Genomic DNA, 72,089 nt, shown 5'->3' with positions numbered 1-72,089 from the left:
GGCACTGGAAGGGTGGCAGGGGGCAATCAAAGAGTTAAATGTGGCAATCAAGGGGTTAAAATGTCTTTATCTAACGTGTGTGGGTGCAGTGCGCTGCTTTTACTCACGTGTGATGTCTCTTTCTTCTCTCTCTGGAACAAAATGAACAGAGAGAGAAGAACCAGCTAGATCCTGTGCTTGTGTTTACAAATACAGGCCCAGCTCTGCATCTCCATTCGCTGTAGGAGATCGGCAGAGACCCCGCCAAAATCACTGGCTGAGACCTGCTGACATACACCTCCTACAACGAATGACAGCGGGGGTCAGCAGGGGGGTACGCACATGTGCACTCTAAATCCGGAAGAGCAAAGCAAGTACATTGCGGGCAGGCGGGTGGGAAGAGTTTAAAATAATACCTAAAGAATCTGCAGAAAGGTCATATTAAGGCACTTCCTGTTATAGGGCGACAATGATCAATTCCTGTCTTCCATTTGTGCACCTGTTATTGTAACCTTGTCACGAAGGTTTCCAATGAGGACTACAAACAGCAAATTTAAACAGGCGTTACACAGGCATGGTCGCTGGGGTACATGCATTTAGACAGAAAGTGCCCGCAGAGAGGCTGCAGGTGATCAGCTACACAAATAATAAAAGGGGAACACAAGTATTTTATTTTAAAAATAGAGTAGATGTTTATGGTACATGGTGCTTTATTAAACTAAACATCATTAAGTTAAGTTTTAAATATATTTTAAAATCCCTTGCAATGCACTTCTGGTTCCTTTTTTCCCATAAATTATTTTACTGGAAGTCCAGTTCCCAGGAAGTACAGTGGGTAATGCACTTACAGGAAGAATGACAAGGACAACCAGAAGTGGATATCTTGGGATTTAAAAAAAATTGTACATTGATGGAACATGGCCCTGAAATAAGAGAAATAATCACAGAGAAGCCCCCTCCTTGTAACTCTTTAGAAACATAACCCCGTGAAATGAAATATTTTGACACTTGTTACTTTAGTGGTGGACACTGCTCTGTCTATGTCACTGGTTAACCTATTTCTTCTCTCTGAAATTTATTGCAATTATCTAATCTTTTACTTGCCAAGGGAAAAGATAAACCATTACGCTATGCTAAAATTGCATTTTAAATTTTGATTTGTTTTTAATATATGTGGTGATATTGCAGTATAATTCATATTTCTCATCTTCTTCCCACAGTTCATAAATGTATAGTTGTAGCATGTAAATATGATCAATCATGTGAAGACTAGGTAAAGGCTATTAGTATGAATGTTATTTAATATATTATTGTATATTTATTGGTGAAGAAATCTATATTTTACGTGTAGAAATAATAAGACCACAACAGAAGAAGTAGAGTATTTTGCTATTTTCATAATAATTCAGTTTTTGTTTCATATGTAATTAGAATTATATTGATTCAAAAAAAATACTGTTTAACAAATCATATACTATAGCATCTCCATTCATTATTTAAACCTGGGTCTCCTAAACAAATGCCTTAAAGGACTCCAAAGGTCATGTTATCCAGGTTTCCAGGAACTAAAAGCTTACAGGAGCTGGAGATTTCTTAATCAACAGACTTTTTCACTTATGGGGGAGCTACAGTACAGTTATAGTGAAACTCCAGCTCCAAATGTCATATACTAATTTACAGTATTTATTACAGGTACTTATATAGTGCAATCAATTTAAATGTATATACATAAATTGTACATTCACATCAGTCCATAACCTTCAAGGAGTCTACAATCTAAGGTCTCTAACTTACATTCATACATACACATACGAGGGCCAATTTAGGCAGGATCCGATTAACCTACCAGCATGTCTTTGGAGTGTGGGAGGAAATCAGAGAACACAGAAGAAACCCACACAGGCACAGGAAGAATATGTAAATTCCAGGCAGGTGCTGCCATGGATGAGATTCGAACCGACGACCCTAGTACTGCCAGGAAAAAGTGCTAACCATTTACCCACTGTGCTGCCCAGGATACCTAGGACACACGTTTCTTTCATGTTCAGTTTCCTGAGCCTCTCCTTAAGCTAAATGGCATTTATCCTCATGGTTAAAGGGTCCTAACCTCTTCCTTCCAAATGCCTGCCATTCTACCTGTCCAGTTTATCAAAGTGAATGTTAAGCATATTTTCTCTTGGCTTAGTGAATTAGGTTGAGCTATGTTTTCTTTAACTTCAAATTGTGTGTAAGCAAAAATCCAGATTCATTTTTTGCACATGATTGGGTATTCAGAGTGAACATAACTTCGCCTTAATAAGCAAGCTATGTGAACATTCTCTAACTTTTTAGTAAAATAAACCCAGTGCGTCAGATTCCTATAAATCTGCAGCTATAAGAAGCAAAGTACAGGATACATAATTATATAGATGAGCATAAAAGGTGAGTATTTCCACTAAAAGAGATACACTGGGGGGAGGGGGGTTATTTGCTAAATCTGAAAAATGTTAAATCTGGTGCAACTCTGCATATAAACCAATCAATGTTATTGCTAAAGCTTAATTGAACAATCTGAAGTTAGAAGCTGATTGGCTACCATGCACAGCTGAACCAGATTTTGAGTGCACCAGTTTTAGTAAATCTCTCCCAAGGGGACTTTTCTGGTTTTTATATGACTACCCTAGTCATAGATATGCTCCGTGTTGAGCATACCTCTGCTGTGATTGCTACTCTGCTATGACCAGATTAGCCTTTCATTCTGGTGGTGCCCCACTGGGATCCTTGCAGTAACCCCTTCAGAGCCTGAGATGTGAATTTAAAGATCTTACACTGATTTTGGCTAGACTGCCTCTGCTTTGTGGATCAAGTTACACAGATACACCTACTAATTCATCATTATACCAGTAATTTTCCCTGAAGAAGGAACTCCATTTCAAAACATGTTGGGAATTATGGGAAGATTTTATTATCGCCAAGCAAGACATGTATCTATACTGTTGTATTTCTAAATACACTTGGGTATATGCTGGCTTAATTAATTGGTGTATCATATTGTATTTTACCTTTTGTTCCATTGACCATTTGGTCATTTTTTTAATTAATAATAAAGATTGATTACCGTATTTTTTGCTCCATAAGACGCACTTTTTTCCCCCCAAAAAGGGGGGAAAATGTCAGTGCGTCTTATGGAGCGGCTGGTCCGGTATTTCCACCGCTGCCACCGTGTCAGAATACAGGGCCAGCTGCTCAGCTCTTCTCTGCAGCAGGACCTTACCTGTTCCTCGGTCCATCGCTGTACAGTCTTCCCGCGCTGGCACCTTTAGTGTGGCCACTCGGCTGTGGCAGCTGGGTGCCCACTGCACATGCGCGAGAAGTGCTGCGCTTTGTGAATGGCCCAGCATCTTCTGGGACACATGACAGGTCCCAGAAGACACCGGGCCATTCACAAAGCGCAGCGCTTCTCGCGCATGCGCAGTGGGCACCCGGCTGTAAAGGGAGGACAACTCCGCGGAAGTGGGAGCGGGTATCTGTTAAATTCAGGTGCCCACTCCCCCTCCCTCCCCAAAGGTCCGCAGTCTCTTGGTCATCCCCTGTACTGTCTGCAGTCTCTGGTCATCTCCTGTACTGTCTGCAGTCTCTGGTCATCTCCTGTAATGTCTGCAGTCTCTTGGTCATCTCCTCTACTATGTCCGCAGTCTCTGGTCATCCCCTGTACTGTGTCCGCAGTCTCTGGTTATCTCCTGTACTATGTCCGCAGTCTCTGGTCATCCCCTGTACTATGTCTGCAGTCTCTGGTCATCTCCTGTACTATGTCCGCAGTCTCAGGTCATCTCCTGTACTATGTCTGCAGTCTCTGGTCATCTCCTGTACTATGTCTGCAGTCTCAGGTCATCTCCTGTACTATGTCTGCAGTCTCAGGTCATCTCCTGTACTGTGTCTGCAGTCTCTGGTCATTTTCTGTACTATGTCTGCAGTCCATTGGTTCAGAATATTTTTTTTCTGGTTTTTCACCTCTAAAACCTAGGCACGTCTTATGGTCAGGTGCGTCTTATGGAGCGAAAAATACGGTACTTGTTTTTTAATATATTTCATGTTTCATATCTTCTGCCTCTAAAGTCTCCTTGGGAATCCTTTGACCTTTGGGTTGCCTATATTTATGAGACAATCAAATTTAAAAAGAAAATGAAGTACATATACAGTATTCATTGCATGCAAAGTTGTGTTTATGTGAATATTTTCAGGTAGGGGGTCTATAGCTTTCAGCAGATTCTTAAAGGGGTCCATGACTCAAAAAAGGTTAAGAGCCACTGAATTAAGTTAAAATTGTCATGGTACAGGAATTTGTGCTTGAGAATGTTAATCTACAGATTCTGGGTGTCTGGGAAGAAAGTTATATATCTGCTACCATGCCACTCCTGCAATGTTGTGAGAAATGAATTTGCCTCAGGCAAATTTCCTAAGGATGGTATTACAATAAATTTTACTGTAGCCAAATAATAGAAGCACTATAGTTCACCAATGGCATTGCTTTATAAACAATGCAACTGTAACATACCTGACAGGGAACTGAGCAGACGAAGGCAGCCTCTCTAGTAGCTCCTGCCTAAGCACTCCTGAAAATGAGAAAAAGGGTGCAAAGGAACAAGAGGAACTTGATTGCTGCAAAATGTGCCAGCAGGAGTGCCAGGTAAGAAGTGAGCAGGAGAATCAGCAGAAGTTGAAGGGGAATCGTGGGTAGTTCAAAGGTTCAGGATGGCAGAGTTCACAGATAACACAGACATGTAGCAGGATTAAACATTCTGAATTTGAATGTAGGAAAAGCAAGCACTTGGCAATGGCGTGGAGAAGAGTCAGAAGCAGAAGCAAAGTCACAGACCAAGTAAGGTTTGCAACAAACAGGCAATGCAGTACCAAATCAGAAGCTTCATCAAGGTCAGGAACAAGCCACAGTCAAACACTTGTTGAGCAATAGTACAGAGAAGGATCCAAAATCAGGTTAGGAGGATGCTTGGTAGATTACAGGAAACATATGCATAACTCAAATCAGGATGCAAGGAACATGCTGAAGACCAGTCAACACTGATACTGAGTACAGAATCCCTTAAACAGGCCCCTTGGTGCCAATGTTGACACTGCATGCACTCACATCTGTGCACAGATCATGATGCATGTGCATACTGTAAACACATGCATTCCCCGAGCACACACTCATGATCGGTTATCACTCTACATGCAGAGCTGCAAGCGGATAAATGCGAATGCACAGATGTCTGAGTCAGCTTGCTAACAGGAATAAATGGTGCTGCTCACAGCCTCCCGAATACCATCTCATGGGCTCTCTCTGGTCCAGGTGCTAGTTCCTCAAAAAACATATCCTGCTTCATCCATCCACAGCAATGCAAAGCACTGGGCAGCACTCCGTGTGTATCAACTATGTCTCAAAGTGAAAGTAAACTCTTCAACTACAGTTCCTGCCCATTGAACATTCCCTTCTGATGTGTTTCCCCTTCATTGGGCCTAATTGTAGAGGTACTACAATGAGTAAGGTCAATCGGGGTGAAATGTGTCAGAAGGTCATGGCCAATGAGTGGGGACTGTAGCTGAAGCTGATAGCAGCTCTAGATATGTATTGTAATTTCTCTGTTACTTTACAAAATGATTCAAAATGAGCCACAAATTTGAGGATGTCTAGATCAACCAATTAGGTATCATACTGTGGAGATCTGATATCTACTTTAAATCCTTCCTATACAATTAAACAGATGTGACATAGTCAACATGTATTCACGACAAGACAACTGTTCAAAACATTAGCATAAATCACAGAGTTACAAAAGTGCAGAAAAACTAAAAATGCAATCATGGACATGAGAAGTTCTATTAAAGAAAAAATCCACATATTGCACATGATTGGATGTTTGACTTCACTCAACTGCACTTCACATCATTCCACAAATTGCTAAATCCAATACAATGAATTTTATTCAGATATATCAAATATGTTAAAATCAAATTAAAAGTTTCACCAATTATTTTCACCTTTAAAGTAAACTGTGGGCACTTTAAACATACATTTTATAGATATACAATTTCTATTCAGTATTGCCATTTTATTGTTTCCTTATTTAAAACATCTACAGGGATACTGAACCTCCTCTTCTCCTAGCAGCTGCCATGACTAAATGTTGAGGTCTTTAACCTCCCCTGTCTTACTGAGTATATTCGTCTAATGAGCTGTCTTCTACTTGCTCCAGAGTTCTCCAGGACAAATTTGACAATCCTGCAGTTCCAGAAAGAGCACCCAGGGAAATAAAAATAGCTTATAGTTTATTTTTAATCCGCATATTAGTATGGATGAGTATTGTTCACCATTTGCTTTTCTTGACCAGTTTGAGAAATAACTAATGGGAAGAGTAAAAAGGAAAATCTAAATTCTATAACTTTACATTTCATTATCAGTAACATCAATTAATAGCTTTTGTTGCTTAGGATAATTACTGTTCTTATAGTAATAGTATGGAAACAAGATTGTCTACAATGTGCACTGAATATAAGCATACTTCAGCTTAAGAAATTATATTTATTATTATTATTATTATACAGTATTTATAAAGCGCCAATAGTTCGCTCAGCGCTGTACATTACAAAGGGGGACAGAACATGTGACAGAACAATACCAATACAATGCAAAACATGAGGGGATTGATGGCCCTGCTCTTTCAAGCTTACAATCTAGGAGGGAGGGGATGGTGGCACAGGAGGAGATAGCTGTGGGGGATGGAGTGGTAGGAAGAGTGGAGGAGGTCGGCAAGTTAGCAGGGGGCGGGGTAGGCTTCCCTGAAGAGATGGGTTTTCAGGGTGCGCCTAAAGGAGAGGAGAGTAGGTGATAATCTGATGGGTTGGGGCAGGGAGTTCCAGAGGATGGGTGACACCCTGGAGAAGTCCTGGTGGCGGGCATGGGAGGAGGAGACCAGGGAACTAGAGAGAAGGAGGTCTTGTGAGGAGCGGAGTGTGCGTGCTGGGCGGTACTTGGATATTAGGTCAGTGATGTAGTTCGGGGCAGTATGGTGGACAGCTTTGTACGTCAGCGTTAGGATTTTGAATTTGATCCGTTGCGCAATCGGAAGCCAGTGGAGGGATTGGCAGAGGGGGGTGGCGGAAACGGAGCGGTTGGAAAGGTGAATGAGTCTGGCAGCCGTATTCAGGATGGACTGAAGCGGGGATAGCCAGCGGCGAGGCAGGCCAGTGAGGAGGGAGTTGCAGTAGTCGAATCGTGATATGATGAGGGAGTGGATGAGCTGTTTAGTGGTTTCTGGAGTTAGGAACGTGCGGATTTTGGCGATGTTGCGGAGGTGGAGTCTGCACGAGTTTGTTAAAGAGTGGACTTGGGGCTGGAAGGATAGGTTGGAGTCCAAAATGACACCAAGTACTCTGGCCTGCGGGGCGGGTTTGATGGTGGCGTTGTTGGACATGATGGAGAAGTCAATGGGGGGTGGTGTCCGGGCTGGAGGGAAGACAAGAAACTCGGTTTTGGAGAGGTTCAGTTTAAGGAAGTGGAGCGACATCCAGTCTGATATGTCGCTCAACAGGTGTGTGATTCGGGCGGAGACCGAGGGGGTGAGGTGGGGGGTTGAGAGATAGATTTGTGTGTCGTCGGCATAGAGGTGGTAGTTGAAGCCGTGAGAGTGTATGAGTTGGCCAAGGGAGGAGGTGTAGATGGAGAAGAGAAGGGGCCTGAGGACAGAGCCTTGAGGGACCCCAACAGAGAGGGGGAGTGAGAGGGAGGTGGTGGCATTATAGGTAACGCTGAAAGAGCGTTGTGACAGGTAGGATGAGAGCCAGGAGAGAGCAGAATCTCTGAGGCCGAGGGAGTGTAGTTTTTTGAGGAGGAGGGGGTGGTCGACTGTGTCAAAGGCCTCAGAGAGGTCAAGGAGTAGGAGCACTGAATAGTGGCCATTAGCTTTGGCGGTTAGCAGGTCGTTGGAGAGTTTGAGTAAGGCAGTTTCGGCGGAGTGTAGGGGACGGAAGCCGGACTGTAGGGGATCGAGGAGGTTGTTGTCGTTGAGGTGAGAGCATAGGCGGGCGTAGACTAGGCGCTCGAGGAGTTTAGATGTAAATGGGAGCAGGGAGATGGGTCTGAGGTTGTTCGGGTCATTGGGGTCCAGGGAGGGCTTTTTAAGTATGGGGGTGATGTGTGCATGTTTCAGAGGGGAAGGGAAAGTTCCGGAGGAGAGGGAGAGATTGAAGATGTGGGTGAGGGAGCGTAGGATGGAGGGGGAGGGAGGTTGTAGGAGTTGTGAGGGGATAGGGTCAAGGGGGCAGGTGGTGAGGCGGGCATCAGAGAGGATCTTGGAGACTTCTTCGATGGTAGTAAGGTCAAAGGTGCGGAGTGTTGGGGGAGCTTCAGTATGAGGAATGTAGGGTGGGGTGGGAGTGGAGGTCAGAGCAGTGGTGGGGCCGTGGGAGAGGGGTGTAGAGGGGGTAGCTGAGTGAGGGGGAAGGGGGTTGGAGGGAGTTTGAGCAGCGACGAAGTCCCTGTGGGTTATGTCGAGGGGGAGGGGGGATGAGGGGGTAGCTGTGTGAGAGGGGACGGGTTGAGAAGGCGTGTGAGTTGCGGCAATGTCCTTGCGAATTGTGTCAATCTTGTTTTTGAAGTGATTGGCAATCTCAAGGGCAGTGAGTGAGGTGCAGGGTGGAGGTGGGGGTGGCGAGAGTAGAGAGTTGAAGGTGGAGAAGAGTCGGCGAGGATTGGAGGAGAGGGCCTTGATGAGGGTCAGGAAGTAGGCTTGTTTGGCAGTATGGAGGGAGGAGGTGTAGGTGTGGAAGGCAGATTTGTATCGGGTGAAGGCTTGTTGGGATTTGGTTTTGCGCCATAGTCGCTCCAGGGCACGACTGTGTCGTTTGAGGGTTTTGGTGTGATCAGTCTGCCAGGGCTGGAGCGGTCGGGGTCTGATGTTGCGGGTGGTTAAAGGCGCTAGTGAGTCAAGGGCTGTTGACAGCGCATTGTTGTAGGCGGTCATAGCCAAGTCGGGGCAGGACAGGGGGAGGATGCGGTCATGGAGTTGATCAACTGCGGAGTGGAGGGAGGCAGGGTTAAGGTTGCGGAGGTTACGGCTGGTAGTAGTGTGACATTTGGAGGGGTAGGCGTTGGAGGATGAGGAGATAGAGAAGGTAATCAGGTTGTGGTCAGAGAGAGGGAAGGGGGTGTTAGTGAGGTTGTGGGGAGCGCAGCGGTTGGAGAAGACAAGATCAAGGATATTACCATCGGAGTGGGTGGTGGATTGTATGCACTGTGCAAGTGCAAAGGAGGAGGTTAAGTGGAGGAGACGGGCTGTGTCTGGGTTGTCGAGGTTGACAGGGATGTTGAAATCCCCAAGGATGATAGTGGGTAGCTCAGAGGAGAGGAAGAAGGGTAGCCAGGAGGAGAAGTCTTCCAGGAAGCGGGGTATGGATCCAGGAGGCCGGTATATCACAGCAATCTTCAGGGGGGTTGGGGAGAATAGTCGGACGCAGTGGGCCTCGAAGGAGGAGAAGGATAGGGAGGGGGGGTTTGGGAGGACTCGGAAGGTGCTCAGCGGTGACAGGAGCAGGCCAACCCCACCACCTTTACGACCGTTGGGCCTGGGTGAGTGGGTCCAGGTGAGACCTCCGTAGGAGAGTGCAGCAGGGGAGGTAGAGTCAGTGGGTTGGATCCAGGTTTCCGTAATCGCCAGGAGGTTGAGGGAGCGGGAAACAAAGAGGTCGTGGATGGCGGTAAGCTTGTTGCACACCGATCGGGCGTTCAGGAGTATTTAACTTTGAGGCATGTATATAGTAGATCAAGTTCATTAACAACATTTTATAGAATTACATTGTCTGAATGGATTGAAATTTTTTTAACAAAAAAAAAGAAAGAAAAGAAGATGGATAAGCATGGACCAGCAATTAAATATTAAGTAATAGATTATAGTACTCCTGACATCCATTCTGTATTTTACTTTCAAGGTAAGCATTTTTACTTAGGAATGTTAAAACAAAAAACTAATGTTTTGCTGTGTATGTCTAAGTTTTTTTTTTCTTTTCTATCTCTATTAAGAATTTGTTAATTGCTCATCAGGGGAGATGAAAATAACACAGTAGATTGTCCCATTTACTCTTCCCTTAATATATTTTTGTCATGTTTTTACAAAGATTTATAGCATAGTTCTTGATTAAAGCCCGGGGGTTGCAAGAATACAAGGGTACCAGCATTGCCAATAGAAATGTAGCATTGCATTATGTTAATTGGAATTAAATGCATTAGAAATGCAAGGGGTTTATAAATTACATATCCAATTTAATTATTCCTGAGAACCCAGCATTATTAATGCGCAAATAAGGTTTTTCTTTTGGGAAAACATGTGACAGTTATAAATGTATAATACCTTATTTGTCTGTTTAAACGGTTTCAATGTGATTAAATATAATATGTTCCAAATAATTTTATTTTATTTACTTGCCAAATATTGTTCGACTGGGTGTGGCATGAGTAATATTAAAAATTGTATATGCTGTACACTGTCATCTGTGATGCTTATTATTTATAGGTCTGTTTTATTTCTAATATATGGGTAGAAGATCATATTTATTTGTGATTACATTCATGCATTTTATATTCAGTCATTTCATCTGGCTATATGTTCATCAGACAGAAATTATCATAATTGTTCTGAAAAATAATTCATGCATAGTTGGTAACTTGTATGTATGTATGTGTTTATCATCTAAGGATTGTTGTCAAATTGAAGCAAATCTCCTGATTGCCTTGCCTGATGTTTTGCTTTCAAAGTGACCATTTTTCTCACATTGGCTTAAAAAAAAAACACTCTATGATTGGTCTGGTAGAGTTTGTCAAATTACATTCACAGATCATGTGACTGGCATTCCAAGTGATTAGGAATTCTGTCTGGGGCATCCATGTTGGAATTAGCCTCCACTGAATCCAATTAGTCTAAAATTATGAAAACGAAGAGGGGAGAAGACACAGTGCAAAAAAAACATGGTGTAGTATTATCAAATAGAAACACTTTATAAAAAACAAAATTCTACTCACAAAGTAAGTGACATGTTACAATCAAGAGCTGCCCAAGATGGAAAAGGAATGGTCACAGTATAGTTTGCAAGCCCTGCCAGGATCATGATTAAAGGCAAGTGAAGTGTTATCCCAAAGGTATATCCCACTAGGCTCCACAATGAAAGGAATTCACTGATGCCATTCTTGTCCAAGGTCCGACCCCTTGTGTGACATCACCACCTGAAGCATAAGCAGTATGCATTTCAAGGAACTTTCTCTTCATCATTATATAGCTAAGCGATGATGAATTTAAAGGAGCCATCAAGGGAGTAAAACTGGCAGTTAAATGGCTATAGAGACCAAAAATGCATTATTTTAAAGGACAATAAATAGTAATGCTTACCTTGTGCGACTCAGCTAAAAGGCTCAATAATGAAAATGAAGAAAAAAAACTACACACTAAAAAAAGAAGAAATATGTGTGTGTTTCTACAGTGTAGATATAGTAAAAGTATTGGGATGCCTGCCTTTACGCACTCATGAACTTTAATGGCATCCCAGTCTTAGTCTGTAGGGTTCAATATTGAGTTGGCCCACCCTTTGCAGCAATAACAGCTTCAACTCTTCTGGGAAGGCTCTCCACAAGGTTTAGAAGTATGTTTATCAAAATGTTTGACCATTCTTCCAGAAGCGCATTTGTGAGGTCAGGCACTGATGTCGGATGAGAAGGCCTAGCTTGCAGTCTCCGCTCTAATTCATCCCAAAGGTGTTCTATGTGTTGAGGTCAGTACTCTGTGCAGGCCAGTCAAGTTCCTCCACCTCAAACTCGCTCATCCATGTCTTTATGGATCTTGATTTGCACACTGGTGCTCAGTCATGTTGGAACAGGAAAGGGCCATCCCCAAACTGTTCCAACAAAGTTGGGAGCATGAAATTGTCCAAAATGACTTGGTATGCTGATGCCTTAAGTGTTCCCTTCACTGGAACTAAGGGGCAAAGCTCAACCCTTGAAAAACAGCCCCACACCATAATCCTCCCCTTCACCAAACTTTACACTTGGCAGAATGCAGTCCGGCAAGTATCATTCTCCTGGCAACTGCCAAACCCAGACACGTCTTTTGGATTGCCAGAAATAGAAGCATGATTTGTCACTCCAGAGAACACGTCTCCACTGCTCTAGAATCCAGTATTGGCGTACTTTACACCACTGCATTCGGTGCTTCGCATTGCACTTGGATGAAACCCATTCCATGAAGCTCTCTATGCACTGTTCTAATGCTAATCTGAAGGCCACATGACATTTGGAAGTATTTAGCTATTGACTCTGCAGACAGTTGGTGACTTCTGTGCACTGTGTGCTTTAGCATGTGCTGACCCCGCTCTGTCATTTTACGTGGCCTACCACTTTGTGGCTGAGTTGCTGTTGTTCCCAGTTTCTTTCACTTTGTTATAATACCACTAACAGTTGAGCATGGAATACTTAGTAGCAATGAAATGTCATGGATGGACTTATTGCACAGGTGGCAACCTATCACGGTACCACGCTAAAATTCACTGAACTCGGAGAGTGACCCATTCTTTCACAAATGTTTGTAGAAGCAGTTTACATGCCTAGGTGCTTGATTTTATACACCTGTGGCCAAGGAGGTGATTGGAACACATGAATCCCATGATTTGGAGGGGTGTTCCAATACTTTTGGCAATATAGTGTGTGTGTGTGATATATATATATATATATATATATATATATATATAATATGGGAAAACGTAGAAGAATTAAAGTACTGTAATTCCACAAAGATCAATGCATGATTATCATAACAAGAATGTTATGAAGCTAAAGAATATAATCATAGCAATAAATATACATTCTCAAAATGTAATTCTATGAAAAAATGTGTATAGAAAATGATAACTAATAGTAGATGAAATATGTGAGTTAAAGTAAAATAGAAATTAAAAAAAAAATGTAGACACAAAAAATGAATAAAATAAAAACAATAAAAAACCAATTAGATCAATAGAGAGTGACAAATTATATAGATGAATCCTAAAGATCACTTACGTGAATGTGGACTTGCGTCCACTAATCCATGCCAAAGCACTCCCATACACAGATGTACACATGGTTGTCAGAATAGACCTCATCTGAGGTAGACATCCATGGGTGCACATGTGTATGTGAATAAAAAACAAGGCGACTTCGACATCCACACAAAGATGTGTATGCCAACAAAAATAGATCACCATTTGGGCAGACTGTCTGTGAGACCTACCACAAAGATAAGCTTCATGGAAAAAAAGTATATAGAAAATGTGGGGAAGGCTATTTATTCTTATTTCCTGTTTTCAGTTTTCATTTGTATGTTGTTTTTGGTCCCTGTTTGGATCTAATTGATAGGGAGTAGTCTTCCCCACATTTTCTATATTAATTTTTTTTTGCATTAAGCTCTCCTTTGTGGTTCTGCAGAAATGTATAATGAATTTATAATGATTTATAAAACTATTATAAAGATTATAAAGAATATCTGAGAACTTTACCTGACTTTCTTTAGAAACCAAGTATTAAAAGAATATACTGTATAGTAATGCCATAAAAAACACAGAATGAGCATTGTATTAGAAAAAATGTAAACTATGATGAAAAGTCAGGTCCCAAAAAGTTTAGTGTAAAACCATTTGGAGCTGAAAAGTGTACCTAGCTATATCAATGTTTGAAACCTAATAAATAACAATACAAATGTGCACACTACAACACCATTAACTACTTAAAGGCAAAAAAAGGTTAAAAACACAATTCAGCTTTTTTAGCCTCGGTTCACACCGGATCCAACTTTCAAATCGTATAACTTCACTTGAAAGTGAGACTTTAGGTGCGATTTGGCAGACATCTGTGTGACTTCATGCACAGGTGTCTATGCAAGTCGCACCTGAAATCACAAAAAGTGCAGGACTACTTTCAAAATTGGTGCGACTCTGACTTTGTTCGAGTCACACCAATTTGAATTGTTCCATTACAGACAAGAAGGTGAGACTTGTCATACAATTTGAAACTGTCAAGTCACATGACAAGTCCAGCTGGGGTGAACCCAGGCTAAATGTATGTTATTTAACATTAATTCTGTAAACTATACATACATGCCCATAGATTTGTAGCACCAGATTGTAGTTTTCAACAAGAAATTGCAAGAGAGTGTAGGTGAGCCTAAATTGTGGAGGCAAAAAAAATGTAAAAGTCTATCCACCGGGAACAGACCCTCTCTGCTCCTGCCCCCCCCCCCCCCCCCCACACACACACACACAAAAACATATCTTCACCCAAAACAAGCCAAAAATTATGTGCAAGCAATACACCCATTTGTGAAATATAACAAAGTTTCATAAGAAACAGAGTTTAGCCTTAAGGAGACTTGCAATGGTCAAACTATTTGTATACAGTTAAACTTAAACACAATCCACAATAGGATAATTATATTCAAAAAGTGCATAATGTTCAGATGATAAAGTCTGGAGAAAAGGGAACTAAATGACAGAAAAAGTACTAGAGCTATATACAACTAACATTTAATGGCCAAGTCTACCTTTTGCAAAACAATAATAAATGCACCCATGATGATTAACCACTTACCAACCGCCCTATAGCAGAAAGAAGCACTGCTGCAGGGAGGCACGAGTGCACAAAATCATGATTATATACGTGATTTCGCATTTACGGTTAGGGGGCGTGCTTGAGCACCCGGTGATTACTGATGATCACCAATGGGGAGGAGGGCTGCTTTGTTTGCTCGCTGTCAGCTCGGGCACACTGCTCTGGATGGCTGTGCACAACCATCCAGAGCAGTGTGCTTACAGTGAAGCACCAACACACCACCCTCTAGTAAAACACTCCCAGCATACTCCCAGCATGCTTACATAGTAAAATACACACAGGCCAAATAGTAAAACAGCACACAGTTAACCCTTTTATCACTCCTCATGTTAACCCCTTCCTGCCCAGTGCCATTAGTACAGTGTCAGTGCTTTTTTTTTTAGCACTGATCACTGTATTGGTGTCACTGGGGATATCACTGACACCAAGTCAGTTCCTCCCAGTGTCAGAATGTCCGCCGCAGTCCTACTATAAGTTGCTGATCACCGTCATTATTCGTAAAAAAAAAAATTCCAGTATCTAATTTATACTGCCATTTGTAAACGCTATAACTTTCACGTAAACCAATTAATTTACACATATTGAGATTTTTGTTTTCAGCAAAAACATGTTGCAGAATACATTTTGGCCTAAATTTATGATGAAATTTGATTTTTAAATTTTCTTTACTGGACATGTTTAACCGCTTCTGCGCCACTCTATAGTAGAAATACTGCAGTATGCAGCAGAGTGCAACTGGTGAACTGGCGAGCACCAGTGGCCTAGTACATCCTGGTCTTTTACATACCAGCAAGGCAGTATGACTTGGTGATGTGGTGAATCCCATAAGTGCAGTACAAACTGGTGCGGTAGCTAGCACAAGTAAGTGTCCCACAATCACCAAGAGTTCAAACATAGGCCCATAGAGCCCATAGTGTCCTTCTGGATGTGATTGCAAATCCTGATTGGTAGCCCACAAATTCTGCAGCACCCGTACTTCCCCCATTCACTGCCCAAACCAGAATTCAGGTGGAAACAGCAAATTTAAATAATCCCCTTGATTTTTTGGAGCTGTTTTTCACAGAACATCTGTATGCATTGATTATGGATGAAAGCAATTTATATGCACAACAGTTTATCGCCGCCAACCCAAATTCAAACCTTGCCAGACCATTCGCATAGAAACTCATTACAGTTTCTGAATTTAAAGTTTTTTTGGGCCCTACCCTCAACATGGGAATTATTTTAAAAAATGGATTGCGGTTGTATTGGTCCACAGACCCGATTCTTCATATGCCTGTGTTCTCTGCTGCCATGGCCAGACATAGCTATGAGAGCATAATGTGTTTTATGCATTTCAATGACAACAGACTCTGTCATCCTCGAGGTGACCCTGAATTTGACCGGCTCCACAACATTTGGTGCCTCGTAAGTCACCTTAACCAAAAATTTGCAGCTGTCTATACTCCCCAGCAAAAAATCTGCGTTGATGAGTCCCTCATTAATTTTTCTGGCTGCCTTGCATTCAAACAATTTCTCCCCAGCAATCATGCCAGATATGGGGTCAAGATGCATAATACCTATGAGAGGGCAACAGGCTATACATATAGGTTGTGGATTTACGTGGCATCCCCCGGATGCCCAGACTACATGGGGAGCAGTGGCAAGATAGTTTGGGACTTGGTGTCATCCTTTTTTCATATGGAGTACCACTTATACGTGGACAATTTTTATTCAAGCGTGCCACTATTTAGACATTTGTACAGTCTTGGAATTGGTGCATGTGGCACCATGCTACCTAATCACCAGGGTTTCCCCCTATGGCTTGTAAATACTCATCTTAAAAAGGGGGAAAAAGCCTGCTTGAGAAATGAGGATGTCATTCAGCTGCAGCACTGACTTTTTTATTCTGACAGCAACAGGGTCTTGCTCTCCAAATATATATAAGTAGGTGTGTGCAGTGCTGTTGGATGAGATTTTTCATCCGTAGCTAAAAAAAAAGAGCATATATGCTGAAGCATGGGGGCCTGGGGTGGCCAGTGGATGGATGGCCCCTATGATTCGGCATATATATTTTATAATAATTTTTGGCACATTTCATGTGTGCCCACCATTAGAAGTGGGTGGATGCAGGGTGGTATATTATAATAGTTGGCATACCACACACTTTTTCTGGCAGAGATTTCTTCTCTTTTTTTCATTGAGCCCACAGGCTGCATAAAAAAAAGAACATAGCATATATTCCCAACAAGGACCAGCGACGTACTGGTACATCGCTGGACTTTGAGTGGTTACTTTGAGTGATTATACCAGGATGATGCCTGCAGCTGCAGACATCATCCTGGTATAATTTTTTTCAGCCAGCAATAAGCTTTCATGTAAAACCAATCCTAGTGGCTAATTAGCTGCAGGATTGCTTTTACAACCTGCGGGAGAAGATAACCCCCCTCCCCCACTGCCTACCACAGCCTTTTCGGGCAGTCCCGTGCCATTGGGGGAACCTGATAATGCAGCCGGTGTTTCTGCCAGCTGAACATAGAGCTGATTGGAGACCGGAATGGTGCCAATCATCTCTATAGTCTATATAGAAATCTGAAGCTACGAGCCTTTCATCACTTCAGTTTTGCAGGATATAAACAGCGCCATTTGTAAATTGGGAATGCATCTGATCACACCAATCTTGGTGAGATTAGATAATGTAAGGGCAGAGGAGATATCTAGATTCTGATAGACCCCCGATTTCACATAAAAGAATATATGACAATTCCCATTGAAGTTATAGGGGATATTTGCATTCCCTGTGATAGCATTAAAAGTTAAAAAAACAAAAATGAAAGGGACAATGTAAAAATAATTTTAAAAAGTCAAAATAACTTAAAAAGTAGCCTCACCTCCCCCCCCTCCTCCCGAAGCTTGCACACCTGCGTGGGTGAGCATTGACCCTGTGCCAGTATGGAAACAGCGGTTGCACCATGCATGTATCACAGTGAATGTCAGATCAAGGGCAGTAATTCTGGCACTAGACCTCCTCTGTAAATCTAAAATGGTAGCTTGTAAAGGGTTTTAAAGTGTTGCCTATGGATATTAAAAATGTATGCAGTTTGTCACCATTGCATGGGGCATGCGCAGTTTTAAAGCATGTCATATTTGGTATCTATTTACTCAGCTTACCATCATCTTTTATATTTAACCAAATAATTGGCCAATATATTGTGTTTTTGTGCATTAAAAGTAAAAAAAAGTGTATTTTTTAAAAAAACAAATTGCATTTGAAAACTCTGATGAGTACTATATGACTTAAAAAATTGCAGCACCCACCATTTTATTCACTAGTGTGTCTGCTTTAAGAAAATTTATAATGTTTGGGGGTTCAAAGCAATTTCCTAGCAAAAAATGCTGAATTATTTCATGTGAACAAAAAGTGTCAGAAAAGGCTTGGTCTTCAGGTGGTTAGAACCCATTAGACCCCAGATGTCTCCTCTGCCCTTAAAAGCATCTGATCACACCAAAATCAAAGTGATCAGATGCTTTCCCATTTTAAAAATGGTGCTGTTTACATCCAGCAAAACCTCATCGCTTCCAGTTTTCTATACCATAGAGGTGATCAGAGCCATTCTGGTCTCTGATTACCTCTATGGTCAGCGGGCGGAAGCATTGGCTGGTTGCTCAGGTCTCCTGGTGGGATGGGAGAGCCTGAGAGAGTCGCAGAATGTGGGGGGGGGGGACGCGGTCCTTCCCTCTGCTTGTAAAAGCAAATCAGCAGCTAATTACCTGCTAGGATTGCTCTTATAAGAAAGTCAACCATAGGCTCTAAAAAACATTACCGGAATGATGCCTGCAGCCGTGGGTATGTCGCTGGTCATCAAGTGGTTATATATTATATATAGGCATATACAGTACATAGTTAAGTTGCTTAGCCTGGTTTCCACATTCTATGCATGAAAACAAAGGGACTGGGGTGCAGAAAAATGGCAGCAGGTGCTCTGGACAGGTAAGGCAAAATTTTAAATATTTGGCTGTAGCAGGTAGCAGTTATTTTGCTGAAGGGCTGGAGAACAGTACAACACTGAATGTCTGCAGACAACAGTGAAGCATGGTGAAGGTTTCTTCCAGGTTTGAGGCTGCATTTCTACAAATGGAGTTATAGATTTGGTAATCAATAGAGTCCTCACTGCTGAGAAAAACAGGTAGATGTTTATCCATCATGCTGTTCCATCAGGGAGGTGTTTGATTGGCCCCAAATGTACTCTGCAGTAGGACAACAACCCCAAACATGCAGGGAATGTCATTAAGAACTATCTTCAGTGTAAGAGAAAATAACAGAAAGCTTTCTAGTGCCACATCCTAAAAAATGTAAGGAAGATATTGCCAGACAAAAATTGTACGGCCAAGCAACAGCAGGAAATAGTATCTTGCACGCAGATAGTTTCCATCCAAGGCCACTTAAACGCAGTATACCTTATAGTCAAAACCTGAGATGCTGACGTATCAGTTCAAATGATCAGGATTGAAAGGCAGAAGCACTACGAGACAGGCTGATACAACAGGGTTACTCACGCACTACACTTCGAAAGACATATAATAAGGTGTATCGATCTTCCAGGGAGGAAATTTTGTTTCATAAAAAGACAAATCCCAATTCGAGCACAGTCAGACTAATCACCCCATTCACTAGACAGCATGGGTTAATACAACAGATTCTCCAACAGCACTGGTACCTATTGACTAATGACACCATCCTAAGAAATATGTTAAGGATTATCCAGAAATTACCTACAAGAGAGCTCAGTCCATTAGGGATAGAATTACTAGGACCACAAAAGGATCATCAGGTATGTGGTATTTGCAATTTCTGTAATTGGATTTATGAAAATCAGTCATTGTACTTGCCTAATGGCCAACATCACTCTATTAGACATTATGTGGATTGTCAAATTATTGGTATTGTTTACATCATGTTCTGTCAATGAGGAGCATTCTATGTGGGCAAGACCAAACGCTAATTTTGGCAAAGAATCAAAAATCATATTTACTACATCAATAATAATTTATTATCTACCCCAATAAGGAGACATGTGGGACTATGCCATAAACATAATGCTGAGGTAGTGAAGTTTGCTGCACTGGAATGCATATAAGAAAACCCAAGAGGAGGTAACTTTAATTAATATATCTTGCAGCGAGACGCACGCTGCATATATCGTCTAAAGGTTACCACACTCCCTGGTTTAGATAAAACTTTGAGTTATAAACCCTTTTTATACTCTATTCAATATTGTGGGCTTGTTATAACATTCACTCTATTTTCATCCGCTCTTTGATATGCTATGAGATGTGTCCAATATCAATCTGTGTCTAATTGTATCTGTATTTTTGCTATGGATTTGGATTGTTTTGTGTGTTTTACGCATCTTGTTGTAATTATCAACCTGATATGTACTATGTATTATACAATTTTTTTTGTGTCGTCCTGGGCTTTCAGTCTTTTGTAGGTGGTGGTGGCCACGGGTGTTGGTCTTGGGAAAGGCATATATGTCCACCCACTGTCCTGGTTAGGGATTGTGACAATTGGGGAGCCTGCCGGTTCCTCTGGGGGCTGGCCACCATGTCCCCTGTCAGTGTGCCTGCGCCATTGGCTCTTCAGCGCATGCGCATTGCCATGTTGGCGTGATTTAGGGCACGCACATGCCACGCTGTCATGGCAGTGATGCACATGTGGCTGGCTACGACTAGCGCAGCAGGAGTACTACGCTTGCTTGGCTTGGAGACAGACTTATGTATGGGCTGCTATAATTCCCTTTGCCCCATTGTAGATTTATGTACATGGGTTTGGTGGTCTCACTGGTCTAATGCGCTATTCATGGTCTTGGCACCTTGTATAAGGATTTGGTGCAAGCATATCACATCGTTTCTTCATCTGGATCACTGCTCAAGGTATAGTACTATATACAGTAGCATATACAGTGGGTTATCTTCTTTATGGGTCATTTGTACATTTCCTGAGTGTTTTACTTTGTTTTATGGCAATATAGGTGATACCCTTTATATACACCACTATAGATGCTGGGCTCCTGTTTGATCATGACCTTGGCTCTGTGACCCGGAAGTCTATACACTGAAGCTTTTATCGCTCTTCCATTAGACTTATTTCCCATATTAGCCACACTAGTAAGTTTGAGGTCTTTTTTGATATAACAATATGTGACTTCTATTTGGTTACAGCCCATTTTACATATGGTCATTTCGTTAAGCTTGTCATCGCCTTTTGTGATCCTTATCCCACATTGCCTCCAGCCTTCACGCACTGAATCTTTTTTGTTTTTGCCATGTGTGGGCACAACTTGTGATTATTGTATGAGCCCAGATATTTGGTTTAAGCATCTGCCAGTCAGTATATTTTGGTTTATACAACTATATTATTTGCTGGTGGCATTATGTATCTCTTTTTAAAGGATCTGGTTTTGTACTGCTTTGTTTCCTGGTCTGTTACCTGTGTTCCACACTCGAGTCGTCTATGTCCGCCCCCTAAACTATATACCGTTGGCTGCCGTGCTCCTATGTAAGCCCAACGATTGTCTTCTGTTTAATATATGTCTTTTTATTTTATTGTACATAATTGATGGTGTATATTTACATTTTTTGTTGCCTTTATATTTTACAAGCAGCAGTACTGCTTTCCCTTATATAGAAGTTATGGTCCTGAAGAAGCCAGATGTATAGGAGAAACGCGTTGACCCGTTTTCTAATTTTCTACTTTGTTCTTGGAACCAACAATTATGCTATAGGTGATATGTGTCATATATCAAGGGATAGGCAATTTACTAATTGTCTATTCCCCCCTTTATGTGTCTGGGGGTTATGTATCTATTGTTTGTTTCAAACATATTTTCTGTGACTATTTTATGTGAATAAACTGTGATAATTTTACATGATAGTGTGGTCTTTTACTGTGCCTTAAAAATCCACTTAGCTTGGCCATACAATTATTGTCCGGCAATATTTTCCTATCTTTAGTGTAAAGAAGAACATGTAGCCCTGGAAATGATGGTTTGGCCCCCACAAAACCCTGATCTCAACATCATCAAGTCTGTCAGAAATTACATGAAGAGAAAGAAGGATTTGAGGCAGCCTCCATCCACAGAAGAACTGTGGTTAGTTCTCCAAGATGTTTGGAACAACCTACCTGCTAAGTTCCTTCAAAAACTGTGTGCATGTATACCAAGACGATTTGAAGCTGTTTTGAAAGCAAAGGGTGGTCACACAAATATTGATTTTATTTGGATTTCTACCCTATCCATTTACTTTGTTAATTGATAAAAATAAACTATTAACACTTCTGTTTCTGAAATAATTTTTAATTTACAGCATTTTCCACACCTGCCTGAAAACTTTTGCACAGTACTGTATTTATCATTTGATTTTCTGGTTTTTTTTAAATAATATGTTGAGAAAAGATAAAAGAAATAAAATAAATTGGGACCATGGACATCTCAGATAATACTGTTTCTTGTTCAGGTTTACTACATAAATCCCCTGCCATGCTGGTGAGAGAAAAAAAAATTCTCATTGTTATTTAAATAACACGGCCAATACATGTCCTTCATTTCCTGAACAAGGGCATTGTCTACAATGACAACTTTACTTTAATGTTTGACAGTTTGGAAGTAAGCAACATTATGAGCTTTTCAGATATGGTGTTACAGTCGCTTGATTTCTAGCCTCCATTTGACAAGAATTCCCATGGACCTTGTATAGCTTATAAAATAATGTGGGAATAAGTGATACATTTGCCCGTGCAAAAATAGTGTATTCACTCACTTAGATAATAGAAAGTAAATTTATGGCATGACCAGATGTAAAGAAATATAAAATTCAAGGACATGCAATGACATACCATGTGTAAAATGGTCCAGTAATCATCCCTTTATAATATACAATGTACAAACATGTGTAAGATAGATATTATGTATCAAACAAGAGGATTTATTTGCAACCATGATAAACAATATTTTAAAATTGCAAGAAAATACTGAATTTCATTTTCATTTATGTTTGAAAAAAAAAACTATGCTTACATAGGAAAGGCTGGGTCAGATTTTAGTTGCTGGATCCTGCAGGTGCTGAACATTTGGCACCTTATGTACACCACTATACTGGGAGCACTTCTTTGACATACACACACACAAAACTATTTCTTTGTTTTGCTGGTTTTGAGCTGGCTTGTGATACTGTTCAAATAACCTTATATGAGATGACTCTGTATCCTAATATATGAAAAACGTATAGGGAAACTGCCTCAGCCCACTCTGCTGTATGGCACTTTGTAAGCGTGGCGCTACTAAAAGGTAGACACATTGAATTACACTATTGGGTTGATTTACTAAAAATGATGAGTGCAAAATCTGGTGCAGCTGTGCATGGTAGCCAATCAGCTTCTAAGTTCAGCTTGTTCAATTAAGCTTTGACAAAAAAAAAACCTGGAAGTTGATTGGTTTCTATGAGTGCTGCACCAGATTTGCACTCACCAGTTTTAATAAATCAACCCCTATGTAACAATAATATATGATAATGAAAAAAAAAAAAACAGAATGAGGTTATGATGCAGCTAATTAACACATTGGATTTGTTGTTACACGAGTCACTTTTCACTACCGACTGTTTCTCTTCAACTTGCACAGCAAAGTCAATTAGGTCAAAGAAGGTATCTCTTGATGCAAAAGAATGAAAATTGTATGTAACAAATTTAATTAAATCATTCCCAGTCTGGTGAGGATCCTATCCAGTCATATTCAATATGGTGCAGGGTTTGGGATTAAAAATGCAAAGGGTCCACAGGAGTAAGGGAGTTACTAATAAACTGTAATATTAAAATCATATAATAACAAAACATCCAGGAAAAGAATTGTTGGAAGGACAAGAGAGTGACCTGGAGGCCATCAATGTCTCTGAATGTGGGCGTTTACTAAGACTATAGGTGTATACATTAGGATAACTGCTTGACTACCAAGCTTAATGAAAAGAGACAAAGCAGTTTACACTTAACTCAGTGACCATTCAATCTTCAAAGCGAAATCTTCAATGAATCAATTTTACAGCCTTTTCTGAATAATTGGATAAGATTCACAATGAAATCTGGTAGTTGGGTTTTAAGAGGTTTATTTTTAGACTGAATGTTGTCTACACTATATCGCCAAAAGTACTGGGAAACCTGCCTTTACACGCACATGAACTCTAATGGCATCCCAATCTTAGTGCATTGGGTTCAATATTGAGTTGACCCACCCTTTGCAGCTATAACAGCTTCAACTCTTCTTGGAAGTCTGTCCACAAGGTTTAGAAGTGTGTCTATGGGAATGTTTCACCATTCTTCCAGAAGTGCATTTTTGAGGTCAGGCACTTGCTTACAGTCTCCGCTCTAATTCATCCCAAAGGTGTTCTATTGCGTTTAGGTCAGGACTTTGTGCCGGCCAGTCAAGTTCCTCCACCCCAAACTCACTCATCCATGTCTTTATGGACTTTGCTTGTGCACTGCTGTGCAGTCATGTTGAGACAAGGTTGGGAGCATGAAATTGTCCAATATGTCTTGGTATACTGACGCCTTAAGAGTTCCCTTCCCTTCAAGCCCAACCCCTTAAAAACAACCCCACACCATAACCCCCCCTCCACCAAGCTTTACACTAGGCACAATGCAGTCAGGAAAGTAAAGTTCTCCTGGCAGCCACCAAACCTAGACACGTCCATTGGTTTGCCAGACAGAGAAGGGTGATTTGTCACTCTAGAGAACATGTCTCCACTGCTCTAGAGTGCAGTGGTGGCGTGCTTTACATCACTGCATCTGCCGCTTTGCATTGCACTTGGTGATGTAAGGCTTGGATGCAGCTGCTTGGCCATGGAAACTAATTCCATGAAGCTCTCTAAGCACTGTTGTTATGCCGAAGGCCACACGAAGTTTGGAGGTCTTTAGGTATTGACTCTGCAGACAGTTGGTGACTTCTGTGCACTGTGTGCTTCAGCATGCGCTGACCCCGCTCTGTCATTTTACGTGGCCTACCACTTCGTGCCTGAGTTGCTGTTGTTCCCAGTTGCTTCCACTTTGTTATAATATTTAGTAACAAGGAGTTTTCAAGGATGGACTTATTGCACAGATGGCAACCTATCAAGGTACCACGCTTGAATTCACTGAGCTCCTGAGAGCGACCCATTCTTTCACAAATGTTTGTAGAAGGAGTCTGCATGCCTAGGTGCTTGATTTTATACACCTGTGGAGGTGATTGGAACACCTGAATTCAATTATTTGGAGGGGTGTTCCAATACTTTTGGCAATATAGTGTATTTTGGACATTGATGTTTTATTTTAAAAAGTCAAAATTAAAGTGAGGCTGTAGGAACAGAAATATTATTGCCAACTTGTTTTAAAAGGTACCAAGACTATTGGTTTTATTACATAGAGTCACTGACCTGGAACAAGTTTGTAGTTGGTGAAGCGTACTTCTTACAGGTCAGTGTGTGAACCCCAGCAAAGAGTGACAGATGTGGAGACTGCATCTTTCTAAAAGGACAACAAAAGTGGCTTTCATAGTGCTACCTTCATGTTCTTTTTTTACATTAAAGTCTACATATTTCAATTGCTTCCTATTTCTAAATGGGCTAGCAGATTGTCAGTTAAAGCAGTGATGTATAGAAGGATGATTAGAAGAAAAAACAGCACAGTAATTAATTGGGTATAGTGTATGTTTAATGAGAGCTAAATAGTTCAGTTGAAATTTTAACTGATTACTTTACAATACTGTCTATAACACTAGATTTTACTCAAACAATCCACAGCAAATTCAAAAAAGGTTTCTCTAGATTGACTTTCCTCTTATTATTGTGATATTGTCCTTCTGAGTTCATATTCATGTTTTTTATATTCCTTTCTACTGCCATAATATGCTTTCCTATTGTTTTCTAGACTTGTTTACTTGCATCAACATTCTTAGAACAACATTCAAGGAACGTAAACAACTTAACATTAAAACAATTGTCAAGCTTCTCTAGATTCATTCAGGTAAGGCTCATGTTTTCTTTGACATGTAATTGAGTGAAATGCCCTGTGCAGCACATATCATACTATGTTCACAATTTCATGGCTATCCGTCTGTTTTGTTGAATTTTGTATATGTACAACTATGTGACATTATACCTTTTGCTGGTGTTAAGGTCAAGCATGAAAAACACGCAATTGCTGGTCTATAGGAAAATGGAAACACAAATTAGCAAAGCAGGCCACGTACAGATGCAAGATCTTTTCTCTGGTGACCCTTAGCCAAGGAAACTCATAAAATCATAAAGGAAAAGTAATATACATTGTGCAAGTTGTAACTACAGTGTATCAATGTGTTTTGTGTTACAAGAGTGAAAGTATAAAACCAGGGGCAGACTGACAACTCATGGGGCCCCCGGGCAATAGGGGAACGTGGGGCCCCTGTGTCCTTGCCCACACTCATAAAAAGCCTATAAAAAGGTACCAGGGGCATTTTATGGGGCCCCCTACTGACCCCGGGCCCTCGGGCAGTGCCGCCCCTGTATATAACTAACTATGGAAAAAAGCCACTTGCAAGAAACACATTTATGCTGAATAATTGTATCAAAAGCCAAATGATAATAATGCAATTTAGTAAGAGTTTGACTATTTGTGCAAAATGGGAGCCATGATCAGATAAGCATCCAGGACTGGGAATTCAGTAAGGCAGAATAGAAAATTGAGGGTGATCCCTGAGCAATGTGAGATACAGGGAAGTTGATAACCCAGTATTTGATCATTCCTATGCATTTAATGTATTTCTTTTGACAATGGAGCCTTCAATTGATGGTTGGAGTATTCATGTAGTTTTGGGTAGAGTGGACACAAAGAAAAAAGTGGAACCCTTAGGAAAATAAATGCGCTGGAAGAAGGGAGGATTTTCTATTTAAGAGACTTGCATTTAGAAAAGGACTTTTGGTGGGTTTTTTTTTCTTTAGGAAGAGCATGGAGTTGATATATACAGTATAACCCAGGCAGACATAATAATAAATACCTACTCTTTTTTCTCCTTTAGACTAAAGTCTACCTAAAATTATATTTAACTTTTGGACATATGCACTAGGTTTTTCCCAACTTCTTAAGTCTTTCCATGACACCAAAAACAATACTTCTGCTCCTGCCTTCCCAGATCTAATGTTCTGTTTTGCTCAGTAGGAGACAAAATCACTCTACCTGGTGGATTTTTAACGTATTATACATTACAGAAAAGCAACAGGAGGAATACAATTCCCCAATGTTGGAGGAGGCCAGCAGGACTAGGTAAGGAGATCTCATCACTGCACAAACAGATATAGTGTACAAATGTAGTGCGTGATCCAACCCACTAACATAACATATAAAAAAGTCAATATCAAAAACACTTGCTCTTTTCCTTTAAGTTCTTTTTTAGCATATAACCCATTTTATACACTCTAATCAATGTTTTATTTGTTTTCATGCAATTTACATGTATGGCCAATTATTTATAATACAATGCAAAAGTTTTCAGCAGGTGTTAAAAAATACTGTAAATTTACGAATACTTTCAGAAATAAAAGTGTTAATAGTTTGTTTTTATCAATTAACAAAATGGTAAATGAACAGATGAAAAAATCCAAATTCACCCTTTCCATCAAAACAGCATCAATTAATCTAGGTAAAACTTGTGCACAGTTTTTGAAGGAACTCGGCAGATAGGTTGTTCCAAGCATCTTGGAGAACTAATTACAGATTATCTGTGGATGTAGACTACTTCACATCCTTCTGTCTCTTCATGTAATCCCAGACAGACTTGATGATGCTGAGATTAGGGTTCTGTGGGGGCCAAATAATCACTTCCAGAACTTCTTGTTCTTCTTTAACCGCTTCCCAACTGCCCTATAGCAGAACTACTGCTACTGGGCGGCAGGGCTGCGCAAAATCATGTATATATACATGCTCTTGCATTTCCTGGTAGGGGCCTGCGTGCCATTGATGGCTACAGCTGTCAATCACCGGGTCGCGGCCGGAGAATCCCTACTGGCACCCAGAGATCACCGAGGAACACTGAAAGGGGAGAGGTCTGTATGTAAAAAATACAGATCTCTCCCCTGTCAGCACCAGCATGCTGCTTTGCATTGCTCTGCATGACAGAGCAATACAAAGTAGCATGCTTACATAGTAAAACACACACAGGCCACATAGTAAAACAGCACACAGTACACAGTTAAACCTTTGATCGCCCCAGATGTTAACCCCTTCCTGCACAGTGTCATTAGTACAGTGTCAGTGCTTTTTAGCACTGATCACTGTATTAGTGTCATTGGGATGTCAGTGGCAGTTAGTCAGTTCCCACCCAGTGCCAGAATGCCCGCCACAGTCCCACAGTCCTGTTATAAGTCATTGATCAACACCATTACTAATATAAAACTTAAAGAAAATAAATTCCAGTATATATACCACCGTTTGTAGACGCTATAACTTTTACGTTAACCAATTCCTTTACACATATTGGGATTTTTTTTTAATAAAGACATGTAGCAGAATACATTTTAGCCTACATTTATGCTGAAATTTGATTTTTTTATTTTTTTTATTTTTTTACTGGATATGTTTTACAGCAAAAAGTAAAAAATATTGTTTTGTTTTTTCAAAATTGTCAATTTTTTTTTTATAGCACAAAAAAATTTAAAATGCACAGGTGATCAAATACCACCAAAAGAAAACTATTTGTGGGAAACAAATGAAATAAATTTTGTTTATGTACAATGGCCGAGCAATTGTCAGTTAAAGTAAAGCAGTGCTGTATCGCAACAAATGGCCTGGTCAGGAAGGGGGGTAAATACATTGGAGGGCAAGTGGTTAAAAGAGATTGAACAGCACATACTGAAACCCCAGTCTTTGAAATCTTTGCACAGCATAGATCTTGCTGATGCAGAATAACTACCTTGTGTCTTATTGCTGTGCTCAGTCTTGCCATGGTGTATGACTTGTGACATGAAACTGTCTTCCACAACCCCACCTTAGTAGCAGAGTTTGGCTGTTCCTCACCCAGTTTTAAGCCTCCTAAACAGTTGTTTCTGTTTCAGTTCATGACTATTTTTCAACCTACAGTATGAAATTGATGATTATGCCATCTTACAAAAGGTTAGCTGACAGCTAACTAACAAAACTGACAAAAGCAGTGCTGTGTTTCATTCTAAAACAGAATTTAGTTTTGCGACTAGGTCTGTGAAACTGCAATACAATCACATAAACTGAAAGTACAATATGTTTGTGTACAAGTCTCTCACAAATACATACAACGAAGACATTTCTTACAAACAGCTACCTACAAATCACATTAAATATATTGAAATGCGATCTAGCTATGTAATGTGACTTTAACAAACACAATGGATAAACTTACAGGCATATGTGTATCAAGGGAGGAAGGAACCTGTAACTGGTGTGTCCTTCTGGAAGCTAAACTGGAACTGAACTGATGTATGAGTGAAACTTCCAGTTTCCAGTTTCAGGATTTCAATAGAGTACAGTGGTTTATGGGAAATCTTTATTTTTAACAAACATGAACACTTCCTGTTCTTGTTAAAAGGGAATAATAAAACAGGTGCAGTTACATTGAATACTCAATAGATGGCTACTCAACACAATGAGGATATACGAAATACAGAACAATGATCATTAGCATCTGTTTGGCATAATTTTTTAATTACACACTTGCCTCTAATCCTACAAAATATCTGACTTTGTGCAAGTGTATAAAATGTGCAATGTAAGAATTTATGATGGTTTGAACCCAAAGGGTAGTCTCACTTTGCATTTTGTACGTTGATAAAAATAAACAATAAATATATGTTTTTGAAAGCATTTTTACTTTATTTATTATTATTATTGTTATTATTAGTATTATTATTAGTAGTAGTATTCAGGGGCGGACTGACCATTTGGGAACTTGGGTCCTGGGTCAGTAGGAGGCCCCATGAGATGCCCCTGGTACCTTTTCATAGGCTTTTTTGGGTGTGGTTTGATTGTGGGCAAGGACACAGGGGCCCCATGATCCCCTATTGCCCGGGGGCCCCATGAGTTGTCAGTCCACCCCTGGTAGTAATCATATTATTATTAATACATAGTATTACGTTTTCTACTTTCACTTTATAGCACTGGCCTATTGTAATGGTCTGTACTGAAAGCATTCTAGATAAACATGTAATTAGTAAACCTAAGATCCTTACAAACATTTGCATATTCCCCACTGAGCAAAAGTAAAATTCTATTACAGGATAATAAAGAAGGAAAAATGTAGAATCAGTACAGAGTGACCTAAAAACAAGATCAGCAAAAGATACTTTTGGCACTTCAAAATTTTTATGTTTGTTCATTATCAGGGGGATTAATTAAACATAAATCTGCTTATACTGATTGTATATTTATAGAATTGTTTAAATAAACTGAATCATCTCATTTGTTTCCCTAACAGATGTTTGGAAATGTTGAGTCACAAAGATTCATATTCAAATGTGCTGATATTTATTTTATGTTCTGAGCACTGATTAAATAATTTAAAAAATGTGCCTATGCTAATTAATGTAGAGACGACAATTAGCATTGTGAGATACAAATGAAGATATATAGTAGTTATTGAAGCAACTTTTTGCAACCAAATCAGCAAACATAGATACTATAGACGTCATGTGTGAAAAATAAAGAATTTAATTTGTTGCCCAAATAAACCAATTAGAGTTTAATTTTTGTATTCCTGGTGGTTTAAAGGATGAATCTGATATAAACAAGCTTATACTTTAAATATTTTCCTGTTAAATATTCACTGCAGTCAAGCTGATAAAGTAAGGGTAGAAAGACTAGAATTGCAGTGAGTCACCAACTCTTAACTCCAATCAGAACAATTTTGGATAGATTAGGGTAATTGACCATTGGGTTGATTGCCAAAAACTGGAGAGTGCAAAATCGGGTGCAGCTCTGCACAGAAACCAATCAGATTTCAGGTTTTTGTCATAGCTTAATTGAACAAGCTGAAGTTAGAAGCTGATTGGCTACCATGCACAGGTACACCAGATTTTGCATTCTCTAGTTTTAGTAAATCAACCTCCATGTCTACTTATTGCTGTTTGTATTCCCTTCGGAAACAGAAGTTTTATTTCCATGGTAAAACTGTCACCATCAAAGTGTCAAATACCTGGATAGTGAGCCTGAGGTGAAGAGGCAGGCCTCCCATACAACTCCAGCTCAAGGGCTGCTGATAGTGGGACAGCGGACACAGGAGCACAGTGGGGTATGAATGCCTGTGATCAGTCCAGCAGGTGATGTTCCAGCAGTAGCTGGTAGGTAGATTAAGTCGCAGGGCAGGCTGAAGACAGAGAGCATGATTCGGGTGCAGCCGTGCAAGATGGATGGATCACTGCGGAGCAAGGTGGAGGATGCAGGGTCAGACGAGCCGGGTTTGTAGCAGTCGGGCAATTCAAGCATAGACGGCAGGAGGATGCGTAGTCAGGTCACGGGCCAGGTCAGCAGCGGAGGATCGATCAGAGAGGAATAGGAGACAGAAGGGTAATCCAAGACAAGCCAGAGGTCAGGGCAAGTAGCAGACAAGCGGAGGTCAGGAACAAGCTGGTTCAGTATCAGGAGTCAAGCACAAGGATCAGGAAACACAAGCAGGGATTAAGACCAAACGGCAATGAGACATTACTTCAGCCAGTTTAAACAGTCCATTTGGCACCCGCATTAGTGACAGGCGCATGCCTGCATGAGCGAGTGCGCATGCGCATGCCTATGCCCAAGTACCTGCACATCTGCCCCTGCGCATGTGCATATTTGTGCGCTGCGAATCTTCACCTGTGCTATGGGCTGGCTTTTTCTGACACAAAGAAAATAGTGGGATACAAAATTGTATAATTTTCACCTGAACAAGAGTAGAGGGGATAACTTCCAGTGGGGATACTTGTTAATGTCAAAATGTACTTTTCTTGCTGTGTGTCTGGAGATAAGATGTGCAGGCAAATCTGCCTGACAGGAACATGAAGAGCTATTAAAACAACTCACTATCCAAAACAAACAAAACATTTTTTTGGCAGATTTTAAAGGATTTGGTCAATTCCATTGCAAAATGTGGTTGACTAACTTCAGGAGCAGAATGTTTGCTAAGCCTGGTTAAGCTGTTTTTATTTTTAAATATCAATTCATATGTAAAGTAATTAAAAGATAGAAGAGTCCTTTCCTAAGGTTTGAATTGGATGCTTTCTTCATTTAGTAAATTAGCCCAAACATTAAAAAATCTACTCTCTCAGTAGCAGTAATGAAGTCTGTAAAAAAAAAATAAAATTCCATGCCGCAATGCTAATTATAGAAATGTCTTTTTGCACTAAGTTATCACTTACACTTATCGTGAAGATGTGGCTACTAAATGCCACACAATGTACTGTTTAGTGTTTAAATCTTATCAGTTTGGTTGCCCTTTTCTGCCTGTTCTCCACTTTTCTGATATCCTTTTTGTGAACTGGTGCCCAAACTGAACTGCATAATCCAGATGAGGTCTTATAATGATTTATACAGGGGCAAAATGATGTGCCTCTCATTGGAGTCTATACCCCTTTTGATACAAGTATTTTCCTCGCTTTAGAAACTGCAGTTTGGCATTCCATGCTAATATTAAGTTTATGATCTACCAGAAAACACAGATCCTTCTCCACCATTGACTCCTCACCTGTTCTCCTCCTAGTATGTATGATTCATGCATGTTTTTAGCCCCCAAGTGCAAAACTTTACATGTATCAACATTAAACCTCATTTGCCACATAGTTGCCCAAATAAATAATGCATTGAGCCCAGCTTGTAAGTTGGAGACATCCTATAAGGACGTTATTCCACTGAATAACTTGGTGTCATCTGCAAACACTAAATTGGTACATTTAATCCCAGTGCCTATATCATTTGCAAATATGATAAAAAGTAAGGGTCCCAATGCTGGTATACCTTTAATAACATTAGACCATTCAGAGTATGAATCATTAATCACTATTCTCTTAATATGGTCTTTTATCCAGTTTTCTATCCATGTACTAGATATGTGCATGCCGGAAAATTTTGCTTAGTTTCAGAAGCATTCTTTAAGTTGATAATTTTCTTTATTTGTTTTCGTGTTGGTTTATTTAGTTTATTTTCGGGGTTTGTTTCATTTCTTCGGGATCATTTCATATACTTGTTATACATGGAGGACTTGAAAAGTTTTCTAATCCACCTGGTATAACGTCTGATGGATCCAAATTCACTGTGAATAGCTATGGTTGATAACGAGCGTGCAGCCACCGTGTCCTTTTTAACCATGACTCATCAGCTGTCAGAGGAATTTTCCACTGACAGCAGCATGTAAGCAAAAGACCCTTTGAGTCTTTTTAAAATAAAATGCATATCAAACCCTTATCTGAGCATGCAGTCTGGCAGGCCAGGAAAGTTGCCCTTAACATGGTGGGTGTTTTGGGGAGGGGGCCTGGGTGGTTGTTGTCGGGTTCTGTGAGTGGAGGGGCCCCTCCTCTCAAAAGACCCTTAGGGTCTTGTATGGATTGGGAGGGATCCCCATGCTATCTTTTTTGCATTTTTATTAACCAGCACTTGTTTTGCTTACATTCTGCTGACAGCAGGACATCCTGCTAAAACAGATGAGCCAAGGAAACGGTGGCGGCCTCTCCTTAACAACCACAGCTAATCGCAATGAATTCAGATCACTACTGAACAATTTCGAAAATCTGAATTGCACATGTCTACCATTTACAAACTGAGTTGAAAATGTTTACAACCTCTTTGAGATTTTTATTGTTCTTTGTGTCCCATTTGGAAAAATGTTCTTTCCTATCTGGGACAGGAAGGAAAGGAAATCTTTGCTGCTGAAAGCAAGGAGCCCTGTGTAATCTTCAGGTTGAAACATGGAACTTATACAGGACTGTAGACCTCCAACCCAATTCATGAAATAGCACTAGGCTAATCAGCAAGCACCAAAAATGTCACATGTGAAAGTGGAGTGAGTCACATGCTCCCTGATCCCTTGCAGTAGTCAGTGGGAGAGAGAAGGAAAGTTAAGCATGTGCAGCTGAGGAGGGAGATATGATTTCTCCTTCTTCCATGTATTATCTTAGAGAACCCTATGTAGAATATTCAGTCACACTAACTAGTGGTTCCTACCAGACTTGCTGTGGTCAGCAATGGGGGAAACAGATCCTCCCCCCAGGCACCCTTCTATTTACTATTGGGTGGACCCTTTTAAGGCTTATTTGCTGGTTCTTTTGATTCCTCTATTTGCTTGAATTGCCCCTTAATGCAGAGATAGACACAATGAAATTAGGTTTTATTAAATACAGTTTTAAAAGATCTGTTCATTGACATAGAATTTCCACTGTATACCACACTCACCCAGTCTTAAAGAAATAATTCTGGAAATGCAGCCTTTTTAATACATAATGCTGGAATATAAACGAGGGGCATTCAAGTCAAACTGGGACTTTTAATTTTACAGATATAAACAGGGATGCTAGCGTGGTGGAACTATACTCAGTAGTAAGTGTGTCCTATTACTGAAATGTGGTGCACATATCACAGGCCAATCCAGAGAACATTAATCAAGGTGGAAGACAACAGTGCATGCATGGAACAGCGTGTGGTAATGAAGTTTCTTGTGAACGAAGGCATAAAACACACGGATATCTATAGAAGACTTCAAGCACATTATGGAGACGCTCAGCTGCTGTAAGACATTTGAATGGTGTAAACATTTCAAAGATGGCCATATGTTTCCAGCCCACAGCAGTCATTCCTGTGAACATTCAGCATGTAGAATGCCAAGAGACAAATTTCAGCACTGATGATGAAGTGAAGCAGGCTGTCCTAGGATGGTTTAGGCATACTGACAAATCTTTCTATGCTGAAGCTTTCCAGGCATTAGTTAAATGCTGGGATAAGTGTATAAATGTTGCAGGGGAGTATGTTGAGAAATAAATGCATTTTCCACTCCTTGAAATTTGTTCTTCTATGATATAAACTCAGAAGTCCTGCTTTGACTTTGATATATAATATATATATATTGATTGATTTATTAAAACTGGAGCATGGAAAATCTGGTGCAGCTCTGCATAGAAACCAATCAGCTTCCAGGTTTTATTGTCAAAATTTAATTGAACAAGCTGTTATTAGAATCTGATTGGCTACCATGCACAGCTGCACCAGATTCTGAGTGTACCAATTTTAGAAAATCTTCCCCTCCTTTTGCTTTTATATGTAGGAAACTAAGGTGGAATCAGGTGGTTCGCGTTTTCTGGGCCACCTTGGCAGTGTGCGAACTGTTCGGGTTTTGCTTCCCACTTGTGTCCAGAAGCAAGTAGGATAAATAAGGAAGAACTGTAGCAAGAGGTTGCTTGGGCCTAGGACCCCGAGATAGAGCTACATGTGAAACCTGAGATAGAGCTACATGTGGAAATCACTATGTAAGAGAAAGAAAAAGGTTTGCAAAACACTTGTTTTTTTGTTTTACTGGTGAATGGGATAAGCCCTGCACCTATGAGAGAGGAATCTGTACTGTTTAGTTAGTGGCTGGATGGCAAGGATTCAAGGATTTATTTTCTGTTTTGTTTTGTGTGCAAACTTTTAATAAAATTGACTATAAGTCAGCATTGTAAGAAAACGCCTGCCCAGGTCATTTGAGCTAACCCCCAATATATATATATATATATATATATTCAATTTCTCAAGGCAGAACTAAATCATCCAATCCTTTACAACCAAGGAAGGAGTCATCTTAGCCTCTGTTTGATTGGCAGTTGCCATGGCTCTGCACATGTACACATGTAGTCAGCTATGACACCAGCCATTTGAAGGCTTGACCGTTCAGCTGGGAGATAGCCTAAGTATTCTAGTAACTGTAACAGCTAACATTCAAGGTGTGCCTTGAATGTGAATGTTTTCGGAAACATTTAAATTGGTGGATTTATCTCTTTATGCGGATATACGCTGATATACGCTCACTAGCCCCATGCAAGTATTTCTTCTGTGCTTTCTGAATTCCTCTGCTTTGGTAACTTCAGTAACTTTAAACTCAACATTTCCAAAACTGAAGCCCTCAACATTTCTTTAACTTCCCAGACTCTCTCTGGTCTTCAGGACAATTTCCACCTTCAATGGAAATCCAGAAGCATATATTACTTAGGCACAGCTATACAAGCCCAGCTGTTGGATCTATATACTCTCAATTACACACCCCTCTTGACTAAGATCAAGAATTTAGAACAGTGGTAAGATAAACAGACACCCTGGTTTGGTATAATAAATACTTTAAAGATGGAAACACTGCCTACATTATTGTACACCTTTCAGAAAGTACAGATCAACTCCTCAGCGGGTTTATTTTGAACTTTACATTCTCTTTCAATGCAGTTTCTCTGACACAAACGGTTCTCTAGACTATGGCATAATTCAGTCTGTATTGAAAAATTCCAAGATGGGACTGGACTTCCTGACTTTAAACTATGCCATGCTGCAGAAATGTTATCCTGTATGCTCGATTGGTTTCCTAGGCCTTTTACCAAAATATCTACTGAAATAGAGAAAGATGTGTCATCTGTGGATTTTAGAGCCTTACCATGGGGTTATAGGGATCATCAAAACTTGCTCCAGACACTGTCACCCCCTACTGATTCATTACTCCACCTGTGGTATAAACAGACTTGTTCTCTATCGCTGTCCTTAGAACCATGACCTCTCACATCTTTCTTTGATAACCCAGATTTGCCGAATGACATACGTTGTTCCTCTTTTGAAACTTATCAGAAGGAAGACTGGCCCATAGCAAAAAACTTTGTGGACAACACTTCAAGTCATTTTATGCCATCAGCTTCTTCCAACATAGGTTCTATAGGCTGGCATACGGAACTCCAACTCTCCTTCTATAAATCTCTCTTCTCCACAAAAAATATACACAGACCTTTTACATTGTTCGAGGATATGTGCTCCAGCTCAGAAATTATTCAATATTTACAGTCCCCTCCTTTCCAAAACATCCAGAAACTTTCCTAATTTTACCAAACTACGGTTTAGGGACTTGGGCTGTGAGATCACTACTGAAGAGTGGCAGAGTCTTCCAATATACACCTAAATCTTCTATTTCGTGCTATGCTCAGGAAACAATTTACAAATGGATTTCTAGATGATACAGGGATCCAGTGTCAGTCCTCAGGATGTTCCCAATATCAATGGACACCTGCTGGAGATGTGGAGAGAAGAGGGGACGTATCTTCACATTTGGTGGGAATGCAGATGAATCAACCCTTTTTGGTGTACGATTGTCATCATATATAATGGGATTTATGATGAGTCTATTTCTCTCTCACTTGAAATTGCATTTTTGTCTATCTTACCTGGTTCTTATAAATTTCAAAAAGCAAGCTTACTGCATTTCTTTTTACCTGCGGCAAGACAATTTATTGCTTCTTTATGGAAATATACCTATTTCCCCTCCATTATTCAATGGGTTCATATAGTTAATGATATTATGAAGATTGAAAAATTGGTGGCTCAGGAAAATGACACACGGGAGAAATCCAGCTCTCTGTAATTGATTTGGGAACACTACTCTACTTCTGATGAACTGAAATCTTTAGTGGCCTTAGACACTATATCAACTACTTTCTGGCCCTTTCTCATGTGGTTTGTCTACCCCTTGCAGTTTTAGTAAACACAGTTTAGATCACCTTGATCGTACCTTCTTTTAAGGGCTGAATGCATTGTACCCAGAGCTCCCCTGACCCTTTATCCCCTTTTTCCTTCCTTCCTTCTTTTTCTCTTCTTTCTTTTTATTTCTTAGAGTACTTTTTTATTTTTATTTACAATCTTTTTGGCAAATTTGGTCTTGTTATTGAAGCTCTAAAAGCATTGATATGCTACTTACAGGCAATATACCGCTCAGAACACTTTGTGGTGCTTATTCTCCTGAAATATTGTGTCTGCGGACACTTTCATTCACTGCTTTTTGCTTGACTGTGGCATATTTACCTACTTTGATAATAAAATTATATTCAACCTAAATTGGTGGGTTTAGTTCCCCTTTAATTGCCTCTTTTGAGATGGATTTTATAATGTTTTAATGATGGATTAAACATTGCTAAAAATAATTAGCAATATTTATTGATAAATAAATGTATCATCTCTCCTCAAAATTCTGCATACAAAGTTCCATGCACTTATCAATATTTGATAATATTAGACGTTCTACAGATGGCAGCACTTTGATGTCCTTGCAAATAGTCTACCTTCACCCACTTCTCTGTTTTGATAAGTAATTCTGTAAAAACTGTTTTGTAATTTATGCACTTCTGCCATTCTACAAAACCAGGAAGACCACTCTACTTAGATTACCATCCTGTAAATTATACAGAGGTGATTATGCTGATTCATTATCCAATGACAAAACCTGAAAGTAAAGCTATAACAGAGGAAGCTGAATTGCTGAACCAGGAAATAAACATATCACCTTCTCAGCTTGCCACATGTCCCTAAATCACAAGAATGGCTGTGCAGATTACAAGTTGTTTAGCAGGAAAAAGGTAAAACAGAAAAAAAATAATAGTAATATTAATAATAATTTGTTGTTTCTAAAATCTGTTGCTATTCCTTCCATTGCCTATTAAAATAACAACCTAATCTAAAATGATATCTATTTAGCCCTTTGACTATTTATATCAATGTCCACTTAAACCTTAAAATTGGGAAAAAAGAAAACAATGCTCACACTCACTTTTCTATACTCCACCGCCAACACAACCACTACTGAAAAAAATATTCATAACATTTTATAATGTTATAACATTTTTATTTTTATCATGACTTAGCAAACATATTTCATTGGCTTTTTAAGCATAATATAACAGTAAATAATAATCATGTTTCATATTAATTTAACATTGTAATTGTTGTACATGTTTGCATTTGTTTTGTTTTTATGTGTTATCTGACACAGAACTAATAAAGGTTGACGTTACCATAATGTCCTACATTGCTACGAGTAGTTCAGCACAAGTGGATCTTTCCATAGTAATGGCCAGATGTTACACGGGGTGTTGCTATTTAAATATTAGCTTTGCGTGACATATTTCTTGTACATTATTTCTTAATTAAATCTGAACGCATAACACTGTGTTACTCTCTAATAATGCATGTATTAATTAATGGCCAGAGCATATACAACTTTATGAAGCCGGTAACATTGTTAAGATTAACATTGGCCTTGCTGTCATATTTAATGTATCTTACGTGTATGGATTTGCTTTAACCACTTGCCCTTCTGAGGATTTACCCCCCTTAATGACCAGGCCTCTTTTTGCTACTCGGTGCTGCACTAATTCAACTGATAATTGCGCGGTCATGCAATGCTGCACCCAAACGAAATTTACGTCCTTTTTTTCCCACAAATTGAGCTTTCTTTCGGTGGTATTTGATCGCCTGTGCATTTTTTTCCCCCACAAATTGAGCTTTCTTTCGGTGGTATTTGATCGCCTGTGCATTTTTTTTCCCCACAAATTGAGCTTTCTTTCGGTGGTATTTGATCGCCTGTGTGTTTTTTTCCCCACAAATTGAGTTTTCTTCCGGTGGTATTTGATTGCCTGTGCGTTTTTTATTCCAATATTTTGGACTTTTTGCTATAAAACATGTCCAGTAAAAAAATGTAAAAATCAAATTTCGTCATAAATTTCGGCCAAAATGCACTCTGCAACATGTCTTTGCTAAAAAAAACCCAATATGTGTAAATTAATTGGTTTACGTGAAAGTTATGGCAGTTTACAAATGGCAGGAAAGATACTGGGATTTTTAATTTCTTTTTATACTAATAATGGCGGCGATCGGCGACTTATGGCGGCGATCAGTGACTTATGGCGGCGATCAGCGACTTATGGCAGGACTGCGGGACTGTGGTGGACTTTCTGACACTGGGGGGGGAACTGACTTGGGGTCACTGACATCCCCAGTGACACCAATACAGTGATCAGTGCAAAAAAAAAAACACTGACATTGTACTAATGGCACTGCGGAGGAAGGGGTTAACTTTTTTATTCATTGAAAGGGTTAACTGTGTGAGGGGAGTGTTTTACTAGGGGACGGGGGTGTGTACTGCACGGGAACACACTGATCCGGAGAGATAAATTCTCTCCGGATCAGCATGTCAGGAGCTGACAGGGAACTGACAGAAAGCAGAGGTGCAGTGTAAATACTGGAGCCGTGCTCTCTGTCAGTGATTGCCACTAATCGCCGGGACACGGCAGGTAATGACCGGCAGTGACCCGGCGACTGACACCCGCGGCCACGATTGTCGGCGGAGGTAGGGCGGTGGCTCACCTCGAGCGCGCCCCCTACCTGTTTTGCAAAAGCACGTTTTAAAACAAGGTTTTGCGCAGCCGTGCCGCCCTAACACCGTATTTCTACAGTGGCTGGTCGGCAAGAAGTTAACATTGATTTTAATGGTCTTTCATAATCTGAAAGTGTGATTAGAAATTAACCAATGGAGACATGTTTTTGACATCAGTAACTGTATTACCAGAGAATTGTCAAAAACAAAGGAAATTAGTAACATGGATTACACATACAATTAGGTCACAGAACAATATGAAAAGCATAGTGATCCAAAAGCAGTTAATCAGATTATAACTTTACTAGTCTGCTATCAAGTTGTCTTAAGTTTGGAAATTGGCTAGTTCTTATGACTAAGAAACTGTGTTGGAAGCTATTTGTAAAGAATATTCTCAACTTTTTAATAACAATATTTTTACCAAATATTCAGTGATTTGTGAAGTAGTGATGTACAGACTAGCAAGCTAGATAAATTTAAAAATAGCTTTTGAAGACCACCAAAGAGCCATTGTTTTTAAATACTTGTACAAAATTGACAAAATATGCAAAGTAAGAGGCATGAGGCATATTACTAATATTTATGACCAATAATCTTATTATGCTGAGCAAAAAAAAACTCTAAACAAATCTTTATAAAGAAAACCCATGTTTAACATGCTCCTTGTATTAAATAACAGATTCAAAGAAAGCATAATTGTGTTTTAAACAGATTGCAAAATATATTTTTCTCATCTCATCCTGGAAGAGTAGACATACACAATAATGTCATCCTGAAGACAATTTTCAAAGTTCAATATTATTGGGCTTTTCATCATCTATTAATAACAGTAGCATTTCTTCTAGTTGTTGCACCACATTGCATAAGCTAAACACTTAGGGTTATTGTTTAAAATATTGCATAACAATTTATCCAGTGAAAGTGCACATACATCCAATCTCTGCAATCTGTACAAGCAAAAATGTTATTAAGCCATTTTCTGTGTTGGTCAAATGTTTTCTTTGTTTTAAAATGGAAAATACTACATTTGACCACCAAGTATTATATTATGTGTGTTTCTATTTTCCATTTTAAATTTAAAAAAAAAAACATTTAACCAGTACCTATAAATTGTTTAATAACATTTTCTTTTTGCTCCATTTGCACAGAACACATATTTGTACATTTTCACTGGGTGAATTGCTCTGCCATTTTTTTAGAAACACGCCTCTTAAAGTGAACCTGTAATTAAACTACACACTACATAGTAAATCTGTAAAGCAGATGTTAACCTTCAATATAAGAGAACATCATTTTTGTATTGAACAAATAAAATATGCACCTGATCTTATACCTACAATTTTGAAAACGCTTTCATGGTTTGTGCCTACCAGAAGCATTGAGGGCATTCCAAGTACATAGAGATTTTAGGGATTCAACTGCTTTTACTTTTACCACATCTGATAGACTTTCAGTACAATAAGTGAATTAGAAGACATGCACACTAGTGAACAAATATGATCACCCAGTGTACATAGTTATGTAAAAACACTCACAGGAACAATGTTTTTAGTACATTATCATGCATTGATAGGATTATTAACTTAAACTGATCATGTATACTAAAAAAAAACCCTATAATTCCTCTTTAATACTGTTTAAATGTATGTCATCCTGGTTTTATTCACCACTGGAATTTTTATTTTTTTGCTATATAAATGAAAAATTTAAAAAAAAAGTGTTTTTCTTAGAAAAGTTTGCAAATAAATAATCTTTCTTCATAAATCTTGGACAAAATGTATTCATCTATCATTGTAGTACAAAAAAAACCCAAATTAGTTTATAACCAAAAATAATAATTTTTCAGATTTTTTTTTACATTTTTATTTTATTTCTTTTATATTATTATTATTATTATTATTTTTTTTTTTTTGCTTCACATACTGTCGCCCTATTAGTACAGTGTCACCATAGTGACACTGTACTACTTGTGGGTGGTGATGAAGATTTTTTTCTTTTTTTACACTGATTGCTTTTACACTCATAAAGGCTGTAAAAACAACAATCTCTCCTTCTCTCTGGCTGCATTCCTGCAGTCATTGAGAAATACTGTGAGAGCTGTGATTGGTCACAGCTTGCCACATGGTACAAGGCTGTTGAGAATAGCCTTGTACCATGTGACCTCTGTGATCATTCACAGATTTCACAAGTAGTAAGCAATGATGTCAGGAAGTGGCATCATGTGTACTACTACTCATGTGATCACTGATTGGCCAATCAGTGATCACATGAATCGGGACCTCACACAAAGGTCCCATACAGCGATCTGTGTTCCGCTCTATCCTCCAGACACAGCGGGTACTGATCGCAGTGCTGCATGCTCCCAGGGAGCGTGCACAGGCAATGGATGCGGAGAAACTTTTAGAAACATCCACCTGCTTCGGCAGTGCTCCTGTCCGGTCATTTATCTACATGGGCCGGACGGGAAGTAGTTAAAAGACAAGCAATGAAGTAAACCATGTTTAGCATTAACTAGGGAACTCTTCTAATATATAATAATGTAATACAAAATAAAACTAAACAGGGTTACAAACCAAGACTAAAAAAAACTTTCACCTATTCTAAATTGACTTGATTTATTGCCTAATGTGCTGTAATTAAGAAATCTGACTAGAGGCTTGGACTGAAATTAAAATCCAAAATAAAATCAGGAATTCTAACCTTCATTTTACTTTTTTCTCTGCAGTTTCCCCATTCAGTCAAACTTGCTCATCCACAGTTGTTCATAAAGCAGCACTTAATTTAGCTGTGAAAAATTACTACCCTCAATTATAACTAGGCCAGAAAAGCAGCTAATGTGATCTTCTTTTTCCCAGGTAACTGAATATGAAGTCTGGTATTATCAATCAGCTCTGGTTTAGACCACACTTGCTGATGTAATTGAAAAACACTGCCTGTACTGTTTAGAACTTCCATTCAGCTTGACCATTTGCAGCATTTGCTTTATCCTTTTGGTAATTGAGCCACCCGCCTGGATTATTACTGTTTGGGTGCATCTTTGAAAACAGGTGCTGATATGTTTTCTCTCTTCAACACAGCTGTTGTGGCAAGAATATTAGAAATGAATCTTTACTTTCATGCGTACAGAATTCTGTTAATTTAATTAAATGAAATTGATTTCATTAACTGAATACAAAGAAGGGTGTTCACTAGACAGACATAACCTTTTATACAACCAACCTAACAATACGATAATTTCACTAGTGATTTAATTTTCCTCCGAGTTAACAGTTAAATCAGTGCTAAAGTCATTTTTTCCAAAACTATGTTATGTATTTGAAGGTAGCATAGAACAATTACTTTATACCTAAAGTCCAGAACCACTTACCTTGCCATCTTTCTACACATGCAGCCTTCTGCTTCCTCTGCATTGCTTCCCAAACATCCTATTGGGGAGAGCACACCCATATGATCATCAGAGGTCTCATGATAACCATCCTCTGGACTACATGTCCCATCATCCCTAGCATCAGCACACATGCTTGCTCCCAGTCATTCACAAAATTTGGAGCCACTTTGAATCTTGGGCTGTGTGTGTCAGTGAAAGCAGTGTCTTCCATTCAGAATGTATCCCTCCTCTAGAATGCACATGACAGAGTAGCTCCAGCAGGGCTTCATAGGACCTTGCATACAAGGAGCCATCCTCAAACCAGAAATCAGGACCAACAATCAGGGGACTCGGGTGAAATTGCAGAAAAGTCAATCTTTAAATGGTGAAGGAGCTGAGGTTCTTGTGGTCAACGGCTGAAATTGTACAAACAGTGTTTAATATCACTTTACAAACAATGATAGTTCAAATTCACAAAGCTAATACCTTCGGATAATTATTCTTACTTTCAAAAAAGTGACCGATGGGATTTTCAAATTACAGTCACATGGCCACATTAGAGAGCATTGCCCTTGTATAAACTTTTTGTGAATTTAATTTATAGGATGCCAAATATGAAGTGAATACTATTGCATATCAGCGTGACAGTTCTATTTGTGGCTTAAAAGAAAATGATACAAAAATGTAAGAGAAACTAATAATTATAGCAACATGCCTCCCAGGCTAGAATACAAAACTTGTCCCCATTCCCATCTGTTCTTTGGTCAGGCATAAATGAGTTGATTGCACTGCTAATGCAACTGGAGTATTGCTGGTGCAAAAGCAATGTAGGGGTTGAAGTTTATCTAATTCCAAAACATATATTTTTGATAGAAAGGTGAGGTTAAAACCCGTGTCAATTTTGTGCTATCTATGTCACCACAAGGGAGTTTCAACCTATCGGTTTGCTCTGGAAACCGTTATCCCTGGGAATAAAAGTAAAATAAGTATAAGATTTTTATTTGTAACCAAATCTGGAATAGAGGAGAAATCTTCCAATAGAGTTACTTGAATGAAGGCGGACATTCTTCCACTTTGGAGATGTTTCTTCTCACTTTCTGGGGTGTCTACAAGATAGAAAGTGAAAGGAAATATTTCCAGTGGCAGATGGCAAAGAAAAACCTGATGAGAATTTTACAATTCCCTACTCTGTCCAAAATTAAAAAAAGTTTTCACTTTAGATATAATTTATTTGAACAAAGATATTTAAAGCCATGTATAGAAAGGTAACTGAAAATCTTTAACTGATTGTCACGTTACATGTAAAAAAACAAAACAAAACAAAAAAAACAGTACATACAATACACAATCTTGTGTAAAATGTATAATAATTTAAGAGAATTTGATAAATTCAGAGCCAGAACCACTACCTCCTAGTGCAAATTGACAGGGCACAATATATTTTTTTTTTATTGATTATGTGTAATATAGTGATATCACTGTCTTAGTATCCTTTCTTTACTAGAGCCATTCCTTTGTTCTTTGGATGTGGGCCATTTTTATGAACATACAGACTAACAGATAGAATATGTAATTCTCAAGAAAACATTCTAGTTGGAAAATCTTCATTCTAGATTAGGAGACTTGAGTGATCCATGCATATTGTTTGAACATATAGATGGGTTTTGTAATTCTGCAGCTTAGGTTTTGAAGGCTCACTTCCTATGCTGGCTTAGTCATGTAAAGACACAAATCATAATTCGTTTCTTGCTGCAGAGTGAAAGTGATTGTTACAGACAAATTTCAGACATATGGTTTTCCAGCAGCATGAATTATTGGACTCTTGAGTAGCTCATGTAAAACAAGGTGCTCACAATAAACTGACAGAGATAGACCATATTTTATTTTTGGAAAGAAGCCTTAAGCTATAATGAGTCTGGCTGTTTGACATATTTGTATTGCTATTTCAGTTGAGAATTTTAACTGAAAAATTTAACTAACCTGAGGCTTGAAAATCACAGTTAAAATTTTAATAAGTTGTCAATGTAAGGCTTCAACGTATTCATTTAAATTTTTATTCATGGTTTTCTATCAGTATATAACATGTATTTATTGTTCATTTGTAAAACCCCCATAGCTATTTTTTTAGCTAAAAATATATCCAGCATTCTCATCCTGATCTTACAACACTACACTTTGTTAGCTGTGATAAAAATGAATATTTAATGTTATTATCTTTCTCATAGTCAGTAGGATTCACAGGGCTACTCCCCTTATCTTGTTTTTTTTTTTTCTTGCCAGCTTTAATAGCATGTAAATCCCTCAGAGCAACCATTAAAATGCAGCTTCTAACTGTGATTCAGATCACTAGGTGTCATGTGCCTGTATTACCTGTATATTGTTATCAATTAGCACATATTGTAGGTTACCCCTGGTCAAGCTGGGTCTTGAATCAGTGCCCATTAAAGACTGACTAGAGATTTGTATCTCCCAGTATGCAGCCATGATTAGCTGGCAAATCTATAACAAGATTTTCTACATACTTGGTTAGACTTTATATAGCAAAAGAAATAGTTGAATACACTAGTTTTTGTGATTTCATCTAACAATGAATATTTGTATAATACCAGGAGCGAAAATGAAATATATGTATGGTCCCTAAAGATCTAGCAGAAACATCTTTTCATTTTTCTGGCTTTTTTATATAGAAGAAAACCACATTCTGCTGTATATGCTCTGAACAATAGATACTGTATGAATGAGCAGTCTGCATAATTTCAAACTAGGGAAGAAAAGAGTAAAAACAATATTAAACTGAATATCTTGATATACAGACATGCCCTACAGGAGCTCTGAGATGCTCTGTTACTTGTTAAACATTCATAATACTTCTCTCTCATTTGCACACAGTCCAAAGCAGCTTTTCAATACTTCAATTCCCTACTTTGCACTTTTCCTCTAACCTCTACCTCCTGCATATTATTTGAAAATTTTCCCTTTTGCTGTTAAACAAGAAATTTGCCACATTAGAAACAGATTCAATTTGTAACTCTCTGTCTCTGTAGCAAACTGGTTCAAATCATATGTGAAGTGTAAAGAGTCACACAGGTTTCAGTATTTCCAATAGGTCCTTGTTACCCACTGATCTACTGGGCACTTTCATCCCCTTTCTGTCCAGGCCAATTTTCAGCTTTCAGTGCTGTCACACTTTGAATAACAATTGCACAGTCATACAACACTGTACCCAAATGAATTTTTTATATTTTTTTTGAGACAGATAGAGCTTTCTTTTGGTGGTAGTTAATCACCACTGGGTTTTTGCTGAACAAATGAAACAAGACTGAAAATGTTGAAAGAAAAACTTCATTTTTGTTATAACATTTTTCAAATAAGTAATTTTTATTCTTCACTGATCTGCCCTAATGAGGCTGCACTAATGGGCATTGATGAGGCTGCACTGATGGGCACTGATGAGGCTGCACTAATAGGCACTGATGGGCAGTGGTGAGGCTGCACTGATGGCCACTGATGAGTTAGCATTGATGAACATTGATGGCCACTGATGAGGCTGGACTGATGGGAACTGATAAGCTGCACTGATGGGCATTGATGAAGAGGCTCTGATGAGGCTACACTGATAAGACGGCGCTGATGGGCACTGATTCGCACTGATATGCTGCACTGATGAACATTGATTGGCACTGATGGGGCTGTACTGATAATCAGGGCACTTATTATCAGTACCATGATTATCAGTGTAAATGTCCCCTGTCACAGGAAAGCAAGTTATTAGCTTTCCTTTCCTCAGACAGTGACAGTGCTGAATAAAGGAAAGGCTGATAAGCAGCATTTGTTTACATGTGATTAGCTGTGATTGGACACAGCTGATCACATGGTAAAGAACCAATGTCATTGGCTCTTTATCCTGATCGGTGATGCACTGTGGGGGCGCACATCCGTAGCAAGAATGGGAAGATATCATATGACGTCCTAGCCAGCGGTCATAGTATAATAGGCTGGGCGGGAACTAGTTAATATCAACAGAAATTAATCTTTTGATCCTAATCTTTCTTATCCCATCCCTTCTCATCCTTCATACACACCTTTAAAACTCTGCTTAACCTATTCATTTTCAAAGTGCTTTCCTTTCTTTAATGAAGCATGCCATCGTAACACACCAATATTTAAAAAAAGAAAAAACTAAACGGTTAAGTGGAGTTAGTTTACTAAAGGAGCAGAACATATTCACTTTGCAAAGTAAATTTTTACTTTGCATGAGAATTTTGACTTAGTTTAGTGAATGTGGTGACAATTTGCTTTGCAAAGAATACCCATTCATATGCTAGTTAAAAATAACAGTATTTTATTTGCACATACTGTAGGTGAATGATGGAATTCAGCAGAGCTTCACCTTATTTACTAGGCTAGGGGAAAATTAATTTTACTAAGTGAACAGCCTTTTTTCTTTTAGTAAAGCAAACCCAGAACTCCCAAATGACAAACTAGTCTTCACTATCTCTCTTTTTGACCATTGACAAATTGGATTTTACCCCTATCAAATTGGGAGTGATTTACTTGATTTTAAATATAAAGTCAACTAACCCAAACTCATACGTTTTATTATGACTTTACCCTTCTCCCTATTTGCTATACCAAACACTTTCATTTTTAGGTACCAAAGTTTTGTACTCTCTTGGGTCTGCTTTATCCTTTCTGGACTGACTTTTAATTGCTCTCATGACAGCTGCAACATTCATTTCTATCAAATAAATAACACTTCCCAATTTTAATAAACAACAGACTCCATACATTTAATTTTTTTTAAATGGGTTGATACATAATTTACATCAAAAGGCTCATGTGTGGTGGTCCAAACAGCTCTCAGATCCAGTTACTATGTGACGTAAGAGCCACATAACTTTTACTTCCCTTGACCTACCTTGAGTCAGCCACATCTTCCTACAGGTATATTTGTATCTGACATGCTCTCAGACACAGTAGCTCACAGTGGGAGTGTTTCAGCAGCAGGTGCAGTGCTGAAAGCAGTGGACAAGCCTAGGTCTGATCAACTGCTGATTGACAAGCTACAAGATATAAATTATTATTGACAATGCTAATAGTAATGCCCCCAGCAGTATCTCCTCATCCCAAACAGCCATAGCCTACATTAGCGCAAACAGCCATAGCCTACATGAGAGAAAACACTGCTGTGAAATCAAAGACAGTGCAGCAGTGGTGTGTCCGCCATCCCCATTGTGAGAAGCTACATGAGATAGACTTAATGGGCAGAATCAACGGGTGATTGCAAGATTTTACTGTGAAAATGGTAAGTGTAGATGCACTTACAATTAAGTGCTGAAGCACATTTTTGGCTTCATCTGAAAGTTGAATTCTAGGAAGATATAAAAAAACACAAACTAAATGAATTCTACAATCTTCAATACATTATTAAAAGTATTTTTTCAGAGTGTGTAAGTCTTGTGTTTATGTTGGATTTATGTTATTCATTATTTGAGTGTGCTAGTCTAGCTAGTTTGTTCCTCACCATGTAGTTTGTTCTTTGTATGTATTTCTTCACCTTCCATAATCAGTAGCAATAGAAAGTGTGAAGGGTGACAGTGTCACAAGACTATAAATGGTCTAGAAAAATGTATGAATCTTGATAACAAGTCAGTAGGTACAGCCAACACATTTTGAGGATCGGCACCCACTGTAAGGGACCACCAGGCGGTACCACTAGCACTCCACTGGCCAGACATCCCCAGCGCACGGTATCTAAGCCCCAGGGTACGTGTTCACCAGAGCCCCTGATGGTGGGGATGGACTTGAAGTACCCCGAGACCAGGTCGTGGCTACTGAGCACGCCTGTCAGTGGTAGCGGTATTCGCCTGGGGCTCCCGCAGGGAAGAGCCTGATGTGAGGAGGTCGGGTGATCCCGTCGGGATGGATGGCTGAGCAAGTGCAGGGTCAAACGGGCCGGGTCGGTAACAGTGGGAACGGAGCAGTACAAGGCAGCGGGCAGAGAGTATTCGGGTCACACGCCAGGTCAGCAACGGAAGGTCAGATCCAAACGGGGGCATTCAGGAGAGAGGTCAGGCAAAGCAAGGGTCTGGGCAGGAGAAGGCAACAAGGTCAGGTACAATCCGGGTCAGTAACTTACTTAGAACAGGTTCGCAGATACAGGATACAAGGAAAGACCAGAAGGCACTGAATGACAGCTCAGGGCCATTTAAATATCCCGCCCTGCGCTGCCATTGGTGCCACGCGCGCGCCCGCGGTCCCTACTGCACATGCGCGAACTCCCTCGCTGCGGACGGCCAGGTCTCATTGCACGCATTCTGACACAGGGCGGTGCACTGCGCCTGCGCCGAGCCCATCGCAGCGGGGATTCCTGACACCCACACTGTTATTATAATCTATAATCCAGTTCTTATTGTCCAATATTTTATGCTTTCACCATCTGCCCTGATGCAGAGAGAGTTGTTAGCCAATAAAAGTGCATTGAATGTACCTACTGACCCACATCAGCTCACCAGACTAAATCTCCTTTTCAAGCAGTCATGATTGGATGATGAAATGTGTCAAGGGTGTGGCCAAATGACATCATTACGGATGATCCGAAACTGAAAGTCAGCCATCTTGGATAGGTATCTGAAGCCAACACATGACAACAACTGCAGAAATCACACACATATATATATATATAAAACCTTTTTTTTTGTATATTTATAGATTTACAATATTTACATTGATTGTGGTAGCGCAGGAGATTCCAGTATTCAGTATTATTAAAACTGATTTTTAGTTTTGGATAGAGTTGAGTTGGATTAGAAAATCTATTAGGTTTTTATTGCTATCTGTGCCCCTAATATGGAGATTTAAAAACAAAAAAAAGAAAATCCTAAATTTTGGGTTGTCCCCAAAAAAGAGGGAAAATCTTGCAATGGGGACACTAGTTCTGGTGACCTGTGAGCCCCAAGGGATTGCCTTAATTTGCGGGGATTTCTTCTCACTTCCTGTTTTTGTTATATTATGGAGATTAACGGTAAATAATAGAACACAGATGGCAAAAAATAAACTGACAGGGGTTATAATGCTCCCTTACTCTATCTACAATGAAAATAAAAAGGTTTTCCAACAGTATAGTTCTGCTTTAACTCTCTACATGAGTTATATCAGAGCTGAGGAGCAAATGCGCAGAGTTTCGCTGTGCAGATATGCCTGCATAGAGCTCCGCTCCCGCAGGGATAAACTACCCTGGCACAGCATCCACTCAGGCGACTTACAAACACCTGCCACATCCTGCAGCCATGATGCATCTCACAGAACTGTAGCATGCTGTTAGGGTTACCCCAGCCCAAGATGAAAACTAAAACAATCAAGGATGCTCTGGCCTGGGCCCCAGCCAAGATGGCACTGGCACCATCCTCCCACACTAATACAGCATGGCCAGTGAGGCCTCAGCTCAGGGTGAGTCTGACACAGAATTGGCGGCATCTCCTGCCTTACTCAAACAGATAGAAAGAATGTTCCATAAGGCCCTGAAACAAACATCAGATCACATCACCAATAGTTTAGAGTGCTGGGTAACTACACAGTAGAGTTAGAGATTAGGGTTGATTAGCTAGAAATTCAAGCTCAGGACTATATGGCAGAATTGGAGAACCTTAAAGAAGAAAATACTGTGCTACAGTCTCAGCTTCAGGATTATGACAATAGGGCTAGACTCTCCAACTTGCGTATAAAGGAAATTCCTGAGTCCATGATAGCCTTGCAAGCCGTTATGTTATCTCTGTTCCAGGAACTGCAACCTGATATTCCAGTTGAGCGTCTGGAGATGGACAGGGTTCATAGAGCCCTGACACCTAAAAAACCTGATGGCACCCCCTTTCGTAACTGAAAGAGCAAAAGATCCGCTCCAGGTGATGAGATAAATTACATATTTGGTGTCCCAACTTATGATTACTAAAAGACAGGCCCTGAAGTCACAACTTCAACTACTACAACACCATCAAGTATTCTACCAATCGGGTTACTCCTTCTCTGTGTACTTCACCTATCACTGCTCCATGTTTGTCTCCTTCTGCTGAGGAATTGCAAAGCACTCTTCAAGATCTACAGCTGGTGAAAAGGGTACACACCATAGCTCTGCCTCAAGCTCCCCACAAAAGTCAGCAACATCAGTGGGAGAGAGAAAGACAAGGTCCCTACAAGCGGGAACTTTTTGTCTCTCCTGCTCTAGAACCGGAAGACTCGATGGGCTGATGAACATATCAAAATATTGGGAAGAATTTAATTTCCCCAGTTGCGAGTGAAGATTTTCACAAGATGACAACCCAACCTTGCTCCAGCTGGTTTCTTTCTTCTGCAGTATATTCAGCTTATCTTGTCAGTTGATTTAATCCTCCCTTTCCCAGGAGGTGTAGAACTCTGTTATACCCTCTTCTATCTATGCACAGTGGGATCTGCAGTATTGAGTACCTGCACAAATATTTCACCTCCCTCTCTCTTTCCATATCCTTGGAGTAACTAAGCTAGAGGACAAGCTCAGGTTATGATGCTATGGTATATAGTACACATACTTAGAAAAGGTTTAAGTTCCCTCCAGGGATGATCCTTGTGTCTATAGATTGCTACTCTCAGATGCTCTTTTCTATTATGTGGACTTCTAAAAGTGGCCCTTTGGCCTTTGGAGGACAACTAGCTTCCAATAGGCCTCCAAATTTGGTTGTATATTCCTTCTTTGATATTGCATTCCACATGTCACTGCTGGTTACATTTCCCCTTGTCTTTTTGCTTTTTTTTGCTTTTGTCTCTTAATCCTTCTTCCCTGCAGGTTGGTGCAATGCAGATGCTAAGTGGAATATCAGATGTCTCATTTCCCCATTGTCCACCACCATGGCAACCTTAAATATACTTTACTTGAATGTTCAGGAACTTAACAGACTACACAAACACACCAAGGTCTTCCATTCCTTCGCTGTAACAAAGGCACACATGCTCCTTGCAGGAAACACATTTCACCACTAAAACTGTTAACAATTTTTCAGCTCATTAAACCCCAGGTATATACAGCCTCAGCCACAACTAAGCTTCAAGAAGTTCTTGTGGCTTTCCATCATACCACACCTTTCATTTTTTTGGCCAAAGAAGCTGTGAATAGAGCACTGCCTGCTTTCTGACTTTAACAAGAATGCCTTGGTCAATTAACATAGACTATGAGTCATGCTTATCACCCCACAGGGGGCCTCATCACCTCCCAGGAAGTTCCTTCCTTCTTTCCTTCCCTCTTTCCTCTCCTTCCCAGTTCCCTTCTCTTATTTCTTGCTTCTGATACCCTCCCAGCAGATGAGCCCACAACTTACTTTCAGACACTGTTCTAACTCCAGTAAGGTCTCTTTCTCATGATAGTCCTTCCACGGTATATCTCAACAGATTTTGGTAAAAGGTATGAGGGGGGCTAAGACACAGGTTATGGTTAGCACCTGCTACCATCAAGATAAATGGAGATCTGTCATGCTTAGTTCACAGTGACACTTTCGTCGCATTCTTTGTTATACAATAGGCATCTTGCCTGGTGTTATGGTTAAGAGGTATAATATCAGTAATGTTACCCTGTGACTGCATTCGTCTTTGTAACCAATGAACACCTAATTTGTCACGATGGTCTGCTTTATGTCTATTATGTATTTTGTTCTCTGTTAAATCAGTAAACAATTTGAACAAGGAAATACAGTATATCAGAGTCTTTGAATTAAATATACTGTATGTCATTATTAAAAACACCAACACAGAAGATTCTTTAGAAAAAAAGAAGATAAAGAATCAGCAAAGTGCTTGAGGGCAGAAAATTACACAAACCACAAACTTTATCGCAGAACATCATTTAAAACTCTCTTTCCTCTAATTCCCTTTAGGACCTGTTCACACTGAGAAGTACCACAACATAAGCATTTTTGTACACAGCTCAATGCATCGTAACACACACTTTGTGGTGCGTCATCATGCACTTATGTTCATATAATGCAAGTGTGTTCTTGTGGTGCATGCATGCTGCACTTTAGCTATTTGTAGTAACAAGCCTGTTAATGTACTGTTGTGAATGAGCCCTTTCATATACCTTTTTGACAATGCTTGTCTCCCCTGTTCACTTTTGCCATAACTTGTAGAAACCTAATCCCAACAATTTAAAATAATAAATTCCCACAACCCGCAAAGCATGAAAAATTTGGATTGTGAGTTAATAAAGTCACTTTTATGAATAAAGATGATAGTCATTTATATATATGTTTTTCCTTCACTTGTCTGGTGACTTGAAAATAGGACACTTAAATAAAAAGAGGAAGTAGGCAGAAATAGCACACAAAATAGGTAAAATGTTTGATATATATATTGTATGTATGTATATATATGTATATATATATATATATATATATATATATACATACACACACATATATATATATATATATATATATATATATATATACTACATAGCTGTTAAAAATACATTAGAACTGTAATGTACACTATAAACATTTATAATTTTAAGGGAAATTACTGTCAAGAGGCAGGTCAGTGACTTGAAAGTTTAACGTAGTAGAATCAGGTCACCGTGCTCTTATGAAAGCTTGAGAAGCCATGGCATTACCTGCTGGTAGAGATAACTGATGCAATTTTTCCTAGCTTGGCATGACTGGAGCTCAGATGAAATCCTATTAAAGTTAAAATGTATGGTGGACTTTTTAGAATTCCACCAAAGTAACAACGTTTCATAAGAACTGGCAAACGTAACATTTAGTGTAATTAAAACATATGAAGTAGAGTAAAATTTCAGCACATATTTAACTATCTATAAAGATGTACTTTTCTGTGCTTTTGCTCTTCTCTATGCTACTGCTAGGACCCATGCAGATACATTTTGGTTTTTGCGCGTGATCTCACCTCAGAAAATCACAGCTCAGTTGGCATGAAACATTAAAGCAGAGCTCCAGTGTCCTGTGAAAAAATAAAAGTCAGCAGCTACAAACACTGCTGCTGACTTTTGAAAACCAGCCACTCACCTGTCCCTTGATCAAGCGGTGTGCTCATGCCAGCCAGGTTCACAACCGTTCTCTGTCCCTGGTGCCAGCATCTTTACTGTGGGCACCGGGCTGCGACAGCTTGCTGCTTCACAAGCAGGTGCCCACCGCGCATGCATGAGCAGCGCTGCACATTGTGAATGCACTGTAATTGTGACACGCGACAGGTCCCATAAGACTGCGGGGGGGGGGGACTTGAGAGTTTCCTCTTCTGATCCAATTTAAAAGCCTGCGTTCCTCATTGTTCAATTTAAACTTTAAGTGCATAGATTTGCATAAACCATTCTGTCAATTAGTATGATATAATATGGATGGTTATACTGTAGATATTAGAGCCCAAGTTTATGTGTGGATTTTTTTTTTCAGCCCCTAGCAAGTTTTTAAATATAAACTCAGCTCCTGCTGCATTATTCACCTCCTAAAGAGCACTCACAGTATAATGAGCCAGAAAAGGGAGCTGATGTTATCATGTCAGCAAATTAATCTACATCACTGAGGACTGTTAAAAGCTGGAATAAAGACAACAAGGAAAGGATCCAGCAAGTAGCAAGACTGGCCTAGGAGATTAGAAAGATAAATTTAAAAATGTAAAAAACAAATGCTGGGGGGACGACTTTCAGAGAAGGAGGAAGTTTGTCATTTGGTTTCAAAGCTGATCTCCAGGTAGATATTAAAGGCACAAGCAGATATTATTTAACTTAATATCAGCCTCCTTCAATCCTTGTACAGCAGAACTCAGAGTGGGAAAGGGAGAAGCAGCACATATAACTTATCATGTGTGCTGCAGTTCAGAGAACAGAGTGACAGATAAGTTTATCAGTCTGCTGCTTCTCCTTTCACTGTCACAGGCAGGGGAAGGGACAAGACCTGTTAATGCCCATGCACACCAATCAGGTCCATTTAACAGACAAGCATTTATGCACATTGTAACACAATGCTGTTGTGATGTAATGCGTGTTGTGTAAATATAGCCCCTTATTTGATGGATTATACCTGCTGCACATTTTGGATAGCACCAGGAGGTAGTGCATTCTGGAATACTGCAATACAGATGCTACTGTGAAGGTGAATTGAGGTGCCATTCAAAATAAATGGCACTGTAGCACTCCAATACACAAAGCTTGCATTACTGCTCATTTTGTTAATGCACACAATGACATGCATTTTACTGCAATGCAATGATGTGAATGGGTCCTAAGTTTCACTGAAAAAAAAAACTTGTTTGGTATCTAAATTGAATTGGCCCTCCCCTGCAAAAAATATGAACTATATCCTCCAATGTGTCAGTATATGATACAGCAGCATAAAAGTCAGAGCAAGGAACTTTGGGGCAAACTGAGTGACACAGTCATCCCTCCCTCTCAGAAGTGTTGAATGCCAAAAACACTGAAGGTCACCAATGAAGAAAAAGGCATCCAAGAGGCACTAGGGCTTTAATGTGAGTTCATACAAAGTAGTGAGGAGAAAAATATTAGGAGAGTCCACTGGCTCACTACAGACAGGGCTACCCTCCTGTTGATACCCAGCAAGTTACAAGACAAAAACTTGCAGCAATAGAAGGAGCACCAGATCAAATGACAAAAGGGTACAGAAAGATATTGTGTCTTTTTTTACCTTAATACAGTTGAAGAGCTTACCCCCTGAGAGGCTCCTGAGAACATACCCAGGTCTCCCTTGCTAGTACAGAGGCTGCCAGTCAAGCACAGTTCTATGCACATTGACAATACAGACTCAGTCTAGGGAATTTTTAGGCAGAAGGAAAGAAAATCACTTGATGCCTCCCACTGAGCTATTGTATTACGCCAGCGGGGAGCCTTCCATGCCAGCAAAACAAAATGGTCACTGCTAATGGCTATAGCTATATACAGTTCATACATATTCACATACAATATATCTGACAGACTGGTTGTACTGAAGTTGATCAATGGATCAATTTCAGAACAACCAACCTGCCATAGATGGATCGAATCTCATCCAGCCAGCTTTAGGAAAATTTATACAAACATTTTCAGAATATTCTCAGAACATTTGTTTGTGAAAGATTGTGTTTGATTTTAACGTTTTATTTTGGAATAAATGGACTAATATTTTATTTTGGAATAATGAAAACCACATACAAGGTTAGAAATTTGTTCATTTCGAGAAAAAATTTCCATCCTCCCTCTTCAAATTTTCACTGCAGATGGTGATTTAGTGCTGTGATATAGTATACACTGTTAGAATTTCTATGAAAAAAAAATTATATTTTCATAATTTCTCCAGTTTAAACCATGGATGTTTTAAAACCAAATAATCCCCTAGATCCAGGGTCACTTTTAGATCTCAGGACCCATCAGAGACATTCTTTTTTTCTAAACTGGAGCAATGTAGTCTACAACAAGTTGTGGACAGTTAATTAAAGTCAAGGCCCTTTTAGTCTCTGGACAATGGGTTTCTGGCATTCCCTCAGCACCAACCAGAGATAAACTGATTAATGCTTATAAGGACTTCCAGGTCTCATAAATGTGTATTGCGGAGACACTTCATATGTTTTGCCCGGGTGGAGGGAAAAACATTCTTGTATCAAGGATAGCTCCTACATTGTTCATTGAGATGAAGGACATTGGGTGGAAGAGCCTTGAAAGCAACGAATGAATAAAAAAAGGAATTATATTTTTCAGAATTGTATAAAAATAAAACTTGATACTGCTTGAACATTTCAGGAAAAGGCTAAGAGCCAGTTCACATATATGTGGATTGGATGGGGTCTAAACCACATCCAATACACATGACATGTAAAATAACATTGCTTGCTATGGTGCATGTCTGGCGCACTGGCAGTGCAGATTCAGTGCAAATTGAAAAAGAGTCATGTTTGGTTCAGGTGCGGATTACATGCTATTAACGTCTATTGGAGTTGAATCACACGTCATTAGTTTGTGAACACAATTTCAGGACGGTTTTCTCTCCCACGCCTGATGTAAACCTGGCCTGATCCTGATCTAAACCTGACCTGAACTGCTGAACAACTACTTTGTCGATTGGTTGTGAAACCGGAGCTTCAATTCGCACTGCACATGTGTGAATCCACACTAAAAGAGAATTAAGTACTAAGTCACCCTCCTCTTCCATCCTATGCTCCCTCACTCACATCTTCAATCTTTCCCTCTCTACAGGTGCCTTCCCCTCCCCTCTAAAGCACGCGCACATCACTCCCATACTTAAAAAACCCTCCCTGGACCCCACCAACCTGAACAACCTTAGACCCATCTCCCTGCTGCCATTTACCTCTAAAATCCTAGAACGCTTAGTCTACAATCGTCTGAGCTCCCACCTCACCGACAACAACCTTCTTGTCCCTTTACAGTCTGGCTTTTGCCCTCTACACGCCACTGAAACTGCCCTACTAAAACTCTCTAATGATCTACTAACTGGTAAAACCAACGGCCACTATTCAATACTCCTACTACTCGACCTCTCCATGGCTTTTTATACGGTTGACCATCCCCTCCTCCTCAAAAAAACTACACTCTCTTGGCCTCAGAGACTCCGCTCTCTCCTGGTTCTCCTCCTATCTATCGCAGCGCTTCTTCAGTGTTACCTATAACGCTGCCACCTCCTCTTCACTCCCTCTCTCTGTAGGGGTCCCTCAAGGTTCTGTCCTTGGACCCCTTCTCTTCTCCATCTACACCTCCTCCCTTGGTCACTTGATAAACTCCCACGGCTTCAATTACCATCTCTATGCTGATGACACGCAAATCTATCTGTCTACCCCTCACCTCACCCCTTCAGTCTCCACTCGCTTCACTAGCCTACTAAGTGACATATCAGCTTGGATGTCACTCCACTTCCTCAAACTCAATCTTTCCAAAACTGAGCTCTTAATATTCCCCCCAGCCCCTGCCACCTCCACTGACTTCACCATAAATTTTGATAACACAATCATCAGTCCATTCCCTCATGCCAGGGTACTAGGTGTAATCTGAGACTCCCATCTGTCCTTCCAGCCCCAGATCCAATCGCTGACAAAATCATGTAGACTTCACCTCCGCAACATCTCCAAGATACGACTGTTCCTAACCCTGGAAACCACTAAGCAACTTATTCACTCCCTTGTCATATCACGCCTCGACTATTGTAACTCCCTCTTCATTGGCCTACCTCATCGCAGGCTATCCCCACTCCAATCTATCATGAATGCTGCTGCCAGACTCATCCACCTTACTAACCGTTCTGTATCTGCCACCCCTCTCTGCCAATCCCTCCACTGGCTCCCAGTTGCCCAACGGATAAAATTCGAAACACTAACAATGACATATAAAGCCGTCCACAACACTACCCCAAATTACATAACCGATCTTGTCTCTAAATATCACCCAAAGTGTACACTCCGCTCCTCGCAAGACCTCCTGCTCTCTAGCTCCCTTATCTCCTCCTCCCATGCTCATCTCCAGGACATCTCCAGGGCGTCCCCCATCCTCTGGAACTCCCTACCCCAATCTATCAGACTATCGCCTACTCTACTTACTTTTAGGCGATCACTGAAAACCTATCTCTTCAGGGAAGCCTTCCTCTGCTAAATCTGGAATCCTTTACTCTTCCAACCACTCCATCCCCCACAGTTATTACCTATTGTACCATTAACCGCTCCCTCCTAGATTGTAAACTCCAAAGAGCAGGGCCCTCAAATCCCTCTTATATTGAACTGTATTGTTACTGTATTGTCTCCCACTATAATGTAAAGTGCTGAGCACACCGTTGGCGCTATATAAATCCTGTATAATAATAATACTAAGGTGCTTGTCCAATCAGATGTATATATAATTAAGATTAAATAGCATATTATCTTAAAAGGATCTATTAAGCTTATTATGATTATGGTTGTTTATTTGTAAACATTATTTTAGAAATGTGTGCTTTATAATGTAGCCATATTTAAATAACAGTCTATAGTGTGGAAAGTTTATGTACATCATTAATATTTGATTATGAAATCATTCCATCTCTGTAGCTAGATGTTTACATTTGAATACTGCTACACTAAAAGAGTAATGATCATAAATTAGAAAGCACCAGACTCTCCTAAGCACTCTATATTGTTTTTAAGATCCAATCACATAGTCCAATTTATTATAGTAAAATATTAATTTATCCTATAACAGATTAGTTACGGAAAGGAGTTCTCCCTGAAAGTCTGAGCATAGAAGTTTCTAGTCTCAGATTGCCACCCTGTAGTCAAGGGAGGTAATGCTTGAATAAACACAAAATCAGTTATTAAACTAATGCACCAATAAGGAATAAAGTTACCATCCTCTGGGCATGTTTTATGAATGTATTTTTTGCATCTAGATAAAACAGCAAGGGAGGTTGACGGAAAGTGAGACCATCAGGATATCATCTGAAGAGACTCATCAAAACACATCACCAGACTTCACTGCTTCATCTAGATCTGACACCTCACTGAAGCCAGGGCACACAGCTCCAGCTTAACTAGAAGCCATTTTGAGGAACATCAACTCCAACCATTAGTCAGCAGGCTATTTAGGAGAGTCTGGTCAAATAGCCATTTTAAAGGGTAACTATATTTTCTGTATGCAAGTATCTTATGCTAGTTGATTTGCTACCCATTAGGTCTCCTAACACCCCACAATTTGAGCATTTCAATTTGCCTAATTTGCATAACTTTAGGCAAATTTCACCCAGTCATTTGACTGCAGCGAGCTCTCGGGTCAAGTTAGTCAAACGCAGATTATTATCTGCCAAATTTTATCCAATCAGTTAGGATATCTAAAGAAGGGGAATTGCGTTGTTGTATTCAATCTCTCAGATATATAATTTACGGTAACAAAATACTTGTTGAATTTCATTGCAAAACATAGTATCTGTGCCAACCTATTAATCATACTGTTAGTGGTGTTTGTTGGGCTATTTAAAGAATTCTAATTGGCAAAATTAACTCAAAATAATTAAGTCAGTTCAATTATTTTATAAATAATAATAATAATAATCAATTTTGCTGAATAAATAAATCATTTGGGCATTCCCTGAAAGCACAGCAGCCTTGATATTTTGTATAGGTTTACTTTTAAACTGTGAAATGGGGTTTTGTAATACTTATTTACAGACAAACATTTATATGGTAACACCCGTGGCATCATTGATCTAATATAGCAACATGGTCATATTAGGTCAATGACACCCGACTTAACTTAGCCATGTCCTCATATTAGGTACATGATCTCATGAGCAACATGACAGCTAGAGGGCGATGAATCCCCATCCACAGTTTATTGGCTCAGCACTGATAGCTAACTTCAAAGTTTGGTCAAACATGGGTTTGGACCGATCACAAAGCAAAAACAAAGCCTGTTCCTAATCGAGATGGCCAAGGATGCCGCACCTAGCAAAAGACCAGGTGAGGATACTTACAATGTCATAGGAACCCACAGAGGGAAGGTAAGTATGTAACTATAGCGGATAATAATTCCTCTTTAGCATGTCAAAGCTTAAATGAGATTTTGGTGACTGGGTTTAGATCTACTTAAAAAGATTGCATGTAATAATTCAGAAAAACAGAACATTATTTTCATGTAGTATTTGGATTTTTGTAGAGTTCTCCTTTAGGGTTTACAATTAGCAAACATTGTGTCTGTTCTGAAATACTTCATACATTTTTAAAGTACAAGTACAGAATGTGTCCTTTAAGAAAAACTGCTACAACTATAAGATTTGAACAAGCAGAAAACGCTGTCCTAGTAGTGACATACACTGTGAAACTGTTGTCAAGAGGACAGGTAAAGATCCCTTAGAATACAATGATATGATAGATATCACCAAACTGTCTAGTCCAGAAATATCTTGATGATGTCATTGTTGTCTGTTGCTAGGCAGAATTTATGATCAAAGGCAAAAACTGTATCACAGCAACAGAGTTTGTTTGATTCTGATCTATGCATAACTTCTTTCAAAAACCTGTAACTATGTACAAAAATGAGGACATTAGAAATCTACACAAAAAAATTAATTTATTCCTTTGCAGTAAACACAGCATTTCTGCTACAGAAATTTTGGTCAATTTATTCTGATTTGAGATCAGCAAATATAGTAAAGTTCTGAGGGAGTCGCTAGATGAAACTGCAAACCCTTGTAATTCAAATTGTGCTCTGCATAGAATGTTTCTAGGAGACTGATTTCAAGTAAACAGATACATATACTTTCCCCTCTGCACACACCATGTATAATCAGCATTTCTTGCTCCCCTTTAGCTCCAATCACCATTCAATGCAAAGCAAAATATCTAACGCTTTCAGATATAGTGGATCATATCATAAGGTAACCACATTTTCCTAATGAAATATGGGACAACCTATAGGCCACTCACATTTTTAAACCACACCCAGAAAATTAAGCCTACATTTGTAGCCACACCCAGAAAATAAAGCCTACATTTGTAGCCCCACCCAGAAAATCAAGCAGACATTTGTAGCCACACCGAAAAAATCAAGCCTACATTTGTAGCCACACCCAGAAAATCAAGCCTAAATTTGTAGCCACATTGAGAAAATCAAGCCTACAGTTGTAGCCACACTGAAAAAAATCAAGCCTACATTTGTAGCCACACCCAGAAAATCAAGCCTACATTTTTAGCCACACCGAAAAAATCAAGCCAAAATTTGCAGCCACAACCAGAAAATCAAGCCGACATTTGTAGCCACACCCAGAAAATCAAGCCGAAATTTGTAGCCACACCCAGAAAATCAAGCCTAGCCTACATTTGTAGCCACACCCAAAAAAAATCAAGCCTACATCTGTAACCACACTCAGAAAATCAAGACTACATTTGTAGCCACACCCAGAAAATCAAGCCTACATTTGTAGCCACACCCAGAAAATCAAGCCTACATTTGTAGCCACACCCAGAAAATCAAGCCTAGCCTACATTTGTAGCCACACCCAAAAAAAATCAAGCCTACATCTGTAACCACACTCAGAAAATCAAGACTACATTTGTAGCCACACCCAGAAAATCAAGCCTACATTTGTAGCCACACCCAGAAAATCAAGCCTAGCCTACATTTGTAGCCACACCCAGAAAATTAATCCTACATCTTTAGCCACAATCAGAAAATCAAGCCTATATCTGTAGCCACACCCAGAAAATCAAGCCTACATTTGTAGCCACACCCAGAAAATCAAGCCTAGCCTACATTTGTAGCCACACCCAGAAAATTAATCCTACATCTTTAGCCACACTCAGAAAATCAAGCCTACATTTGTAGCCACACTCAGAAAATCAAGCCTACATTTGTAGCCACACCCACAAACCCATGCCCTTAGTTCTAAAGCACCCTCACACAACTGGTCACAATTTTTTGTGACCAGACAATCAAGGCATAAAGACAAAGTAAACAGATTAGAAAAAAGAGGCATCAAGATATGCATAGTTAGTAGGAATGAAGCAGTAAAATAAGCCTTTACACTCTACAGGCATAACATGGATAATCATAACCTCCGTGTGCCGCTGTGCCCACTGTATTGATTTGTCTATGTACAAATGCATGTACAAATGTGATGGGATGAAGGACCTTGGAAGCTGAATTGGGGGGGGGTTCTTTGGGGTGCACCAATTTGTACATGTTTAGTAGATATGGAGGATTTAGCACTGCACTTAATTAACTGTTATGGGACATTGAAGTGCTGGAATTAACCGCTCCCCGGCCACCCTATAACAGAATTACTGCTACAGGGTGTCAGGGCTGCACAAAATCACGTGTATATATATATATATGTATATATATATATATATATATATATATATATATACACACACACAAATATATATATATATTTGATTTTGTATTTCCAGGTAGGGGGCCTGCTCCCGCGCCACCCTACCCACGCCGCGGCTACAGCTGTCGATCACCGGGTCCCGGCCGGCGATTCCCTGCCGGCACCCGATGATCGCTGAGAATCACCGACAGAAGAGGGGTCTCTATGTAAACAATACAGATCTCTACCCTGTCAGCACCAGCACGATGGTTTGTATTGCTTTGTAGAGCAGTAAAAAGCAGTGTGCTTACACAGTAAAGCACACACAGTAAAACAGCACACAGTTAACCCTTTGATCGCTCCAGATGTTAACCCTTACCTGTCCAGTGTCATTAGTAGTGTCGGTGCTGTTTATTAGCACTGATCACTGTATTAGTGTCAGTGGGATGTCAGTGGGAGTTAGTCAGTTCCCCCGGTGTCAGAATGTCTGCTGCAGTCCCGTAGTCCCTCTGTAAGTCACTGATTGCCGCCATTACTAGTATATAAAAAATTATTCCAGTATGTATACCGCCATTTGTAAACGTTATAACTTTCATGTGGTAATTAATTTACACGGATTGGGATTTTTGGTTAGCAAATACATGTAGCAGAATACATTTTGGCCTGAATTTATGACAAAATTTGATTTTTTACATTTTTTTTACTGGACATGTTTAATAGCAAAAGTCAAAAGTATTGGACTTTTTTTTGCAAAATTGACAATTTTTTTTCTTTATAGCGCAAAAAATAAAAACCACACAGGCAATCAAATACCACCAAAACAAAGCACCATTTGTGGGGAAAAAAGGACATAAATTTCATTTATGTACAGCATTGCATGACCGAGCAATTGTGAGTTAAAATAATGCAGCGCCGTATCGCAAAAAATGGCCTGGTCAGGAAGGGGGGTAAATCCTCTGGAGTGCAAGTGGAGAGTGCAGAAATGTTATAAATAACCAATACATAAATCTTTTGTGCCGTCCCATTACAAATTGTCATAAAACATGCTTCCCATCACTTTAATATTATGTAACAGCAAACGTTCTCTGTCTCCTCTTCAGGCTTTCCCTCCTGACTCTCCAGCCACAAAACATATGTGGCTATGTAATGTATTGGAAGAAAAAATGCTTGTAGTTGTAGTGTCAAATAAGCCCTGTTATTGGTGTCAGTGGCAAAACAAGTAGGTGGCTGCAATAATTCCTCTTTCATCAGTTGTTAGCGGTTGTCATATTAACCCCCTAGAATTGGTGGTCAGTGGCAGATTGTAATATAAATCCCTCCTAGCATTGCTGCTCAGTGGCAGTTGTAATATTAACCCCTCAACATTGGTAGTCAGTGGCAAGTTTTAATAATAACCTCCCCAATATAGGTGGTTAGTGGTAAGATAGCAAACAGAATGTGAATATAAGAACTAGAGGGGGAAGACAATCAACTGAAATGTATTAATTTATAGACTGTTTGTAAAAAAAAAAGTTTTATTTTCTCCCATCAGTTAAAGTCTACGGATAGTTGAAAGTGCTAGTAAAAAAAAGTCTCCTCCTCAAGTATAGTAAGCACAGTTCTGAAACCAGCCAGTTTAAGTATGCCTGAGCTGAGCCAAGCTTGCTGGGCAACCCACGTTCATATTGTATTCAGATCTATTCAGATAAGTTGAAAAAGAACAGCGCAACTGCGCCCATAATCTGCATATTATTGTAAACACTGAAATAGTCTGTTTATGATAATATGCAGATTATGGTAATATTGTATTGTATGTGTAGTTGTGCTGTACTTTTAGAGTTATTTGCATTGTTGGGTGTGGGAACACATAGCAGTGTTCAGTTGCATCACAAAATAGTTTTTACATTGGTTTATTGTTATTGAAAACAAAGGCTAGCAAAGAGGTTTTCTTTTTGGTAGTCAGATCTATTTACTGTCTGCAAAAAGTCAGTAAAATATCTTGCTAAGGCTACATTAGCAAATCATAAATTTACAAGACTTTTCCTTTTACCTTTTCCACAAAGTCTTCATATAGTGTGAATGTCACATGAAACTATAGAGTAGCAACATGTTTTACTCCCATGGGTATTGTTGAGAAGTGCAAGGTGCACTAATGCACCTATCTAAAATAAACGTATTAGTACAGTGCATTCCTGCTAATAAACACCTCTTGAAAACCTAATCACAAACATAAGTGTTCATAAATATTCAGAAAAATTATTATAAACTCAAAAAAGAGTCCCATATACAAAAAATATATATAAATAAAGTCCCATAAATAATAGGATCTATCTTGATGTTCCTTCACTCTTTCATCACTTCGCATCTTCATAAAACATAATCCAGTGTTCCTCCACCAACACCCAGATGTGCTCTCACCTGGAGCTTTTTGACCTCACATTATGTTATGCTTTGGTTACACAGCGCTTGTGCCCACTCAATGGGACTAATATATATACACTAAGGCAATTCTTTCCTTCCACTGTCAATGCTGACACTGGAGCATTTCTTTCCTCTCACTGATACCACTGTCACCCGGGCATACATTCCCTTTCACTAACACAACAGACACTGGAGCATTTCCCTCCTTCCACTGACACTGCTGACACAGGGGCATACCCACGGTTACCACTGATACTGCTGCAAATCCACCCTTCCCCAAAACTGCCAACAATGGGACAACTCTTTCCTCCCACTGACACTGCAGACACTGAGGCATATCTTTCCACCTGATGGCACCACCTACACTGAAGCATGTTTTTCTAACACTGACACCATCGATGCTGTGACATTTTTACCTATAACTGACTTCACTGTAATATTTTCCTGCCACTGCCACTACTTAAACTGTGGCACATCGTTTCTCCCATTGTCACTGCCAACGTTGGAACACTTTTTACAATTATTTCTTCCTACTGACAGCGCCATCACTCCCAGGGGTGTATTTACCACAAGGTAAACAAAGTATTTGCCTAGGGTGGCATTTTTCAGGGGGGCAACACTGCCCCTTGGAATAAGGGACAGAAGAAGGGACACAAGTGTCATGGGGACCTGGTGGGTTCCGAGAGATACTGTGGGTTTCATGACATTGTATGCACAGCCCGACTCTCGTTCCTGGGGATGTGAAGGTGAATGTTTTTTCTCTCTCTCGCCATGGGGGGTGGTGGCTGGTGTATGGGAGGCAGTGGTAGTGGAAGGCTCGGGTGGAGGGCAGGGGTATTCTTGGTCAATGTCAGGTTCTTTCTGTGGGGGGCACCAATTTTTGTGTTGCCTAGGGCAGCACAAAGCCTAAATGCACCACTGATCACTCCCATGGACTCCCAATGCTGAGGTATATCTTTCCTATACTGAAACTGCCAATGCTGGGGCATTTCTTTCCTTGCACTGACACTGATGACACTGAGGCATATCTTTCCATCTGGTGTGTCTTGCCACATCTTGGTCCATTGACTGCACATCCACTTTCAGGTTGATTGAACGTTCGACGACTCTAGTGCACAAGCGGCAATAGCAGTACAGAGCTGAATGTATTAGTGCCGAGGATTGAGAACCAACTAATGTGAGTTTATTCTTGTTGTTTTCATCCATTTTACAATAAATTTACTACGCTATGAGTTCTCCTTCTGATTTATGATGACCTTGAACTGCTGAATTGAATTGGGAGAATGTTGAGAGGAGATCCACTGATATTCTAAAACCTTGGGGTCACAAAGCGCATTAGACCTTCTTTTCAATAAGGGGTCATATGGTTGGTGAGGGCAATATATTGGTATAATGTGGTGAAGCACAAAGAGGATTTTGATAAAGCAATTTATTGGGCACTAGAAGACTATGCACTGTTTCTGATCCACAGTTTTGGTGTGGGACGTTTTTGCACTTGCTAATTTATATTTTAACACTATGCTTTTATTTTTTGCACTGTAGTCAAATTACTGTTTGTTTAAGTATGCATGTGAAGCGCCATACCTTACTTTAAATGTATCTTTCCACCTGCTGACACCACTTGGAGCGGAGCTTAGTGAAGTCAGTTCCGCTTACGGACTCTTGGACTGGAAGTGTGGTGATTAATATGCTGCCATATCGATCTTTAAACTTTGAGACACTGTGTTACTCTGTTCACACTTTTAATATAATAAATGTTATTACACTATGGGAGGCTGTTCTTTTTTCCTACATGTTGAGGTGGAGTTGTGAAGAAATCCCTGTGGATGACCGTTTAATATCCTCCTCATAAGTGCTATAACCAGCTCCTTGCTGTCATCTGGAGCCAATTCATCGAATGACCATGCTTGTTTGACCTATGTTGATATATAGGTCCTTTATTTGAGGAGAGTGGCCATCCTATTCTGAGGTGGAGGGGTACATATTTCTTATTTACAGTGGAGCACTGTCAGTTGAAGTCGTGGAGCATCATTTATTGAAGCACATCATTTATTGTTTTTTAGAACAGTTTAAACACTTAAGGACTTTATTTTCACTCGGACATTCATTTGTTATATATTGATTACATAGAATATTATTGTCATTTTATTATAAATGTATTTATATTAATGATAAGAGTTAGCAGAACACTATTGTTATTATTTTGTATGCATTGAGAGTGGAATCACTTTAAAGTGTTATTTTTTTTTTATTTAAATATTTATAAATTTTTCAGATAAACAAGTTATACAAACATACTCAATAAAACCTTAGCTTATTATCAAAACATTTATTGTTTCATCCCTTTCCCCCCACCCCCTACCTATTTACCACCCCCCCCCCCCATCCAATCCTTGACCCCTTCTGCTCTGCATTTTCCTGTTCATTACTGGAGATCGTAATCCCTATAAAAGAAGAACAAAATATGTTTCCATATTATTCTATGTTAATCCCCCATAACCTCTAAGGCTAGCCTTGACTTTTTGAATTCCTCCCATTTGTTCCATCTTGTATGGTGACTCTCCATCTTATCTTCATTCAAATGATAAAGTTCCTCCAATTTACATATTTGATACACCCTATCCACCCAGTCTTTTATTTTTGGCACCTCCTGTCTCTTCCAATACTTGGGTATCAGTCCCTTTGCTGCATTCAAATAGTACAATAAAGCAGATTCTTTGTATTTTTTAACTGAAAGCTTAGTACTATGAAAAAGGCAAATCTCTGAATCTACTTGAATATCAACCTCTGTAATTTTCTGAATCAAGCTTACTATTTTCCCCCAATACTCTTGTATTTTAGAACACTCCCACCATATGTGATACATTGTGCCTCTACCTCCACATCCACGCCAAGATAAAGGGGAATTATCTCCACTCAATGTGCCACACTCGGTGTGATATACCATCTTGCCAAACACTTATAATTAATTTCTACCTCCTGCATATTTATATTTCCGTGGATTATTCTATACATTTTCCTCTGTTTTTCCGCATCTAGTGTAACTCCTATTTCTCTTTCCCATTTTTCTATATATGGAGGACTTATATCTGTGTTTATTTCAGTGAGAATCTTATATATTTTAGAGGTTCCGTGTACCTAACAAGTGCTCAAAAGGATTCCAATCCTCTCTTATTCTTATTGGCTTTGGAAGCTTTCCTATAAAGTGTTTCAATTGAAAATAATGCCACTCATCCATTCTCGTAAAAAGTCTCCTTTTTTTTCTAATTCCTTAAGTGATCCTATTTCCTCTCCCACCGTTATATCCCTTAATTGTGCATCTTCCTTCTTAATCCACTTCCCTGTGATACCTTCTTTACCCGGGGGGAAAAACTCTGTGGACTTTAAGGGCATTAACAATGAATTAAATTCCCATCCTATCTGTTTGTGTAAAACATCCCAAACTCTTAAAACATTAAATGTGAACAAATTTGTGCTGTCTGCTAATCCTCTGTATTGTGGAGGTAACCATACAATTCCACTTAATTTAGTATTACTTAGTATATTTTCTATTTTAACCCAGCTTTTCCCCTCTGCATTATATGTCCAGTCAAAAATTCTCTCCTATATTACCGAGTTATAATATCTTTTTAAATCTGGGACTCCCAATTCTCCTTTCTCTTTATTTCTACATAAAATTTCCTGGCTTATTCTCATTTTTTTATTCCTCCAAATAAATCTTATTACCATTTATTTAATTGATCTAAAGTATACTTCTGGTAGTTTAATTGGTATCATTTGAAATTTATATATTTTTGGAACAATCATCATTTTTATCAAATTTATACGACTTATCCATGACGGGGTTCCCGCTCCTAATTTCCTTAGTTCATCCCTGATCTCATTTAACAATTTGATATAATTCAATTTATACAAGTTCTTGGAGGACACAGTTAATTTTATTTCTAGGTATTTCATTTCTTTTTCTCTCCCAAGAAAGGGAAATTCCTCCTGTAATCTATTTTTCTCTCTATTTGGAAGATTTATGTTTAAACTTTCTGTTTTTGTTGGGTTAATTTTTAAATTTGACATCTCCCCATATTCTTTCAGTGATTTCATTAAATTTGGCAATGTTATCCTTGGGTTTCCCACATAAAACAGCATGTCATCTACATAAGCTGCCACCTTATGCTTCGTATCTCCTATTCAAATTCCTTTTATATCTATATTATTCCTTATTGTAGCCAAATGAGATTCCAATGATAAAACATATAGCAATGGAGACAAAGGGCATCCCTGTCTAGTTCCGTTCTGCATCCCAAAATACTCTGACAATTCCCCATTAACCATGATTGCTGCAGAGGGTTGACTATATAATTTCCTTATCCACTCTCTCATTCTAGGTCTCATCCCCAGTACTTCCAATGTATCCAACATATATCCCCAATTTACTCTATCAAATGCCTTTTCCGCATCGATAGAGAGTACCACCACAGGGATTTTCTCTTTCCTACTTTTTTGTATGAGAAACAGATCTCAGTCTGTTATCTCTACCCTCTCTCCCTGGGACAAAGCCTACTTGGTCTATGTGTATCCATTCCGACATTAGGTCTTTCAACCTGTTTGCCAGAACTTTTGCATATAGTTTGCTATCTGTGTTTAATAAGGAAATCGGTCTGTAACTTGAACAGTGAGTATCATCTTTACCTTTCTTATGTATGAGAACTACATGGGCTTGTAGGAATTCCCTCCTCATTTCCATCTCTCCTCCCAATGCATTCATATATATCCTCATTTTAGGTACTAATAATTCTTTATATTTTTTATAATATCTCACTGTGTATCCATCAGGTCCTGGACCTTTCCCAGCTATAGTGCTCTTTAATGCTAAGTGTATTTCCTCCTGTGTTATTGCTGATTCTAAGGATTTTATCTGCTCCTCACTTAATTTTTGTAATCCTGCCTTTAAGTATGTCTGTCGTTTTTCTATTTTTCCTATTTCATCTTTACTCATACTCTTTAAAGTGTTATTGCAGCAGCTTATTCATATATTAATTTTATATTTCATTTTGTGGTAGCGCACATTGTTTTTCTTCATTATAACGTATATATATGAAAGCCCGAGATCTGGAGAGAGGAGTGTACTGAATGTGAGAGGGCCAGACCAGGCAGTGGAAAAGAAGAAAAGAGAGGAGGCAAGGAGTGTCTGCTGATCCTGATCTTGCTGCAAAGTGGCGAAAGTTAATCTGCTAGCAGGTGACCGGGCAGAAGGCTGCAGGTGGGACTGGAAAGTGTGTGGAAGCCTTATTAAAGAGAGAGACCGCCAGAGCTCACCAGACACCATCCTTCGGGAGAGAGAGTCCCGAGCATTATCAAGGACAGAGAATACTGACAACTGCTCTACCTTTGCTATTTTCCTGCACACAGTTGCATATATCACCCATAGTTGTTAGAAGCTGAGGCCTAGTTCTCTTAGCCACCATTGTTTGACTACACTTAGCACAGCCTTATCATGAAAACTGATAGTAGGATAGTCGGTCCATAGACTGAACCACCCCTGTGTCACAATCATCATCAATTCACTCTGCTAAGGAGGTCTTTTTCCTATTGTGCCAAAAGTCTTGTAGCCTAAAGAAGAGTTGCTTTGTGCCAACTACCACTTTTATCCAGTTGGCCACTTATTTTAGATTTGCTAGTGACTACTATCTAAAAGGAACATTACATCTGTAAAATTGCTGCTGACAGGGGGGAGTGTTATTCTTCCCTCCCTTTATTACACTGTTACTCAGAGAGTTACAGTCCACTCTTCTCTTCACTGTGCACCAACTGCATGCAGAAGATACTTCTCTACCTATAAAGAACATTAGTTGTTTTGGGATAAAGAGCACTTTTCCTTATTTCAGGCTATCTCTTTGACGTCAGGTCCTGAGGGCCCGAAGTGAGCTAGTTTACCTGTTTTATAGCTCCAGCTGCTTACTGGGGACTGTAAATTTACAGTTATCTCGGGAGTGCCATAGGAATTCAGTGCAAAATTCAGAGCTGATATTACAATTCTATAATTCCTCACTTTACATGCTATACAGGGATTTCAGCTGTTCTGTGGTATCCATGGAACCACAAAGTAACACAAATAGATCAGTCCATGGGAGCCATCCCAGGGCCCTACTGTGGTGCAAATCCAACACCAAATCTTTGATTTCATCCTTAGACAGATTGTGCTCTCTGTTCAGTTTCTTTACACAGACAGACAACAAGGTCCAGCCTCCTCTTGCACATGTCATTTCAGATGCAGGAAGTGACACATGTAGGGGAAGGCACATCATAGTACTGGTTATTAACCTCTGCAACACACCAAACATCAACTTTTATTGGCACAACACATGCCTAAAAATTAGCAACACATCCAAGTACAAATCAGACGTTTACAGTGTATTTGTGAACTACGCATTTGAATTCCTGGGCAGCCAAAGAGAAACAGAATTGCAAGGTCTGCAACAGATTTA

This window comes from Staurois parvus, unplaced genomic scaffold (genome assembly GCF_062004578.1).
Source record: "Staurois parvus isolate SC_StPar_1 unplaced genomic scaffold, SC_StPar_1.0 ptg000287l, whole genome shotgun sequence".
NCBI lineage: Eukaryota > Metazoa > Chordata > Amphibia > Anura > Ranidae > Staurois > Staurois parvus.
Note: the sequence above shows the minus strand (reverse complement) of the source record.